This window comes from Ananas comosus, linkage group 7 (assembly GCF_001540865.1).
Source record: "Ananas comosus cultivar F153 linkage group 7, ASM154086v1, whole genome shotgun sequence".
NCBI lineage: Eukaryota > Viridiplantae > Streptophyta > Magnoliopsida > Poales > Bromeliaceae > Ananas > Ananas comosus.
This window is the reverse complement of record NC_033627.1, coordinates 9,573,540-9,645,628: the sequence shown is the minus strand read 5'-3', so window position 1 is coordinate 9,645,628 and position 72,089 is coordinate 9,573,540. Positions and strand designations below refer to the sequence as shown.

Genomic DNA, 72,089 nt, shown 5'->3' with positions numbered 1-72,089 from the left:
TCAGGGTTTACTGCAGATGGGTATCTACTTATTTTTATTAATCTTGGCTATTCTTAGTTCGATACTAGAGTCCCCGGAGATGAGATGTTCTGTGAGATGGTTGAACATTTTCCTCCTATGGACCTTGAGAATTGTTGCCTGCATTTTTTCTGATGCAGAGTGATCATTTGTTTTTTTGCAAAAATGTTTATGCAAGTGTAGCCATGTTAGCGGTTGTTTGCATTCCATTCGGAACAACCTCTCTTGAGAAGCAGAAGCCGAGCATTTGGGAAGATGAAAGAATTAATGAGGCTCCAAGATTCCAAAGAAGACACTTCAATATAAGCTTTTGCATTTATCTTTGGTAGAAGGTTATGAGAGATTTAACAAAAGTTTTTAGGGCTTCTCAGACTGATCTCTTTGAATAACATCTTGGTAGACATTATTTTGCTAATGGTTAAGTGCTCATTTTGTTTGGTCCTTGTAGTTAGTTCTGTGTGACAATGAAGTCCTTCAGTTAGTCTACCATATGAAAGAGGTGCAAGTGGCATATTCGTTAGGGTATGCTGATTGGACAGATTTTTGAGGTTTGGATTTCGATGATGATGTTGATGTGGAATTGTTTTTTAGTCAGTAGCCTTAAGGGATTACTTGATATTAAATGGAAAAATAACGCTAGGGACTAAATTGTAAGTTGGAAAATCTGAGGATGAGGCAAAATCTGGATGAAATTACTAAATATGTGGTGAACCTGTTATATCAGAGTCAAATACTCATTTAAGTGTACCGATTTCCATTCAAGACACTCCTAATGTATATCTCCTTCCTTTCATTTCCATTCAAGACCACTTATATTTTAGCAAAACTTATGGAATTATTGTTCTAACATAGGAGAACCACAATAGAATAATGCCAGACTTACGTGAACAAGCAAAGCGAAAATAAAATTACATCACTGTGTATATCTATTGAAAACTGAGGCATTAGAAAACACAATAAGATTCTCAAAGAAGAAACTTAAAAGACTAAGTTGTAGAACAAATTGAGATAGCTTTTAATATATCATAACATTATGCTAGAAAAATAAAGATGCTAATACTAATCGCACTAATTCATCTCCTGAAATTATAAGTTTCAATCAATTTTTGAACAATGTGTGAATTTGAAGCTCCTTAAATTAGCACTCTTTTTTTCACTAAAATCTTCGTGCTTCAACTTACTAAAATTAGTGGTGGAGATATGACCTTGGTGCCCAACAAGCTGAAAATCGAATAAAGTAACAGGTATATAGGTGCTGAGGAGTCATTTTGAAGCTTGCGATGTTTTAGTTGTTCGAAATTTCCCTAATATTTTGTCTTTATTATTACTCTCTACTCTTTGCTAACATGAATAAATTATCAACTTATATATAAAGAGTTTAGTTGTATGGATAATTAAAACAAGTATTGCTAACAATGTGATCAATTAGCTTTGCTGACCAGGAAGCATTAAAGAATCGTGTAATCCACTTTTGGAAATTCAATTTTTGATTATTACCAGGAAAGAGGCCAATTGTATGGAAAGCTAGCACAAATTCCACTAACAATTTGATGAATCAGCTATGCTGATCAGGTAGCGTTAAAGAAGTGAGGAATAAACTTCTGGAAATTCAATTCATAATTATTACTAGGATGCCAAATTTGAAAGATTGTAATGAAGATTTTTTTGTGAAAGTTACAAATTTTTAGTTCTGGAAAGAAATATTTGGCTAATAACTATGTAATGCCTTATTTTTTTAGGTCCATGCTTATTCAGCTTCAAAAATTTTCCAATAAGGACCTTACCTTCCCCTAGTTCTGCCCCTACAAACACAGTTAGCAATGATGCGTTTGGGCTATTATAAATTTTTTAGTTGCTTTTCTATTTGAAGATGAGCTATTTGGTCTTTGAATATTGTGAAAATTATAGAATGTTCAAACTATCTAGTTTACCTCGAAGAATTTCTGACAATTTTTTATATGGCTTTTCAGCTGTCAGGTGTTTTTGGAGTTGGGTTCAAAGGTATCCAACTTTTGAGAAAGATAAAACAATTAAGGGGTATCTAACCTTTTCAAAAAGTTTAAAACAAATATTAGAGTTGAAACAGTAATAGAACATGTCATTTCAGGCCACCATGGATATATTAAAGAGATGCCGTAAGCTAAATAAATAGTTTAACGAGAACATGACAAACTTGCATTTGTTGTCTATCAAAGGTATTAAAATTCAATATGATAAGTGAACCAAAAATTTGTCTTAAGTTCAGCCAATATTTTTATGTATTAAACTTCTTTGGACCTAATTTAACTAAATCCAAGATGTTTCAGTTTTAGATTTGTTTTCAACTGTAGATTCAGATTGGCTTGGTCTGAATTTCTTGGGTTACACTCTTGTTTTAGTGTTTTGAATGAAACTTCAAGCCATGCATGAGAGCAATTTTAATTTATTTAATGAGAGATGAATAATTAGTACAACAGATGTATTATAAGCTTGGCAGTAAGACCTTTTTTAAGTGTTGGGAACACTGGTTTGTTCGCAATGTTATAATCTAATTGATTTTCATAAACCATTAGCATACAAATCTGCTATTAAGTTAGCCTATTAGTCGAATATGTATGGTATGTAACATTCTTTTCAGTACAATTATGTGCCTTCTCCGAACAAGTTTTAAGAGTAACTTATCCTAAAGTGTAGGGTTGTGCAAATGAATTGGAAAAAGTGAAAATCCGAACTGGCAGAAGCACATAGTTTGGTATAGTTCTGTGTACTACAGTCAGGCCTAATTTGGTATTGTGGTAATGAGAAGTACTATGGTAGACCCAAAAAGTACTATGGAAGTCCGGTGGCAGTTGCTACCGCAATTTTAGAGCGTAAACAAAGGGGCAGGTTAAAAGCACTTTTTGGGGTCTTCCATAGTATAAAAATGGTTGCCTTTAGCCACCACATGACCAATCTAGGCCTCAATAGTTTGGGAGGAATTCTAATTCCAGAAACACCAAATGGATATGTTATGGTGTTGGTTGCAACTTAGGGAAATGACAAAACAAATTGATCAGGTTGTCTTTTTAGATACTTAATATCTACGATGAGTTTAACACTTTAAGCTCTGATTGCCTACTGCCACTTCTAATGATTCCATCAGCTAGGTAGGAAACCATGCTAGGAGAGAGAGTTTTTAAGCAAGTGGAGCTAAAAGGTAAGAGGCACTTGTTAGTGTGTGACCCCTATGCACTTATTTTGTCTCATATCTGTGAGAAGAGACTTGATTCTTTGGATTAATGGTTCCCAGTTTGAATGAAAGTTGAGAGCAACAATTTCCTGCAATTAATTTTGCGAAAAAGCTAGGCCATTAAATGCTGCTTATACTTGACTAGATTTTGTTATATTTTGGCTTTTCCTTGGGTAACTAGGGATTGTCCAATCCTGTTTATAAACTAAAGAAGACAAACTTAAAAGTTTCTGTATTGGTTATTTTTTCTTGGTAGCAATAGTTACCATGGTCTTTCATTGACAGTTTAGTTCGTCACTTTTCCAAAATCAGGATCTTTTCATTCTACATTTTTGTACTTCTTTGTGCTGAATTTTATGCATTTTTTTTTGGTGTTTAGGTTACTGAAGAACAGCTTGCGGCACTATTTATCAACTGTGGGCAGGTTAGCGCCCTTCATTTCCTATGGTTTTTAACTATGTAAATTCCTACGTTCCATTTTAATGCTACTTTTATTGCGGTTGTAGGTCGTCGATTGCCGTGTGTGTGGGGACCCAAATTCTGTCCTCCGATTTGCTTTCATAGAGTTTACTGACGAGGGTAGGTTTCAGTGAACATATTCACATGCTCTCACTGGTATTGATTTTTATTTTGCAATGTGATCAAGAATTGTCTTCTTCTGATGCAACTTCAGACGGTGCAAGAGCTGCTTTAAATCTGTCAGGAACCGTTCTCGGATATTATCCAGTAAGGGTTCTTCCTTCAAAAACTGCTATTGCGCCTGTCAACCCGACATTCTTGCCCAGGGTAAGAAAATCTAGATAGTTTCCATTTCATCCAACTAGAGCTAGAGTAACAGAATGCATTTACATTTACTTAAGGGAGTCACTCTTATGCATATTGATACCTAACAAGTTGTTCCTAATGTGTCCTTCAGTCTGATGATGAACGCGAGATGTGTGCCAGGACTGTATATTGTACAAATATTGACAAGAAGGTTGGCTGCATTTTCATTATTTTTTTTGTTACATGTTCTCTTTACATTAGCTTTCCTACTTACAAAATGATTGTGGTGTAGGTTTCTCAAGCAGATGTCAAACTCTTCTTTGAGTCGATATGTGGAGAGGTATGCTCCCTTTGTAATCAACTTTTGTTTATTTTCGTATTAAATGTTTGTTTTGATGTTGTCAACCATTTGCACAATTATTTTATACTACTCCCACTTGATGTAGGTATATCGCTTGAGGCTGCTTGGGGACTATCATCACTCCACACGCATTGCCTTTGTTGAGTTTGTACTGGTATTATTCTTGTCTTCTTGAACTAATTTCAAAACAGTACCTCATCTAGTTGAGGGATATATACTGTGGCTGAAGATATGCATAAGTTTAAGGCATCAATTATGAAAAGTTAGACAATCATTCGGTCTGTCGATTAAACTGATTCCCAAGAGCTTTTTGGCAGTAAATTGTGCTGCCTTATAGTGCGCTGTTGTCAATGAAAGTCTTAAACCTGTCCTCATTAATAGCTGCATTTTCATATTGATTTTGTGTCTTTATTTCCACTATCTAATGGGGCCTTGTTGAAACTTTCATGCACGAGGAAACTACCTTAATACCAGAAATCAACCTGCAGAAGATGACTACTGCAAGTTAGACAAGAATAGTGAAGTGTGTCATCATCTTGTTTGTCCTTTTTTTTTCGTGTTAGTTCTCCAAAGGTTGTTTTAGGTGATGGCTCAAATGCTTCAGAATAATCTATTTCCCTGTCTATATCCCATTCTAGGTGGACCTGACTACATGAATACTTAAAGAAATATATTGAAATTGCTTCAATGAACAGAAGTCAACAGTTATTGTAATTTAGAAAAGATAAAGATCACGGCATTGTTATCTTTAACTCAATCTGTTGGCAGATTGACTTCTGTAGTCTTATTATTTGTTGGTTAGCTTCCAAGTTTAAGAAGTAACAACTGGAAATAGATCCCTACAGAGTTAAAAAGTATATTGAATGTGTCCCTACAAATATCTGAATATCAACCATGTCCCTTTAAAATTTAAGTTCATGCATGAATACCGCTGGACTTAATGGCAGTTGATGGTGATGCACTTCATTAGGTGTTAATTATGCACTGGTTCTGCAGCCATGGTAGTAAAGGAAATGGTAATCCTAGTCCTTTGGATATTGGAATGGGGAAAGTTCTTACTCTAAGATCGATTATCCCTTTGGGTTTAACTGCGACTGCATGTCGCTGATGAGAGGCATGAAAGTTAATTACAGTATAATGAAAGACAACCCTTGCTAGAAAGAAGGGATCATGATGACTTTGGAAAGTTGAGGTGACCATGATGGATCAACTAACAAAGAATGACAAGAGGTACGCTAGCAGGACTATAAAGAGGAGATTGGCCGTAGAGGCCATAACAAGCTAGGGTAGCTAGAAGAATGGTGGGTAGAAGTGGTGTCTTTGCAATCTAGTGTGCAAATGGAGAGGATTAACATGCATGGTGATTGGCACTAGTGTGTGATTTGGAAGCTGTTAGACTCTTCTCCGACGGCGACCAGGAGTGAAGGAAATACATGGTGCTGTGAAGGGGGTTTCAAGCCACATACATGGGTATGTGGGCTGACAATATATTCCTTATTTTTTTCCTTTGTTCTTCATCGCATGGAGAGAAATTATCTCATGAAGCCATCCAATGGGCTTTGATCTCCTATGGTGCATTAGAAAGTGGAATTCAATTAGGATATTTATTTTATTCAAAGGAGAATTAGATTCTTTTAATTGACTTATCCTTCCTTTTTTGACATTTTGGACTATACCTAGCTATTGGAGATGGATAGGATAGAGAGTAGAGGATGGGTTGAGGTAGATGGAGAATGTTCTGGGAAGTGTAATGGTGTAGGCAATGAGAGAGTCGGTTTATTAGGTTTTACTAAACAGTATTAACATTTGGAAGATGACCATTGCTCAAGAATTGAGGGACAGTTTTGCGCCAGCAATCAAGTCATTTCACCAACTAATTGTTCAGTTCTGACAGTTGATTGACGGTATGTCGCCTGACAATATATACCTTATTTTTTCCCTTTGTTCTTCATCGCTTGGAGAGAAATTATCTGATTAAGCCATCCAGTGGGCTTTGATCTCCTATGGTGCATTAGAAAATGGAATCCAATTAGGATATTTATTTTATTTGAAGAAGAATTAGATTCTTTTGATTGTTTTATCCTTTCTTTTTTTGACATTTGGGACTATACCCGAGCTATTGGAGATGGATAGGATAGAGAATAGAGTATGGGTTGAGGTAGATGGAGAAGGTTCTGGGAAGTGTAATGGTGTAGCCAAATGAGAGAGTCAATTTATCAGGTTTACTATATAGTATTAACATTTGAAAGAAGATGACCATTGCCCAAGAATTGAGGGACACTTTTGCGCAGATAATCAAGTCATTTCAAAAACTAATTGTTCTGTTATGACAGTTGACTAATGGTTGGTCAAAGTTAAGATAATAAATTAACTTCTAAGTTTTGGATGAACTTATATTTGTGAGGTCACATATCGATATAAGTGCATTTGGGGAAATGCTTGCAGTATCACTTTTGGAAAAACAACATTGGAACATATTTACTACTTTTTTATCCTTGCCAAGCAAAGTCCATAGAAGTATATTGCAAACAATTTGCTTTAACTGATGCATGGACTAGCATATGATTTGAGTTTAGGAAACAAGAAAATGTAAGCAGTACAAAATGAGTTTAGAGTGAGTCATTTCTTTGTTTCTTTCATATTCTTTATTTCTCTTTACTACTGTATTGGGTATAATACACCATTGGTCCCCAAACTTTTGGCCAAGTTTCATTTTGGTCCTTGAACTTTCAAGTTTGACGTTAGAGACCCTAATGTCACGGACTTAGTGGTTTTTCTTGCAAAATTCTGTGTGGTGCCCGCCTTCCTACTCGAAGATGGGAAAGCCTGCCTCGATCTTGCTAGTTTGGACCTAATGCTCTCGAAGACTAAGTGTACTCGAAGATGGGAAAGCCTGTCTCGATCTTGCTAGTCTGGACCTAATGCCCTCGAAGACTAAGTGCAAGAAAGAGAGACAAGTGAGAGAGAGATAGAGGTTTTGCCAAAAAGTGAGTGCTCTATTACTTCAAAACAGAAAATACAAATACACTCTCCTATATACTTTGGCCTCAACCATTCCCCCTATTTATAGGCCTACGGTACATTGAATCTACCCACAAACTAGCCTAGAAAACGGTAAAGAAAATTGTTGAGTTGCCTATGGCTCTTTGGCTTCTGCTGTGCAGTTTTCTGAGCCATTTACTTCTGCAGTTTGCATAACCTTTCGTCTCCTAAAAAAGTTGCTGGAATGGTGCCCCTCTGGCTGCCCGTTTTAGTTAGCGAAGTTGGGCTAGGGACATGGGCTGGTCTGAAATTTCTCCAAGTCCCTGACACTAAGCTCTTATAAAAGTTTCAGCTTAGTACCTATACATATTTACTATTAGGAGATCATTGCCTGCATTAAGTGCATCTGCACATTATGTAACACCCATGATGCAATCTACCTTTTATACCATCTCACATGTCATCTATACCAGTCGTTGACGTACAATGTTTCCTTTATATATGAAATGGATCACTTAAGTATCATATGCATGGACTAATGGATTCATGGATATGTATATGAACTAGTTGCAAGCAACAACTTTTACGAGGGAAGAACCAAAATGAGACATTGTCAAAGGTTTAGGGACTAAAAATGATACAATGTTGAAAGTTTAGGGTCTCAAATGTTGAATTTAGAAGTTTGAACACCAAAATGAAACTTGAGTTGAAGCTCCAGGACTAGTGCAATCTACCCTAATTGTACTATACAGGTCCTTTTAGGTGTTAGGTAAAATGCTTGCCCACTAGTTCTTTTCCTACTCGGTCGTAATCCCCCTCTAGGTGGGTACAACTATATGAATCCTCGAAAGAAACTATGGAATCCCTCATCTAAGTACTCTTTTGCCACTTAAATATATTTTAGTTGTCCTCCTCTAAAGAAGTATGCTATTCTGAAGAATTTGCCAATCATAATTAACATAGCTAAATAAAGGTGACCTACAATAGTATAGATATTTTACTATACCGCTACCTCTTAATTATTTTAAGAAGGTTCATATGGAAACCAAATAGACTAGGAAATAAGATCGGTTAAAACCACTTACTGTAATTCCAAAATCCAAACGAACTGAATGTTGCTTTTCTTTGCTTCCGTATTTCTCCTCTCTCTCTCTCTCTCTCTCTCTCTCTCTCTCTCTAATTGCATATTTTTATTGTTTCTTGAATTTTTTAGGCTGAAAATGTTGAAACTGCTCAAGGTGCCAATACTTGCAGTAGCTGACATGAAAATTCAAACCTTGATTCATTCAGCTAACATCCTTTCTGATTCTCAACAGATGCCATTAGATAAATGTGTGAAGTTTTGGAATTTAAGTGTAGTACTATGGTACTATAGGGATTAATGTGCCAATCTTCTAAATCTTGATGGATAAATATGATACAAGCAAATCCTGTCAGTTTCACATTTGAGTAACATTTGCTTGGTTGGTCGCTGCTTTAATGTCCTTAGCACTTCGAGCATTCTTAATTCACAAGTTACATATGTTTTACATATGCTTTTCGTTAGCCACCTGTATTCGCACGGTGTTGTCGTAGAATTCATTTTTCAAAATTAGGGAAATTTGATGTTGACCAAAAATTGTGCTCGTTAATTGTACTATTAAGGCCATGTTTGGTTCGGGGATAAAGCTGGGATAATGAAAGTTATCCCCGTTATTACGCCAAACGGGATGCTTTTTGGCCGGAATATTTTATCCCGGTCAAACCTTGCTATTCTTGGTTATCCCGAAATAGCTTAGGATACATTATTCCACCTTTTTGGTGGATAGTACTTTTTCAAGATTTAATTCCAAGCTTTATTAACATTAGAAGTTGCATTAAAACTAAATTATATAGACATAATATCTTATGTACTACAATAAATTATTTTTATTAAAAAATTATTAATTATACTGTATTAATACATATTATTTATATTTATATATTATATTATAATATATTATTGTAATAAATTATATATTTAAATATTATAATAAATTTTTTTATTAAATTTAAATTTAAGTAGAATTTGAAAAAAATATTTTTATATATTAAATCATAATTTATAATAAATTATTTTTATTAAATATTATAATAAATTATCTATGTAAATGATTTTTATAACAAATTATTTTTTTATTAAATTATATCTTACATCAAACTCAACCATCACTTTTTCCACCATCCTTTAATATTTCATAAAATTAACCAAACACAATTTCAGTTACTCCTCGGAATAGCAGCATTACAAACTAAACATATTTTACTTTTATTGCTGACTATCTCGGAATAGTAAGCTTTTCCAGGGATATACAAATTTATCCTGGTGTTCGTTATCCTTGAACCAAATGGGGTTAGTGGATAAGGTTTAGGAGGCTGATATATAGTATTATAAGGAGAAATACTTGTGTGGCAACTTGCTTTTGTAATAGTGCCAGCAATGAAGTTGATTTCATGTTTGCATTCGCTCATTTGCATTATATCTGTATTTATATGTGCTCTTGGGCCTGTGTTAATAAGTCAACTTGTCTAATATATTGCTGTAATTTGATCCTGCATTCTATGCTTACTATGATATTTGTATTTTGATATCACCTACCAAGGTTATATCAAATAGCTTTATACTATAGTTGCTTCCTTAATCAGCATATAGTTTCTTTATTATTTAGTTTTTATATTTTGGGATCACCTACCAAGGTTTTATCAAAGAGCTTTATAATCTATCTGTTTCTTTAATCTGCATATTATTATGATTGTTCTTTATCATTTGTTTTTTATCAGCCTTTTTTCGATTATGTGATCACCAAAGATAGACTCACTCTGCATTTAATGTTTAGTTTTGATGGTAGAATGCATCAGAATTTTTCATCAATGGGATTATCTCTTTCAGGCTGAGAGTGCTACAGCTGCTCTGAACTGCAGTGGTGCAATACTGGGATCTTTGCCGATAAGGTATGCTGCTTTTTCTTCAAATTACTTTTTCTTTGTTTGTTGCGACTGCTTTTTTTTCTAGCTGTACTCAATGAATTGGTAACATGTATGTAGGGATGTAAAACGGGCCGGACGGCCCACGCACGGCCTTGGGCCGGGCTGGAGCACAACACGGGTGCTGTAGCACCCTTGCCGGCCCAGCCCGGACCGAGCTTGAGGGCCGTGCTGGGCCTCTCCTCTTGGGCCCGAAACGGGTCTGGCTGTGCGAGACTGAGGAGAGACCCTTGGCCTGGCATGGCCCGGCCCACTTGGGCCGGGCCAGCACGGCCCGAACCCCAAGGCCCAAGGCAACTTGCCTTGGGCCTTGGGGTTGAGCGCGCCCTTCTCCTCAGGAGATCTCCTCCTAAGGTCTGTTGTGGCAGACCTTGGGAGGAGGGTTTTGATCCGAAAACACTATCAAATCTTTTTTTTTTCAAAAAAAATAAAAAATTATATATATATTTTTAAAAAATTTAAATATTTGTTATATTATACTTATTTTTATAAGTTTTAAATTTTCAAATAGAAATAATTATTTATTAATATTTTAAATTTTATATATTTTTTTTAAAAATAAAAAATAAAACCTTTTAGCCACCGTTTGGTTGGGGGTTAAGTGGTGGAATAACCCCTTAACCCCCAATTAATACCCAAACACCACCCTTAAGGGGTGGGGTTAGTAAACCCCACCCCAAACCGGGTTATCAGGGATAATCCGGTTTGGTGTGGGGTTAGTAAACCCCACCCTCCCTCCCATCTTTAATCTCGCACGCTTCCCAAGATTCCACTTTTCTCTTTCTCCTCTATTGCTTCTTCTTCTTCCTTCCCATTCTCACCCCGAAGCTTCACGTCTTGCTCCCCAAGCTTAACCTCCGGATCCCCTTCACCTCTGCCCGAAGATCCTTCCCCTCCACCTCCACCTCCGCCCGAAGCCTCTTCACGTCCGCTCGAAGCTCCTCCACCTCCGCCTGAAGCTCCTGCACATCCTTCACCCACGCCAGCCCCTCGATCTCCCCGATCACCGCCCTCTGCCCCGCATCCCGGATCTCGAGGACGCCGAAGTCGGTGGGGAACGCCGCGGCGGGGTTCCGCCGCTCGATCCATTGCCACGCCCTCGGCGGCGCCCGGAGCTCCTCCTCCAGGTAGGCGCGGTGCTCCGCCGCGCGCCGGTACGTAGTCCGTGAACTGGACGACGTAGTTCCGGGACGGGGTTAGGGTTTCGTCGTCGGAAGAGGGGCGAGGAGGAGAGGGAGCGCATAAATTAAATATTTTATAATAAAATAAATAAATTTAGAATAATTAACTGCTAATATAATAAGTTTATACCAATAACTTACTTTTTTAACATATATTCTCAGTTCATAATTAATCAAGCACGCTAGGGAGATTTTAAATTAGGAGACACTAACTACAAAAAACTATTTGCAATAAAAGAATTTATAAAATAATTAAATTTATTTTACTCATTAAAACTAATTGCCATCAAAGAATTTATAAAATAAAAGCAAATTATTTAATTCAAATAATTAAAGTGAGGGTATTTTAGTAATTTTACTCTCTTTATCAATCATTATCCTTCTTATCCCACCTACTCCAACCAAACACTATTTTTCACTATCCTAGACTAACTCCAACCCCCAACCAAACACAAAAAAAAATTTAACCCCACCTTAACCCTGAACTTAAACCTATTCCTGGAATAGCTATTTTTTCCTTAACCCCGAACCAAACGGTAGCTTAGGAGCCGGCTCGGAGCATTGCCCTGCTCGGCATGGCCTGGGCCTCCGGGCCAAAGACTTGGTAGCTCCGGCCCGGTCAGGGCCCGGATTTAGAACCGGGCGGGCCGAGCCTGGCTGGGCCGGCCCCTAGCCCGAATCGGCAGGAAAATGTCGGCCGTGTCGGGTACATTACACCCCTACACGTATGGAAGCTACCCAAACTACTAACTGTTTTGATCGTACTACCTGACCTTAAACGTCTTGACCTTTTCTACCTAATCAATTTATTTCATGAACCTTTTGTTAGACAACATGAATCACTTTTTATTTAACGGTCTTGATCAGACTATTTTTTCTGATGGATTGCTCTACTATATTCCTTTCAAGCAAGAGCCATCAAATTGCTCAATTCAAACAAGTTGAAAAGTTTGGTACCATAATCAAAACTTTTAAGATTACGTAGTCGTCCCAAAACAGACTTTCATACACTTTTACCTAAAAAAATGTTCTAGTCTTGTTAGTCTTACTTGAAGTTGAATTAATCTACTAAAAAGTTTTCTTGGTTTTTGTCAAACAAATATTTCAGGGTCAGCCCGTCAAAGACTCCTGTGCGACCACGTGCACCTCGGCAGCCAGCGCATTGAATGTTTGTAGGTACAAGAGGTTCCAATAGTACTATTTATATATATATACCTTACACGCCTAGAAATTTATGAAGGTATGAGTTTTTGGTCTAAAGTTATTTACCGTATGTTTCTTCAGTATATCTTCCTACTTTTGGTAGAGCGGAGGGGAGGGGGGCATGGGATGTTCTTTGGTTGCACATATAGTTGGTTTTTTTAGTACATTTATCTTCTGATTATGTGACAAGACAGACTGCTGGGCATGTCTATGAGATTGTTCAGTTGTTTGTGAAAACTTGTATCGAACTAATCAAGCCTACATGAAATGTTCTGTTGTTATTACTATACAACTGCGTGCCAAGAGCACTCAGATTAACTATCAAACTTGAGAATGGTCTATCTTTTTATTCTCTCACAGACAGTTAACTTCTTACTTACAATCGTGAATTACAGCAAGTGTAAAATGTGACGTATAGTCCTTGTACCATCCCAATATTGCAATTAGTTCCTGAGCTTTTCACTTGAACCCTTTCAGTCCATCGTTATTTAGTAGCTGATGTAAAGAAAATCTGCCCTCTTACTGTAAAATTATTATTTCAAGCCTGTTTGATTGAGCTAAAATGAAATGTCTATAAAAGATGTCAGATCTTTTAAGCCAGATATTAGATTGCAATGTGTGAGAGTTCAGCGCCTGAAGTGTTTAGGTAAAAATTTCAAGAACCAAGTCGCAATATCAGAATAATATGAGGACTACTTGTGCATTTTATCCTTGATATCTGCTGTGGATTTTAACATTCAAATGACCTTTCTATGTGTGGTAAGGAAAGGTATGTTTCTCTCTCTCTCTCTCTCTCTCTCTCTCTCTCTAATTAATTGCTTATGTGGTAATGCCTGTAGCGGTGTGAATTTTCGGTGGTTGTGTTCATGAGGCCTTATAATGAGATCATGCTCAAGATGCGTGCGAAGACATGATACTCTTAGCTAGCTTTAAGATAATTCTACCATTAGGCATTGATACTAAGAATTGATTAATCCCCTCTTGGAAATCATTGTTTTATGCATATGCTTCTTCACACTTTGTTCATTTGGAGCAAGTATATATTTCGGCTTTTTTTAATTTTTATTTTTTTCCCCTTATTCTAGTTTTCAATGTTTGATACTACTTTGGACTGAAATTAGTTATTGATTTACCATTGAATAGATGATGCTTTTTCCAGAATTTGCACGTCTGATCTGTTGATAATATACCTCTGCCTTTATATATAGATTTATAGTTGCATGCAATGTTAGTTCCAACCGGAGTTAACTTGGAAAAGGAAAATCATGTTGAGTCAACTATTGTTATTACTGTGCAAAGCTTAAAGTTAGCTGGGTAAAATCTGACTTTAGGTTGATTCTATTAAGGTGAAAAATGTAAGTGGCACTCTCAACTGGGCTGCTTTGAAATGGCCTCTTCTTCAGCTACGTTGAGAGCCCGTAATCTTTATTTTGTGGGAATGTGTTACTTTATCTGCTCTAGTTGAAAGTTTTTTTTTTTTTTTTTAATTTAATAATTTAATGATTCTTCCCACAATTACTTGTTAATTGTTATAGTTTTGTTTACTAAAAGATAGATAAATTGTTAATTAGAAAAATATATTGATGAATTTGATAAATTCTTGATTTATTGGATTGATATTATTTAGTGTAAAAAAAGTTAAAAAGTTAAGAAGGTTATAATCAAAAAGTTGAAGTGGAGGCGCCATCTCAATGTCTTATGGTTGAGGGAGTTTCATACGTTTTTAACCTGTTGAAATCTGGTTGACTCTTGGTGGCTTGTTTGAATGCATCTTTAGTTTTGTTTATGCCTTTTGCTTGATTACATAACGATTTGAACTATGATAAATTTTGATGTTGGCATCTTAACTTCAGAAAAGAAGAAGAAGAAGAATGACTACTTGACCTATTATATTTTTATTATATGAAAAATTCAAAAAAGGGGCCCTGTATTATCTCCAAATTGCAATTTAGCTTATATACTTATGATAAAAATACTTTATATTTTTGAACTTTAATGTATATTCCAATTCCAATTTTGTTTCGGATCAATTGAAAAAGTAAGGCTTCTTTTGCAAATAATATTTAACCATGTCTGAACTATAATTGAATGATTTGAGTAATGATAGATGAGTGAAATGGTTATTTCTGATCGTGACCAAGGTACAGTATATAGATAGTAGGGGGTATCATCCATACATATTTTCATTTTTCCTGTAAACGTACAGGGTGTGTTTGGTTTCTGCAAAACTACTCTGAATTTCTTTTTTTTTTTTCGGTTGAATTTTTTTTTTTCCGATGTTTGGTTGCCTGTACAAAAAATTTTTGAATTATATTTATAGATTTGCTGAAGAAAGAAAATGAGTTTTTGTTTTCTGCCCTCGGTAGAGAATGAAAATTCACGTATGAAATTGCGGCTCTAGAGCCTTTGAGCATGTGGTCCACGAAATCATCCTCACCTCGTGGACCGCATGAGAGAGAGAGAGCATANTAGGTTACCGAATTTTGTGAGTTCATAGTGATACTACCACTATGAACATTTTCATAAGATCGAGATGAGATATATATATATCCATGAAAACACTCTAGTTTTACGAATGGTAGTAGTAAATATGTTTATGCATCACGTAACCATGTGTAGTAGGTTCTCCTGGTTAAAAAAATACTAATTATCGAAGCATAGTTTTAGATTAAGCTATTTATGCTATATACTGGAAATTTCTTATATAATGTTTTTAATATTCTAAAGTTGTGGATAGCAACTTCCGTAGTTAATCAAAATTATTAATTGCCTTCCTTTTGTTTGATGATAAAAACTAGGTATTCTTTAGTCTCTAGATTAAAACATATAAAAAATTATACATTCCAAAAGATTACAGTGGCTTATCTTGATCGTTCAACATACATCCAACAAAAAAAATTACAGTAGCCTATCTCGACCACTCAACATACATCCAAAAAAATTACAGTAACCTATATATCTTGTTCACTAATTAATTCCTAAAACTAAATTCTGTTCGTGTTAAGAATCATCCGGTTCACGAGGATTAGAACACCCTAACAACTACCCGGGATAACACTCTCCTTCCATGTCGGATGTTTAACACACAAACATGTAGAGTACGTGGTTTGTTTCAAAATTAAACTATGTACTAATTATAGAATGTTAGTTTTAGGTTAAGTTATCTGTACTAGATGTGATAAATTTTCCAAAATATATTCTTTAGTGTCTCAAACTTTTAGACAATGATTTTGCAGTTCATTAGAGTTATTTGTTATTAACATTTTTTTTTTTTAAATACTAAAAGAATACATCCAGAAAACCAACAACATCTTAATTGTGCAAGATTCTCAATCTAAAACTGAAATTTCAAGATAGAATTGACAATCCGAATCAAACTATGTTCTAATTTTCGACCCCCAAATTTATACAAAGAACGTTGTAAAATACCTCATTTATAATAAGAAAACCAACACAGTGTTTATTTTCACTCCTCTCTCTACCCTCTTTTACTTTTCTCACTTTCTCCATTTTTTCTTTCTCTCTCTCTCTTTCCTATCTCTTCACTTCTCTCCCTTATTTCTTTTACTCTATCTTTTTCTCTCCCTACTCTTTCTTTCGTTTCCCTCTCACACCTTTAATCTCCCGTCGTCTTTGAATGTTTGACCTATCGGTTGTATAGGTCCTTGGCCTTAGTCTAGCTTAACGAATAAAATGAACGGACGAACCTAGCAGGACCAGAGTTACGAAGATTTACAGGGTGTATAGAGCCGAAGAGGGTGCGGATGCGGTGATGTTGTTTTTGCCAGATATCGCTGTGAAAATTTATAGTCATGTCCAATTTTTTTCATGACGACCGATTTAATGGCTGTGAAAATTTTTCACGACGATATATACCCCAGCGATCCATATATCACTGTCAATTTCTCACAGCGATATTGGATTTTTTCACGACGATTAAATAGTTATAAATAAATTCGTAAATCGTCGGCGGCCTTGAGATGGAGCAACCGACGCCACCGCCTCCTCCTGCTCTCCTTCCCTAAAAGCAGATCCTAAAGTCAGCTAACTCACTCCTCTCTTTCTCTTTACTATTAGATTAAAAGAAAAGAAAAAGAAAGGACAAACATTAGCCCGGCTTACCCGACCCATCCCACGCAACTCATCTCATTGGAAAATAAAAACTAACCTAACTTGAAATATAAATCCGTAATCATCTAAAAAAAAAATCAAAACCGTATTTATCCTGTGAATGTGTTTTCACAGGGTTTATACAGGGATATTGGATTAAGACAACATCACGCGGAGCGCAGTGCCAAACCTACGCAGCCTATACCTATCCCACGTTTAGCTTATGTTGCCTACTGTTAGCTTCTCCCGATGATCTCAGAAGAAGATACAGGTATGAGGTTCCGGGGCCCTTGCTTTCTTTTCTCTCTTCTTCCTTCTAACTAGCACCTAAGAGAATCTAGTTTAATCTAGCTTACTCTGCCCTACTTTTTGATAATTAATAGCTCTTGGATTAAACACTATTCCACCTACCACCACCTACCACCATCATCTCAACCTCACATCTCTCCATCCAAGGGCTAAAAACACACAAGTATCACCCCCATGATACTTTTACAAGTATTCTAGCCCTACTCTATATATATATATATATATATATAGTTTTGCTAGAATACTATCGGTAGTAAACGGCTCAGTTTATTACCGATTTGTTTTCGATGATAGAGCTTCCAAATTGATGATCGGCACCGTTAAACATGATCTAACCTATTTAAACTATCCGGAAATCACATTTCACACATTTTCGATATTGTTCTCTTGTCCATCAAGTGAACAGAAAAGTGAATGGCTGGAAATGAATATCCTTCAAAAAGTGATGATACAATTTTTATATTTAAGATCTAGAGTCTAGATCTTATTTTAAATAGTTTAAAGAATTTTTTAACAAAAATTTTGTTGATTTGAACTTTTCTATACCGTTAAACGAGCAATAGCACCATATCGGCCATTAAAATTATAGATTTTGTGACCCTTTGATCGTTCAGTTAGTGATGCCAAAAAATTATGAAATTTGATTTCTAGATAATTTAAATGGTCTAGATCATGTTCAACAGTGCCGATCGTCGATTTGGAAGGTCTATCATCAAAAACAAATCGGTAGTAAACCGAGCAGTTTACTACCGATAGTAGCCCAGTCAAACTCCATATATATATATATATATATATAGAGAGAGAGAGAGAGAGAGAGAGAGAGAGAGAGAGAGAGGCTAGGATGCTTATGGAAGCACGGAGGGCTCCGTACTTCCACTTTGTTTTCGATGTTCAGACTTTCGAATCGACGATCGGCTCCGTTAGACTTAATCTAGAGTATTTAAAGTATCTAGAAAAAAATTTTTCCGATTTTTCGATATCATTTGCCTAGTGATCGAAGTGGCTCAAAATCAACGGCTGAAAATAAAAATCTTACAAAATATGATGATATGACATTAAAATTTAAGATCAAAGTTAGTGATCTTGTTTTATATGATATAAAGAATTTTCTATCAAAATTTCATGAGATTTGAATATTTTTATATCGTTAAACTTGCAACCGGCTCACCACAGCCATTAAAATTATTAATTTTGAGCCCCTTCGATCACTAGGCAAATGATATCGAAAAATCACAAAATTTATTTTCTAGGTACTTCAAATACTCTAGATCAACTCTAACGGAGCCGATCGTCGATTTGAAAGTCCGAATATCGAAAACAACTTGAAAGCACGGAGGGCTACGTGTTTCCATAAGCATACCGGCCCACTATATATATATATAGAGTTGGACTGGGCTACTATTAGTAGCAAAATTCTATTGTTGCTACCAGTTTTTTAGCCTTTGGATCAACTCTTTTCATTATTTCTAACCATTGGATTAAATATTATAACCCAGTGGGGACCACTCAACCCTAGGGGGACCATTCAATTCTAACCGACTAATATCATACCGACCCTACAATTTTTCATCCAAGGGTTAAAAACTTGATAGCAAAAAGAGCATTTTACTATTAATAGTATTCCAGCCTAATTATATATATATATATATATATATATAGTGAGGCTACTATGCTATCGGAAGCACGGAGCCTTCCGTGCTTCCAGCTCGTTTTCGATGTTGCGACTTTCGAATCGTCGATCGGCTCCGTTAAACTTGATCTAGAGTATTTGAAGTACCTAGAAAATAAATTTTATTATTTTTCGATATCATTTGCCTAGTGATCGAATGGTGCTCAAAATCACAAATTTCAGATGGTCGTTAGTGAGCAGTTTGCCGTTTAACGGTGTAAAAATATCCAAATCACGTGAAATTTTGATAGAAATTTTTATACTATTAAGACAAATTAATATCTTTGATTTAAAATTTTAATGTCTATTATCCACATTTGTTAAGATTTTTACTTTTAGCCGTTGATTTTAGCCCTTTGTCACTAGGCAAATGATATCGTAAAATTATTAAAATTATTTTTTCTAGGTACTTCAAAAACTCTAGATCAGTTTAACGGAGCGATCGACGATTCGAAAGTCACAAATCGAAAATAAGCTGGTGAAGCACGGAAGGCTCCGTGCTTCCGATAGCATGAGTAGCCTCACTCTTCTCTCTCTCTCTCTCCTCTCTCTCTCTCTCTCCTCTCTCTCTCTATATATATATATATATATATATTATATATATATATATATATATAGAGAGAGAGAGAGAGAGAGCTAGGCTGGTATACTATCGGTAGCACGGAGGCCTCCGTACTACCAAGTTGTTTTTGATGATGCGGCTTCCAAATTGACGATTGGCTCCGTTAGACTTAATCTATACTATTAAAAATATTTGGAAACTAAATTTTATAATTTTTCGACATCATTTGGTCAGTGATCAAAAGGTCTCAAAATTGACAATTTTAATGGTAGATGTGATGCGTTTGTGAATTTAACGGTGTAAAACAATCCAAATTTGATGAAATTTTTATAGAAAATTCTTTTCACTATTTAGAGTAAGATCAGTACCTCTGATCTTAAATCTAAGTCTTTTATCATCATTTTTTATAAGATTTTTATTTTCAGCCATTCATTTTTAGACTACTCGTTTGATAGGTAAATGATATCGAAAAATTATAAAATTTAGTTTCCAAATACTTTTAATAGTGTAGATCAAGCCTAACGAAGCCGATCGTCGATTTGGAAGCCGCATCATCGAAAACAACTTGGTAGCATACAATATGAATGAAAATAATAAATCAAATTTATTCATAATATTTTAAAATTAAATACAAAATTATATCTTAGAAAGAATATATGTGTTAACCTAATTGGCTTCTAAGGCATATATCTAACTAATCTAACATATGGGTATATCTGAAAGAGATTAACATTTTATAAGGATATTTTTAGAATAGTGAAATATTAGAAGCATAGTTTTTTTATTAGCCTTCTAAGAAGGGTAAATATGATAGTCGAAAATTTTATCAAAGCATATAATTAAGCAATTGCCCTAATTATAAAAGTCTTAGTTGGCAAGAAAATAGGCAATATACATTATTTGAGTAATATTATGGTTACAATGTCACGCTTCGGGGTTCTTTTGAAAGTCCTTTTTAGAAAAGCTAGCGAAAAATGTGTAATTTTTTTTTGAACACTTTTGAGAACACGACGTGAACGCACATAGACCTGCCACATGGACAAAGAATCTCCTGTATAGACGGATAGAGTCTCCCTTATACATGCACTGCGTAACAACTCAAAACATAGTCAAGCACACATATAACCATACAACACAAACATTCTAATGATTATTAAATAACAATAATCCCAGGATGATAATTATCAACATCTATTCATCGATATATGAACATTAATAGGTAATGAACTAAACTAATCCAACAGATAAGAAAAGCTAATCCAAATACTAGAATATGAGGTCTATGAGGACTAATTAGGAACACAGCTATCTAATATCGTCCTCACACACCGTTCCAACCCTCACCGTCTGCATCATCTGAAAAAAATGGTGAGGGCTGAAAATATGTAAACATGTCTCCCATTCTAGTCCGCACTTGTGTCGACCAGTCACTAATACTGTAGCAAATCCTATCCAAATCCGGAGAATGTTAGCTAAATTATACATGTTGGACATGGACTTAGGAGAAAATTATCGATTCTACACCGTCATTTGCTTAAACTACCAGATTTAGCTCTAGGAGCCGTACTTTGTTTGTATCACCGCAGTTTGTGGGCGGTGGATACCCAGGATAGTGTAGAATGTATTTACGCTCGTGCTGAGATGCCGAGCTTATTTTTACAGCAGTGTTTAGGCTGTTCCGGACTGTCGGGTGCCTTTGAGATTGACGGTGGATCCAGATTGCTGTTTTTGCATTAGATTGTGCCGATGGCACGTGAATTTGGGTGTTAGACCAGTTAGACCCTATTTACTTGACTATAGCCTATGAGAGCCTAATTGAGCTCGGCAGAAACACGCTTACATACTCGGTTGGGTAGCGCCCACGAGTGCCACTTCGTACTTGGGCTTTGTGCGTTTGCGTTGGTGTCATTGTGTCCTGGTTGGACTTGCTCTCCACGGATAGCTGAGCGTGGAGGTAGCTGTATAGCTTCGACAGGCGGGACGGGTGTATTCACAGTGATTGCATTATTCTACAGATAGTTAGTGCTGGATCATGATAGTATAGTGGCATATAGCTGTAGATTGTTTCCAGTTTCTTTACTATCGTTGAGCATATCATCTGTCGACTTAGTGGGTGAGCCGTTGAGGTCGGTAGCGGTACCCACTGAGGACTACTTTTTGTAGTAGTTCTCACGCCAACTTGTGGATCTTTTGCAGAGCCTTCGGTTGCGGCTGCTGCTACTGCTGATTCTGATCGCGGAAAGGGTGTTCCGAGTTAGAGCCCTTCATAACGAGTTGCAGAGCTAGAGGAGTACCGGCTACAGGTAGTTATAGTTTTTGGTTCTTTATATACTGATGTTGCTCCTCGCTAGAGCGAGTGTTTTTGTACTAGGATTTTATGTATGTATTGAACCGATGATTTTATATATGCATTCTTTTAGCAGCTCTATACTAATAGTTGTAATATTGTATGTTTACAGGTACAGCTATCGCTTCGTATACAGGAGAATTCCTTTGTATACGGCGGATTTGTCGGCGTGCCCGGAGAAATGAGTAATCCGGGGCGTGACAGCACTGCAAGCCGATGAAGGCGAGGCGTACTCACCGGCAAAGAAAAAGATAATCATAGCAATAAATAGATATCGTAAGGTTAATAGCAATGAGATAATAACAGATAATAAATGCGAAAATACCGCTACTGAGCAGAAAACAACAAATAGACATAATCAACATATATACTAGAATAGTAGTAATAATGGCTGGGAAGGAACTACAACTTTTAATTACTATATAACTATCTGCTACTGTAACTAACCATAGAATGTACCAATGCATCAACTGGATGAATAAAACCAACAATCAAAACCACTACCGTATTGGTCAAAATATCTCAGGCTAAACCACATCTTACTCGCCCACCTAGCATATAACCCTAATAGGCACTTTGTAGAGCTCACGGGTAAGAAGTGCTATCATTTTTTTGAAAAAAAAACATCCTCTTGCGGTGGATCAGACTGTTGGTGTACGTGAAGATGCTCACGAGCTGTGACAATCGATGCAATATGCTCAATGGCCCACAATGGCAACTAGCCGATAGAGAAATCTATAAATGTTTGACCGAATTAGGTCCACTGTTTTCGAAGGGAATGTCACCATGTCACTGACCTATAAGGTCTATAATGTCAAGTCATGAAATAGATCACTAGAGATGTCACCAACCACAAGGTCAACTAATGTCAAATCATGTTATGTACGAATACGAGTGTCACCGACCACAAGGTCAATTAATGTCATATCGTCTACTATAATCATGCCAAACAAAAGTTCTACCGACTAGAAGGTCAACTAATGTCAAAAGATACAATGTACTACTAAGGGATCACTAATCACAAGGTTAACTAATGTCAAAACACAAAGTAGATGACTATGAGTGTCACCGACTATAAAGTCAACTAACGTCAAATCTACTACGAGTGTCACCGACTATAAAGTCAACTAATGTCAAGATTATCTACTATGAACATACTATAGATGACTCAATCATAAGAAATACCAGTCTACTACTAGATCATGACTATATGAAATAGGAGTAAGTGTAGAGCGACTAACTATGAAATCAAATAGTGTGCGAAAGCTCAACCAACATCAAATAAAAGGAATGAGATAATAAGTATAGAAATCACCGGGCAGGCACGACTTTACTGACTTCGGATCGAAGTACCAATCTCTACCGAAGAATAAAATTGAGTTGTTGACACCTGTCGATGTCTCTTGCCACAGTCCGGACCTATGCAAAGTCCCACCAAAAACATAATTAGCTCAAACTCGCTAATTACAAAAGCTATGGTTTCAAGTTAAACCAATAGGCAAGTAATCGGATTTTCAGATCCCGTTCCTCGATCACCAAAAAATCTCCCGATTGTCACACCGACTCGTTGGAATGTCACCCCAAAACACAGGGCGTTCTAAAACAAGTCCCACACAAAGCTTACCTTGTTCGCTGTCCCAATACATCAATTTAATGCCATTAGAGCAACCGCACAAATAGCGCGTTAAAACGAAAAGTCGTGATCTTGAAAATCATAGGTTTGCCTTTCGGGCTGCCCCTTTCGGCACCGGAGCCACCCGCAGCCATCTTTCTGAGACCAGAGGTGTCACACCTCACCCTAACACCAGCTAATAAAGCTACCACACCACTCCAAACAGCAGCAACAAGCGCGTTACGAAATCGCACCTGAAATAGCTCTCTTTTTTGTGGTTCAAACGACCACCCTCGCTGTCCAAAAATACTCACTTTTGGGGGTCCGGATAGCCACACACTAATTGGCATGATTCTGGTGCGGAATTCCCAAAATCCACCAAACCGAGTTTTCGAAAATCATCATTTTTGGCATCGAAACCCACCTAGGGCTCATCGCTGGTCCGAGATTCATACCAGTGACTTCCTAACAAGCTGACCAGGTGTGAAAGCGGTAGCACGCACAGAGGTAGAGGCCAGGTGTGAAAGTCGAGGGAAGCCTGGTACTCTTTTTAGTCGGTGACGAGAAGTGGCAGTGGCAGAGATGGGAGAAGGCTTGGCCACTTGAGTTTGGGCTCGGGCTATGGATCCTTCCCCGACAAAGACGGTGGTTGGGATGGCTTGGGGCGGCGGTGGAGGTCCCCTGGGGTCGAGGGGAGGCGGCGGGGCCGACCAGGTGTTAGGGTCCTTTTTAGTTATCAATGGCCCTGATTTTGTCAATAATATTGAGTTTGTAAAGAGTCTGTAAATGCTGTGTTGGGCACGACGCCGACATAGGATTTTTCTTGTTTGGGATGGGCATTGCTTGTATATTGGCATCCGGTTGGCTACCCGCAGGTTCACTTGTGCTACGTGTCTAAGGGACATAGGTATTTCGCTAACGATGGTCGCTCATGCGACGGATTGAGCCGGACGCGTGTCGGACATGGGTCGGCGGTCTATTTTCCCATAGGTGTGCGGAGCGGGGAAAACGTACCCCTCGGTGAGCACCTTTGTACCCCCGGGGTGCCAAATGGGTGGATGCCAATATGGGGTAGTACGGGAAGGTTGGGTGAGACGTATTAAGTGAGCCCGCTTCGCTAAATGCGTAGTGTCTTGGTGATCATTTTGCCCTCACCGGCCATGCCCGACCAAGTCGAGTCGTGTGCCTTTCACTTGTAGTCCAACTTTTCATTATCAATAAAATACTCGTTGTTTGTGCCAATTTGCAGGATTCCTTTACGTGCTTGCTCTCAATTCTCAGTTGTTGCCAATTTGCGAAGTTGTGCCTCAGGACGGTTTGGCTGGCTCGTTTGTGCAGGTGACAGACGAGCGTCGCACGGGCTTTTCGACAAAAAGTCATTAGACTCGTGACACAGTGGCGATGACGGTGGCGGCTCAAGGGAACGCAGCCTCCCTCTGACCGATCCTACACAATGAAGGGGCAGCGACCACGGCGACGTTCGAGGTCAATAGGGGTCACTAGGCGAGGGATCGTCGGAGGCCCCACACTCGATGGCAGCGGCGGCGACGGCAGCTGCGGCCACGACCACCAACAAAAGGGAACCGGGGTTGAGAGAGAGTGTGAGAGAGAGAGAAAGAAAAGGAGAGAAAAAAGGCTCATATGTCCGAGCTGTCCACAACTAAAACATCGGCCTTCTTGCTGGTCACACGTCCTAGGCCAATGCGGTCCTCCACAAATTACACATTGCGGAGTCCCCTGTGACTGTCTCTGTTGACAAGCTAGGTTCCCCAGAGCACTGTCGCCTCGAAGACCCACGACCCTGAGAGCGTGATCGTGGAGGCCTCGGCGGATGCCTGCTGCTCGACTGCCCTCCATCATCTGGAACCGGGCTCTTCCTATCTTGACTCTGCCCCGGCACCTGAGCCCGCTCACGGACAAATACATCTCATTTCTCAACCCACAATGCCTGCTCAATCGACGCGTCCAAGGTCTTCAACCTCTGCTCCCGCACCAACCGAAAGATCTCTAGCCTCAAGCCCCCCTTATACAGATACACCTTGTGGGCCTCATCTCTGGCTACAAACGGTACACAGTTCAGAAGCCGAGTAAACTCACGAGTGTATTCCTGAACTGATTGCTCCCCCTGCTGTAGCTTCTTCAGGTCCTTCTCGAGTTTTTTTTTTTTTCATGCTGTTTGAGAAATAGGCCCCGTACAGCAATCCACAAAACTCGTCTCACTTCATCTGTAGCACCACCAGCCCTCGAGTTTGCCTCATCCTCCTCCACCAGGAGTGTGCATCGCCTGCCAAACAGTGCACTCCCAGATGTACCTGCTCCTGCTCTGGTATAAACAAGTTCTCAAATAACTTCTCCATCACACTCACCGAGCCCTCTACAACCTAGGGTTCCGTGCAACTGCCATCAAAGCATGGCGGATCAAATCGACGAAAACAAGCGAGCCTCTCTGTAATTCGCTTCTGCTCAACCTCGGACATCTACGACACCTCTCCAGAGAATGTAACTGGCGTCGTAGGAGCTGTCATTGGTGGGGGTACAATTGTGGCTGGTGCGGCCACAGGAATAGTCAGTGGTGGAGCTGACTGCTCTGATGCTCTAGGTGCTTTGCTCGGCGACTGAGTAAACGTCTCGCACATCCTCTGTAATAGTGCCCCCTGCTGCCTGGTCGCCTCAGTCAGGGCAGCCAACTGCTCTCTGATATTGGGGGGTGTACTCAACCCTGCCTGCTCAGGCATCTCGGATGGTGCAGCACGATCCCGCATCGGTGGTTGACCTCAGCGTAGATACATGGCTACCTGAAATCAAAACAAAGGTCAAATACAAATCACAATAAACTCCCGACCCAATCAAGCGAAAGTGTGGAAGGCCGCCCCTATTTCTCCTCAAAATTATCGTCTGCAGCCGACATAATTTTCTTGGTCGAAATAGACACTCCTTTAGTCACTCACTCCACTTTAGGAGGAGTTAAAATAATTCAATTGCTGACTTTCGTGATAAATTACGCCTCTCACGTCTTGCCTTTCTAAGGTTTGCCAAGCTTAAGGTTTCCTATATCCCAACGACCTAATGCTAAGCTCTGATACCAACTTAATTTGTCACGCTCCGGATTACCACATTTTTTCGGGTACGGTAACAGACCCGCCGTATACAAAGAAATTTCTCCTGTATACGAAGCGATAGCTGTACCTGTAAACAAAACCAAGCTACAACCACAAGATAAAGAGCTGCCAAACAGAATAGAATATATAGATAAAACATCAAGTTCACTATACATACTAAGTCTCCGAGGTACAACCAACCCTCGCTCCAGCGAGAATAAACCAATATAAGTATGTACATGAACCAAAACACCTCAAAACTACCCGTGAAGGGTCCGTCTCTAGTACGGCGACACGACTGGTATGGATCTAGCTTGCAACTCCCTTCCCACGGTCGGAATCAGCAACAGCAGTAGCCGTAGTCGGAGGCTCTGCAAAAAGGGGTCAACAACTGGGTGTGAAAACTAATGCAAAATAGAGTAGTCCTCAGTGGGTACCGTCACCGACCTCAACGGCTCACCCACTAAGTCTATAAAAAAGTGCGTAAGAGATAGTAAGGAAAGCTGGAAAAACCCTACAGCTATATGCCACTATAGTATCGTTAACCAACACTAACTATCTGTAGATAAAAGAAATGCGATCTCTGACCCAATCTCACTAGGGACTGTGAATACACCCGTCTCGCTTGTCAAAGCTACACCGAACACAACCCCGAGGGCTGCCGGTGGACAGCAAAGTCCAAACCGGACAACTACGACATTAATGCAAAGCAAGGTAGCCAAACTCCAGAGAGGCACTTGTGGGCGCGATCCAACCGAGTATGCAAGCGTGTCTCTGTCGAACTCAATCAGGATCTCACAGGCTATAGTGAATGCAAATAGGTCTAACTGGTCTAACAACTAAAGTTCACATGCCCTTGGCACAATCTGAGGCAAAACACGAAAATCTGGGTCCACCGTCAATCGCGACAGCACCCGACAGTCCGAAACAGTTTACATAAAACTATAAAATAAGCTCGACATCCAGCACGAGCGTAAACTCATCCTATACTGATCTGGGTATCCCCAGTGCACAAACAGCAGTGATACAGGTTAATATCAGCTCCTAAAGCTAAATCTGGTAATTTTCAAAAAATGGCAATGTATGATCTATATGTTTTCTCCTAAGTCAATTCCAAATCCAACATGAATATAATACTAGCTTAACGCCAAATTCAGATTTTATGATCTAGTTCATGAATTCGAGTACTAGCAAGGAAACAAAACCAATGAAACATGTCGACGATGCTAGAACTTAGGAGGAATTCCGACGATTTCGGTAAACATTAACCCACGTCAACAAGCTCGTCCAACTATGGCGAGAAGTCGAAAGGAGAGGAAACCACGCGCTCGCCTGGCCTCCAACAGCGCAACCGCGATGCCCACGCGCTCGAACGGCCCTCCGGATCAACGTTGACAACTTCCCGGGCTTGAGCCGCAACCTCCACCACGAGCTCGACCAAAAACTAGAGAAAGAGAAGGAGTGGCGAACAAATCCCCTTCTCAATGCTCTCTACAAATATATAGAGGTAGAGGATAAGATTGGGGTTATCGATATATCAAAAGGCCAAATTACCCTTTACCTACTCAAAAATCCAGCTGGAGTACCGGTACTCAATTTGAATATTGGTACTCGGGTCTTCAGCACGCAACTTCGCACACTGGGTACCGGTATTCGCCCGATGCAGTACCGGTACTTGGCATCAGATTGGCGCAACCCGAGAGCATCAGTTATGAAATTCCACTGGGGTACCAGTACTCCTCTCCCTGGTATCGGTACTCAACACTGAAATCTTGTACTTTACAGATTCCAATGTCAAAACTCTGCTCTCGCATCGCACTGAGTCCGTTTTGCATCCAATTTGCCCAAAACGACTTCGACTTGTCTCGACACTCTCCAGATTTGTCGACAAGCCTCAGATGCTGAAATACACGGGCTGCAGAACACCAGGGACACTACACTTTGATACCCAAAATATCGCGTTTCAGTCCGAAAAGTCTCTCGATCACGAAACTTTTCATCTCAATGCCATTTTGCACAGGTAAATTCGAATATCATATAATTTGGGACTTAACATCCTCTCTAAGTCTACTTTCATGTAGAACCTCCCACTCACCAAAACTGTGAAATTACTCACAAAAAATGATAGCCTCTTTGCAAAGTGCTCTATTTTCACAAATTGCAAAAATTGCAATTTAGCCCTCCAATGTTAGAGTTTTATACTGAAAACTCACCACTATAAATAAAAAGCCCAATGGCACCAACCCATGAATTTTTATGCAAAACGAAGGACCGAAAAATTTTAAAAAGCAAAACCTCGAATAGATTTTCTCAAAAACCTCGAGTAGATTTTCTCAAAAAAGCCAATGTGCGATAAAAGTAGATTTTCTGAAAAACCGTGCATTAAACCATAAATTCGTCAACGTCGTTGGCTCTGACATAGTCAGACCATAAAAAATGAGTTATTGGATCACCTGAAACGGAGTCCGATATGTGACAGAAGCTATCTACACTCAATTAATGGTCTCTCTCGGAAACACAGGTTACTATTCACTTTAAGTGAGCAAAGAAAACTGTGTAACAGCTTCAATTTAACTCATTTTTTACGAACACTTGATTAGTGATTTAAAATACACATAAAAATATCGTCGACAGAAAGTTTAGCTATACGGCAAAATTTTCAGTCCTCACATACAATCTCTTTTACAAATTTCATACAAACTTGTTACAAACTTTGTTAGGTGGCTATACATCATTGATGCATGTTCATCGCAAATTATAATAATATTAAGCGAAAAATCTGTTCATTCAATATTGTGAGTTGGTAATAAGTTCATAGGTGTTTGTAAATATAGCATATATTCATTTAAATTCTCAAAAAATTTGCGCAATATTAGTTAGCCTATTTTCTCTCCATTCCTTTCTAAACCATGCACGGAAAAAGATCTAATTTAAGATCTAATTTTTCTACAGCCTTTTTTAAAAGAAGATTGTGAGAAAATTGTTGACAAATTTATTCTAGACGGAAAATAGCATCAAATCTCATAGCAATATGAAATGAAGAAGGAAGAGAAATAAAATCCATGATCGAAAATTTTAAGTAACGATCGATTTCAAAATTATTTCTCCCCCAATTTTTGCTTGGATATCAATACTAATGCAAAACAAATTAAAAAAATTCTAATCTATCTTACTAGTGATGAACTGAAAATTCAAAGAAAACTAAATTTTGAAAGTTTTCAAAAATTTCAGAGTAATTTTGAAAATTTGAGAGAATAAGGATTAAACGAAAAAGAAGCTAGAAATAAAAGAAAAAAAAAAGTGATGAAGAAAAGGGAAAAAAGATTTTTAAGAGAGATTTTTGCCAGTAGATAATAAAAGAGGAAGAAGAAGATACCATGACTTTTGCCAGCACGCACGGCAAAAGGAAGAAGAAGATATCATGACTGCAGTTAAAATACAAATTTTAAATTTTATTTCACCATAACACATCTCTTAAATTACAATTATGAACTATATTTACATCTTTCAAAATATAATTCTAATTTAAAACGAATTTTGTGATTTTAGAGATCTTTTCTAATTTGAACATAGCTAGAAAAATTCATCATATCCCCAATTTTAGGATTTAATCCACATAGAAAATCCTAAAGATTAAAAAAAAAAACTGTAAAACAAATTAATAAAAAAAATAATTTTCAAAATTAGAAAAACTCTCAAACTTAAACAACTCAATAAAACCTAATAACAAAAATTAACTCAAATAAATAAAAGATGACTCAATCGAGTCCTCTTTGAATATGGTTTCGCATTCCAATCTTTTAAAATCAATTTGGGATAACTATAAACTTTTTAGGTTCTGTTTGAAATTGCAAGGAGAGTGTGCTGCCCACCATAAAAAAAAGTACAATATAAAAATATTTTTATTTATTTTCATAAATAATATTGTGATGTGTAGATTTCAATGACTTAATTACGATGTATTTGTTTTTATGATTTCACCAAAATCGACAATTTCAACAACTTTTATTATTTTTTTCCTTTATATAATTTAAATTAATTGATTTTTTGCTAGATAATTTAGTCAATTATTTAGAATAAGTTCTAGATGTTCGATCAGGAATTTAAGATTTATATGATACTATAGGCTCTGTCAAATTTTGGAATAAACCAGGGACAAAGAAAATTATTTCAGCTGTTTTACCAAACAATGCATTAAAATGGTGAGAATAGCTATGCCGTTCAAAAATACTATTATTCTGGGCAATTCTAGAATAATTTGAGAACAATTACTCCATAGTTTAAGAGGATTAGAGCTATTCTCATACTATACTTAGCTTATTAATTGAAGTTAAAATAAAATAAAAACATGTTAATAATTTTAAATAATCATATAATATTAAAATATCTTATAATAATAACATAATAGTAATAATAATAATTTTATAATAATCATATAGTATTAAATATCTTATTATCATTATGATTATTATAATTAATACTGCAATAATTACTAGTGCTACTATTATATTATTATTATTTTTATAAATTTATACTATATATTATCTTACAATATAAAATAAAAATTTTATGTAATGTAATAAATATATTAAATCTATAATATTTTAAAATAAATTGCCTTCAAGTATTTATTTATATTATTTTGTAGTACTTTTATATATTACTATTGAAGTATGCATGTTATCTAACATTATTAAAGTACTTTATAATAATATAATTACAATATTATTTTTAATATCTTATTATAGTTATGATTATTATAATCAATACTTCAACAATTACTAGTGCTACTATTCTATTATATTATTATTATTTTTATAAATTTACTGGCATGCTCCGGATTACACGTTTCTCCGGGCACGCTAACAAACCCGTCGTATACATAGAAAATTTTCTTGTATACGAAGCGATAGTGTAATATCCGTGGTTTTGACAGTATAGCTAAACCTTCTGTTGACGATGATTTTGTGTGTAATGTAATTACATAAGCAGTCGTCAAGTTTCAGGAGAAAACGAGTTAGCATGAAGAAGTTATGTGTCCTGTACTAATTACTTAAAGTGAATAGTAACTCTGATTTTTCGGAGAAGCCAATGAGTGGAGAAGGCTTTTGGTGTGTATTGGACTCCGTTCATAGTGATCCAATATCTTGACGGTTCAACTATTCTGGACCCAATGGCACTATCGAATTTGGGTTCTGATTCACGGTTTTCAAGAAAAAGAGTTTTATTAGATTTATATGTATAGGTGTGGTTTTTGAAGATTGGAGAGGGTTGGTTTTGTCACAAATCGGCAACCAAATCGGACGAAACGAAATGGTAGATTCGATGCCCCAGTCGTGCTGAACGTGCTGGCGTGATCCGATCGAAAATCCGACGGACGGGTCTTCGGAAAACGCAAAATGTTTGTTGAGGGGTCGAAATCGGCAAAACAGAAAATTTGAGAAAAACCCAATATTTTATGCGCCGTTTTGCGTGATTTCCAACGTCGAGGGGCTTGTGTGCGACATACACATACTGGTGAGGACTGAGCTGAAAGTATTTAGAGATGGGGAACCTTTTTGCAATTGTATATAATATATATATATAGTTGCAACTAGGGTTTCATGAAGAAACCCTAGCTCCTGGACTCCTTCCCCAGCTGAGCTAAGCCCTAGCCATCGCAGCAGCCCTCCACCCTACTCGTGCACACACCCCGGCCGCTGGCGAGCACCCCCGGTAGCCGGAGAAGCCACCCCGACCTCCCTTTCAACTCCTCTCTCCACTTTTCTCCACCATCTCTGCTGGCAACCACGAGAAGCCACCCACACTGGTCGAGCCTTCATCCCCTGGACGAGACCCTTCCCCGGCGCCGTCCCCGCCGGCCCCGCCGTTCCTGTGCGCTGCCGGTGCCACTAGGGTTAGTTTCGGCCGCCCAGACCTAAGGCTGGCTGAGCCGTGTTACCCTGGACCCCACATGCCGCCTCTGCCTTTGATCGGTCGTGTTGCTCTCCGACGACCACTGGCAACCCTCCGCTCACCGTCCCGTCGTCCCGGAGCGCCGCTGGCTGCCGCCAGAGCTCCCTACGGCCGTCCAGAACTCATGCGGGCCGAGATTGGGCTCGCATTGTTCCCGAGCGCCGCTGCCGCCCACCGTCGGGAGCGCCACCCTCCGTTGGCCTCTGGCGACTTATCGCCGTCGCCCTGTGCTCCTCCGGCCGCCGCTTGGCTGCCGCAGACTCCTTGAACCTGAGCTGAGCCGTGCGAGCTCATGGATCTCCACCGCGCCTCCGGCCGCCTCCTGCCGCCGACCAACACGTGCCCGACCCCTTTTTGACAGGCCGCGACCTCTCCCTGTCGGACCTCTCGCCGTCCGGCCGCCGCAGGTAACCCTCGGGATCCAACCTGCTCCGGTGAGTTTTTAACAGCTTTTCTGTGCACTGCTTGGGCTTTCGGTCACCTTTCCGGCGATCCGATGGCACCTCGATAAGTTTGGAAGTGAGCATGATGATCCCTGCTTCATGCTGAACATCATGCTTACCTCCGTTGGGGTCTGCGATGCCCCGGTTTGCGTGATAGGCGCAGTCTAAATGTTGTGCGCGTTGTTTCGCTGATGTTCGCGTTGCTCGCGCGCTCGCCACAGTGACCGGCAGTGCTCTGAAGCGTGAGCACAGCCTCCGGCACACCGAGACCTGTCAGCGGGCGTCTCGGCTTGGCTGAAAGATCCTCGGTTTGCGCTGTCGGGCCATAAAAGCCCAAAAATCACATAAAATAATGTGATTTTATGCAATCGGGAATGCAATTATGCATTTTGTGGTCGCTATTGGCCGCGTGTGCAGGTAGTGGGTGACCTCTGGACTGATTGTCCAAGGCCCCAGGCCTTTTCGGTGATCGAAAATGGATTTCCTGTGCGTTTGTCGGCAAAATCCGCCGATGGAACGCGTTTTCGGTTCGGAATTCTTCTGGCGGTGCCTCTTGGTAGATCTTTTGTCACTGAGCCTTGTTGGCTGGTCACACGCATCATTTCGAGAGTTCGAAAATGACAGGTGAGCGACGGTGGGTTCCGGTGTCGTATTGGACACTTCTGGGAACCCGGATCGGAACGATTATCTGACGATAATCGGTTCGATGTGAGGCGGTGTGTTTGCTGCATGTCGCACAAATAATTGTGTTTAGAGGCAGCGGGTGACTCGAAGCACGAGTCGGTGAGTTTCGGGACAGTTCGTGGGTCCCGACGGAGTCCCGGTGCGATTTACGGGACTTCCGGCGAGTTACGGCAATCAGTTTTAGGCAACCGATTCCCGTAGGTTTATTGGGGGGTTTGTGACTTAGTGTTTTATGTTCGTGGGTTAGATTCTAACCTGGTGGACCCTTCGTAGGTCCTGTTGTTACTTCCTCCGCAGTCGGAAGGCCAGTACCGTATTTGTACAGGTGGGTACTTTGATCTGAAGTCGGTACAGTGGTGCACGCTTCGTGATATCTTTTTACCCTTGTTCTCCCGTTATTACTATACATGCATATATTATATGTTGAGCCTAGCACCTATACTATGTTTCCTTGTTGCTCTACTTAGCTGTTTTGCATATCCTAAATCATGTTTAGAGTAGAGTGGTCTCGTGATTATTTGTGATATCTGTGACCTGGTTAGTCGGTTCCGTATCTCGTATCTGTGACCTATTCGGTCGGCTTATTACATTGTTATCGTGACTTACTTGGTCGGTTGGACAATTTGATGACATATATTGTCGGTGTACTCTGAGGGGTAGGACTGTCGGCTAGTGGCTGACGGCGAGTTATGGATTACAATGATACACTCTTGTGACTTATTAGTCGATTCTTGCGTATATACTTTTGTTGACCTATTGATCAGTACTTGCATACCTTTAGGAGGATGTTGAGTTGTTCCATCCTAGTTGACCTGAGTGGTCGGTACATGTGTTTCCTTACGGTTGTTAACCTATTGGTCGGTGTGCCCCGAGGGGCAGGATTGTCGGCTAGTTGCCGACGGTTGGTTATTGAGCATATCAACATTAATCGCACGAGACTCGTATACATATCACGAACACCAGCGGTCTGATCCACCACAAGAGGATGTTCTTTTCCGAAAAAGTGGTTGGGTGTACCAACCCGTGAGCCCAGCGGCCTAGGCTGGGTTATATGCAGGTAGAGTGGCAGTGGCATGGGCCTGAGGTTTGCGGTGCAGACCGATAGGGCACTGGCTTGAGGTTTGCAGTGCGGGCCAATAGAGCACAGGATTCAGATTGGGTATTTTTGGACTTGTCATCCATTGATGCATTCATACAGTAGCGGTAGCTGTGCATTTATATATTCGATTCATTTATTATCGTTGCTACTGTATTTCACTTACCCATATTGTTGTTTATCCTCCTTGACTGGTGAGTACCCCTCGCCCTCGTCGGCTTGCGGTACCCATTGGGAGGGGAGACATATTTATATGTTCTCACCCCCCACCCCCATTACAGGTGACGTTGCTGGTCCTAGTGGGACGGTTCGTGAGGAGCACGCCTAGTGATCGATAGAGCCACCATTCCGTTGTTGGTTAATCCTCTATCATAGCTTCTTTAAATAAATGACTTAGACAGTTTATTTGGTTCGGTTGCTTTTACTTTGAATTCATCTGGTTTTATGAATGTAATAATGGAGTTAGAATTTCTATGAAACGAAAATAGTTTTCTACCCCTCGTGGTAGCGAGTTTTTAAAAGAAAAGATTTCCGTGTGGAAAACAGTTGATTTAAAATGAATAAAAGAGCGTACAACGATACTTTTGGCCTGATCGTTCAGGCCTCGAACATTCCACGATAGAAAGCGAAAAACTCTATTTGTAGCCATAAAGAAAACAGAAGCACACAACACAGGGGAGAAGCCTAGGCTTAATCCCCCTCCGGAACAACCCTCTCGGCTTCAAGCGGTGCTGAAACAGGCTCCCTAAGAGGCCCCATCTCTCTGTTAGAGATACCGCAGGAAGTTAAAATCTTCAGTATCTCCTGTTCGGTAAGGGAGAGGGCCGTGTCCCTCGGAAGTGTGGAAACCGTATCAACTGGCAGTGGAGCCTCAGGAGGTACCGGGGTGACCTCCTCGTTGGCTACAAGCACATTAGGAGCCTCCATTAGAAGGACAACAGAAGACGGAGCAAGAGGGGAGGGTTGAGCTGGCATCGTGGCAGAAGAGCGCGGGGAGCTATAAGAGGTTTTCAAAGATTTAAGCTTAGAACACATGATATCCTGAGCTCGTTGGAGAGAGTCTTTCTTAATGCCCATATTTTTCGACGCAAGACGAAGGCTACGTCTAAAGGAACCAAGCTTGATAGATGCCTAGGGGTGGAACTGGGCCCGGGCCTTAGGGGTGGAACTGGGCCGGGCTTGGGTCGGGTAATACTATGCCCAAGCCCGGCCCAAAAAGAAATGTTGGGCTTCGGGTCGAGCTTTTACCTAATTTTGTTTAAAAATTAAGGCCCGGCCCAAGCCCAAGCCTAATGCCCAATACCCATCGGGCTTTGTGAAGGCCCATTTTATACATTTATCATATAATACATAAATACTTTTATTTGTATAATAATATGTACCATATATTTACTCATAGATATGTATAATTAATTAATTATATATAATAATACTATTTAATATATCCTAATATGAAACTAAATATTTTGTTAATATATAATATATCCTCATATATATATATAAGTATATACCATTAATAACACTATATACTATATATGATATATTATATAATTTATTCTTTTTATAAATAAATATTATATATATAATTAAATATTTTATTTAAATAATTAATATATCGGGCTTTTGGGTCGGGCTCGGGCCGGGCTTGGACATGCCCAAATAGGCCCAAAATTTTTTCGGGCCTAAATTTTGAAGCCCGGCCCGAACCCAAAGTTAAGTTTTTAATACCCAAAGCCCGACCCAAACATAGCCCATCGGGCCGCGCCTGCCAGAGGAGAGACGCCAGATTAAAAGGTCCCAGGGTTCAGGCGATTGCGAGGCCCATCAGGCTCAGCATCCGCTAAGCCCACAACTCCAAGAGCTGGGCCCAGCGGAGAAGCTTCAGCAAAAGAAGTCCCCCCTGTTGAGGGCGGCCTGCCCTCTGAGGTAAAAAGGCCCCCAGAAGAGGGCGGCCTAGACGTGGAGGTGGGTAGGCCCCCGGAGTTGGATGGGCCCCCAGGTGAGGGCGGTCTGGACGTGGAGGTGGGTGGCCCGTGGAGTTGGATGGGCTCCCCGGAGAGGGCGGCTTGCTCGCAGAGGCGGAAGGGCCGGTCAAGGGCTCACATGATCCAGGACCCAGAGATTGCTGAGGAACGACCTGGGTTTGACCAGGTGTGCATCTCGAGGTAGGAGGTACGATCAGAGAATCGTCCAGGGTTTTCCAAGCTGTCTAGTTACTATCAGTAGGGGGGTCGGCGCAGAGCGCGTGAACCGAGGGGGCAACTCCGATGAATTCGAAATTGAATTACCAACGGCAGCCGGTGCAACCGGCCGATAAACCCCACTGGTGTAGAAGAACGTCGATCTGTGCCGGTGAAGAACGGAACGAGCACCGTCCCGTGAGTCGCGGGGCCAATCCTGGGATCCCTGAGCGGGGATCGAGTTGAAGCCGGTTAGCCTGATGAAGCGGTCTTGAGCGTCAGACGACTCTAGTCCCAATCTTTTATCCAAATCTTCACTCAACAGTATGGGGTTAGCATCTTCCCACGACTCGATTTCGACGGGGATTCGGAATCTCCTGTCGTTCACCATAAGATTGAGAACCTCCGGGATAGAGTGAACGTCCTGACAGCGAACGTTGAACCGAAAAAAAGAGACATCGACTCTCCTTTCGCTAAGGGGGTCAATTTCCCAAAGTTCTCCAAATCCACTGACGGTGGCCTTAACATCCTCCTCGTTCCAACATAGAATTGGCCAGTGGTGGAGCCGAACCCAAACCATGTGGCGAAGGTGCCCCCTGTCCAACTCAGCCACTTCAGTCTAGTTAGAGAGTTTAAAATCCAAACCTTCTAATATGAGAGGGCTTCTGCTGATGGCTGATTCTCTGGCAACCCAGTTGGGGAAGAACACCACCAGAAAATGGGCATCGAAATTGGCCACCAAGAACTCTCTGCTGGACCCCCCGAACCTTGCATAAGACCTTTAGAAAGGACCTCCTTGACGTTGCCAACAGCCGGTCCACCACCTGGACCTAGGGCTTTTGCCAATGCTATGCATCCCGAGAGCGAGGGGAGACCGAGAGGGGAGGGGGGCGTGAAGGGAGGAACACCGCGGAGGAAATCGGTCGCCCAGAGGAGAGGCCCGACTCTATGTGTCTACGAGGAGGGCTAGGAATACCTGCAGTGAGATGCCGGTTGACCAATCCTCATGCAGAGGAGACAGCGCCTCAGCTGTCTACAGAGAGCGGCCCGGTGCCTCCGCTCGAAGCATCGGAAGCATCGCCCCTTGAGAGAAGGGTTGAGGAGATATTTGCGGGGGAGGGGGGGTAGAGAGGAGATTGGACGACGAGCTCGTAAGGGGGGGAGGGAGGAAACGCGGCAGGGTGGTGGGGTCAAGATGGCGTCCTTAAACGAGACGTCCTGACGAACACGTGACACCCTTTTTGGAACAGGGTGGGTAGAAGGCTGGGGAGGTGCTGACACCCTTTTGGGGACAGGATAGGTGGAAGGTTGGGGAGGGGCTGATGAAGTAGACAGGAAAGGACGCTCGCCTCGAGAGGAAGAGGAGCAGGGGAGGGGACAAGGAGGGGGGGCAAGGAGGGCACAGGAGGCGCCATAATTGCCAATATATATATATATATATATATATATATATATGTGTGTGTGTGTGTGTGTGTGTGTGTGTGTGTGTGTGTGTGTTATTATACGTATATTAGATATTCTATATATGAGATGTAGTGACAAGATCAATCTCGACATTTAAAATATGAAATATATTATTTTTTATATGTGTTATTATACGTATATTAAATATTCTATGTATGAGATGTAGAGACAAGATCAATCTTGACATTTAAAAAATATTTAATCAACCTTTTCTACTATTTTTCATTATTCTTAATAGAATTACCAAATAAAATTTTGGTTATATTAGTGAATAAGAAAATATCAAACCAAACACAAATTTCTTTTTATTTCTTTGTTTCTTAAAATTATAGGTTATCTCAAGAATATTTTTTTTTCCTTTAAATATTGTTCTACAAACAAAAGCAGTCTTATTAGAGAATTATTCGATTTTAGTTTTTTAATTTTTAGCAAGTTGTTGACGTAGAAATAATTTTCCAAACTTATAATATATCTAAAAACCCTCATCAATGTAACAATATGAATGGTCAACTTTAGTGTCGCACCTTAAAAAATAGGGTTAATTGCATATAGTTCTCTGTAAATATGTCGAATAGCAAATATATTTTTATAATAATATTCAACTTTTTATATTTATTAATGTAAAAGTCATAATATTTTCAAATATAGCCCTGCTATTAAGATCCGTTAAAAAAATATACTTAATCATCAGTAAAATATTTAACCTTAATTAGTGAATGAGTTAAATTGATCTTTTTTATCGGTCTTATATTATTAGATAAAATACTTCTTTGGGAGGATATTTTTGTATAATTCTAGAAGTTGAGATTTTTGGAGAAATATATTTGTAAGGGCAAAAATGTCACATCACTTTTTTGTTGTTAAAATATAAACATTGTTCTAACAGTAACAAATTAAGTAGAGAGACAAATATGAATATCACTGAACTTTTGTATAAATAAAAATGAAAAGTTAAACTTTGTAAACATATATTTGCCATTCGATATATTTACAAAAAGTTGTATGCAGTTAATTCACTATAACAGAATTAGGTTATAGGGACGTATTTTTGGGACACTTTTATATAAGTGTCCCATTTATGCCAAAAATTTTTTAAAAAATTTATTAAGGTCTAAATATAAAGCCCAATCCAATCAAAAATAAAAAGTTTTTTTTATTCAACCAACCGCACCCAGCCCACTCAGTCCGATTACAAATAAAAAAGAAAAAAAAATTGATTACCATCTGATCCCCTTCTCCTTAATTTGCCCCGTAGTCGACGAGATAGGGTTCCGGCAGCTAGAGTTTGGCCACGAGGATCTTACAGGGACCATAAAGGATTACGATCACCACGTATCACTCCGCCATGAAAGAGTGAGTGCTAAATATAAAGGCGGCCCTATCTATAGCGAGCCCACATATAGCAACACTTTTAAAAAGTATCGATAATTTATCTAACAATATTTTTTTTTGACATGTGCCGATATTTAAAAGTATAGCTATATACCGTTTTTATTTTAGTGATTCTAAAAATAAGTCAATAGCGGGAAAGACTTTGCCCACACCGTAGCTCGCGTAACACTTACTATTGAACACACAGTCTGTTGGGAATAAAAAATTTTAGAATACACGAATTATATTGGTGATGTGACGTCTCTAACTAATCAAATAAATTTTTTAGATTAATTTATCACATTATGATTATAAACAAAATATTTTTATTTTTATTATACATTTTTAGTAAAAAAAAAAAAATATAACTAGCTTATTATTATTGATGTTCTGCAAATATGTGAAAGTAAACTTCCTCGTTGGGAACGAGTGGAGCCGTCCCACCATTGTTGCCACCAATGAGCTGTAAACCGCACTAAAACCCACAATACACCCACTCAACGCCGACGCAGCACCATCTTATAAATTAAAGAGAAATGGCTCCTCCACAATCTCACACTACTTCGAACAAGTGAGTGATCAAACCCCGCAAAACTCAAAAAGCTCTCACTATATACTAGCTAACACCAACAGCATGCGCAAACTACCGCCAACAGTCACCGTTCCCCCTCTGGTCCTCTTTCTCCTCCTCATCTTTATAATCCCCTTCACGACTCCGAGCCCCCCGCCGAATCCGGTGACGTGCACGTCGGCCTCGGGATGCACCGTGACGAACTCTTACGGCACGTTCCCCGACCGGTCGACCTGCCGCGCGGGCGCCGCCGCGTATCCGGCCAGCGAGCAGGAGCTGATCGCAGCGGTGGCCAACGCCACCGCCGCCGGGCGGAAGATGCGCGTCGCGACGCGGTACTCCCACAGCATTCCCAAGCTGGTATGCCCGGGAGACGGCGACGACGATAATGGGCTGATCGTAAGTACGCAGTATCTGAATCGGATCGTGTCGGCGGATCCGATGCATTTGGAGATGACGGTGGAGGGAGGGGCGACGCTGAAGGAGCTGATCGGCGCGGCGGCGGAGGCGGGGATGGCGCTGCCGTATGCGCCGTACTGGTGGGGGTTGACGGTCGGGGGAATGCTGTCGACGGGGGCGCACGGCAGCTCGCTGCGGGGGAAGGGGAGCGCCCTGCACGAGTACGTCGTTGCGATGCGGATCGTCGCGCCGGCGCCAGCCGCAGAGGGATACGCCAAGGTGCGTCAGCTGGGGCCCGGCCACCCGGACTTGGATGCAGCAAAGGTCTCCCTCGGAGTGCTTGGAATCATTTCTCAGGTAATGTGTGCTGTGCCCACTTTTTTGTTTTTTTAGTCTCTGCGTTTAGTATTAAAACATATTTAGATATTCACTTAATTGCCAATAGGAATAAAACGATGGTTACAAATTAAGTAATATGAGATATATGATGATAAATAAAATTGCTAAGTCTAGGAATGAAAGCGTTGCAGTTTTGCCATCCGTAATTAATTCTCCTCTTCAAAGTTTATTTAATTATTTATTTTTTTGGAATTAAGAGATGCTAAGTCTATTACTAATTTTGGATTGTAATTATATAATTTTTTTTTCTAGGATTATGACAACCTCTCTAGGATCCTAAGACTGGTTTAAAAATTCATAGATTTATGGATTTCGAATCCATTTTGGATGATTTCTTTTTTGGTATTGCATTTTTAGGCCTCATAGGTTCTTGAATCAGACGGAATATCTTCAAACAAATGCGAATTAAAATGTATTATAATTTAAATACTTTGCTTATATTTAAATCAAATATTCAGCAGAATGCTATACCTCGAAGAGCCGTGTCATGTATGTAAATGCAAATTAAATCAATAAAGTAATTGCGGCATAGATGGTGTTTGAATACACACCTTTTTTTCTTCATTTGTTCATACACACCTTTTTAAGAAGGTGTTTGAATGACGGAAACTAGAGCCTCCAAAGTAGCTGTGCCAGTTTGGTTTGTGTAAGTTATTAGAAAAGAACCTTTTTTTTTTTTTTTTGAGAGATAGATAGCACGCTACCCGCTTTGTTTATTAATAAACTTAGCTAGAAATGTGAATCAACTAGAATTCGAACTTGGGTCTCGGGTACCAACCACCAAGCCCTTTGCCACTTGCTCTAAAAACGATCGGTAAAAAAAATCATGCTTGCCTGATCCCTTAATTTTTCTATTGAGTATTGATATATTTAAAAAAAAAAAAAAAAAAAAAAAAAAAAAATCTTACAAATTAAATCATTAAAGTAATTGTGGCATAGATGGACTTTTTTTCTTCATTTCTTCATACACACCTTTTTAAGAAGGTGTTTGAATGACGGAAACTAGAGCTTCCAAAGTAGCTATGCCAGTTTGGATTGTGTAAGTTATTAAAAAAAACCTTAATTTTGATTAAAAGTGAAGTTGAGAATTACAACTGAAAATCAATAGTGCGATTTTTTATTTCAAGCAAGAACGACATGAAAAGTGTATGTTAGTTTGAGACTTTTTGCCGCGGAGTGTAACTTCGTTGAGGAGCTCCTCAACGAGTTTTCGTTGAAACAATTTAACAAATCATACAATTCACCCCACATTCAAACGTTAAATTTTTTTTAAATTTAAAATGTTATCCGTTCGTATCTTAATATATATTGAGCTGAATGATAGATTTAGATTGGAGCCAATAATATTCAATGAGAAGCTCATCATCATAGCAAAAAGTCTTTAATTTAAGTCCTATTAGATTCCTAATTTTTTTAGTTTTCTTCTCTTATTCAAATTCTGTTTGGAGACTCTCTCTATATATGTCTCGATTTTTAGATGTGAAAGAAAAAAATCACCGACTATAAATATAAGATCTGAATGCTAGTAATAATAACTAGTTAGGCCAAGATCATTGAATATCAAATATAATGGTCCAACCCACTAACAGTAATAATTCGTTAAATCCAAACCATTAACAGTAATAATTCATTAAATTCAAACCATTAACAGTAATAATTCGTTAAATCCAAACCATTAGCCTAGCTAAAACGCTTAAGTCTAACTATTATTCTTAGAGTCCGTGATCTCTTATATTTCTAGTTATGATTTATGTCTATTAAACTATTGAGATACCACAGACTCTTATTCAAATTCTGTTTGGAGACTCTCTATATATATACCTCAATTTTTAGATGTGAAAGAAAACAAACATTGACTATAAATATAAGATCTGATTGCTATATAGTAATAATAACTAGTTAGGCCAAGGCATTGAATACCAAATATAATGGTCCAACTAACTAACAGTAATAATTCGTTAAATCCAAACCATTAGCCTAAACCGCTTAAGTCTAACTATTATTCTTAGAGCCCGTGATCTCTTATATTCCTAGTTATAATTTATGTCTATTCCATATGAGACTATTGAGATATCACAGACTCTTCTCAATACGTATCTGATGCAATGTCATAGTATATATAAATTTAACACATTCTTCTCAATTCCTTCGTGTCACATCCAACTATCCCTTCTCAAGCCTCACACGACCCAACAAACCCATCATCACGAGTCGTCTTCCTCTACCCCACGCTGCACGGCTGCACCCCGAAGAAGCAAATTTTTTGCAACCCCGTGTATAGAATTTTTTTAGTTTTCTTCTCTTATTCAAATTCTGTTTGGAGACTCTTTATATATCTCGATTTTTAGATGTGAAAGAAAAAAAAACACCGACTCTAAATATAAGATCAGACTACTAGTAATAATAACCAGTTAGGCCAAGATAATTGAATATCAAATATAATGGTCCAATCTACTAACAGTAATAATTCATTAAAGGGATAATTGTCTATATACCCCTCATACGTTTGAAAATATTCGATTTACTCCTACTTTTTTTTTTCTCTCTAAAGTACTCCTCATATGTTCCACCGTTATTGCAAAATACCCCGGCAGTTATCTCCTGTTAAGTTAACTTGGGTTAAATATAAGTTAAATATCTACTACAGTTAAAAAAAATTAAAATGCCAATTTTTTTCTTAACTTATGAGTAAATAAGAAAAGTTTGTGACGGTAGAGGGGTATTTTAGAAAAGACCAAAAGTCAAAATACTTTTTGTGCCCCTGACTTTTAAGAGCAAATAAGAAAGTCAGTGATGATGGAAGAGCATATTTGAAAGGACAAAATAGTAATTTTATATAAATAACAGAGTTAATTAATAGATTTTAACTCTAGAGATATATTAAAAATAGGTTGAAACGTAGAAAGAATATTTTCAATATTAGCCTTCTAAAAAAGATAAATCGGAAAGCCGGAAACTTTTCAGTGATATATAAGTAATTGCCCCTTCATTAAATCCAAATCATTAGCCTAAAATGCTTAAATCTAATTATTATTTTTAGAGTCCGTGATATCTTATATTTCTAGTTATAATTTATGTCTATTCGATATGAGAATGTTGAGATATCACATACTCTTCTCAATACGAGTTTACTGCAATGTTACAGTATATATTAATTTAACGCATACTTCTCAATTCCTTCGTGTCACATCCTACTATCCCTTCTCAAGCCTCACACGACCCAACACACCCAAATTTTTTACAACCCCGTGCATAGAATTTGCCGTACATAAAAATTTTTAACATAACAAATTTGCACTGCTCCGATATATATAGAAGGCACAAATTAATTCGGTGAAAATTCAGCTATAGGATGGATCCTGTAACAAATCCTATGCACGCGATTGTACCCAATTAATTCAGACCCAGTCACAAGTCCTTTTCTCTGGTTGTTTGTTCCTCCATCTCTTTGTAATTTTCTACTAATTCTTCTCTCTTAATTTGTACTAAAATCGATCAGTGTATGGAATTTATGTTCCCTTTCTCCTTGTCTTTTCTTTTTCCCCTAATAGATTCGTTTTCTTCTATTTCTGTCCATAAGTATACGTAAAATACATGAAAGCTATAGCCCAAACTTTTACCCTCGCCAAGCATCAAATCGAATTATTGGCATGTGACAACTTACTTAAGATAATTATTATTTTTCATAATTAAATACTTTTTATTATTATGGAAAGTGATGGAAAAATGAGAAAGATTTGGATATGCAATCGATATAATTTTTCTATAGTTATATCTAACGTTTGATTTTATCATTGAAAGTAATTAGATTTTACATTTTTTATAAATTTTTATAAACAAATTATTTTCTTAAAATAAATTTATTTTTGTTAAAAATAAAAATTTTAAAAATAATTTTTTGTAACTTATGGGTTCCACTAGTATTATACATTTGTAAGGGCCTATTTGGCCTAGCTTCTGAAAAAATGATTTCTGAAAAAATGATTTTGGTTTGGAGAAGTTATTTTGGCTAAAAGCTGTAGAGCGTTTGGTAGAGTTTAGATAAAAGTAATTTTTCTGAAGTGATTTTGAAAAACTGTTTGGCAAATTTTTTTTGATGTTTGCATAAATTAATATTTTTATTAATTTTTATTTTAAAATAATTTAAAATCTAAATTTAAATTTTTAAATTTCAAAATTGTACAAAATTTAAAATTTGATATTTTAATTTAAAAAATAATTTAAAATTTTAAAATTTTAAAATTTAAAATAATTAATGAAATTTATAATTTAAAAATATATATAATTATAAATTTTAAAATATAAATTTTAATATATAAAAATATCATTGCTTTATCTTCCTCCGAGATGCTCTGTACGAAGTTCATGGATTTTAAGCTGCCCGCACCCGCAGCAAGCCCAAGCCTATCCGTCTCGGCCCTTGTTCTTTCTTGGGGCATCGCATGTGAAAAGTGTTGACGAATCAATTGATTAAAAGTAGGGCTGCCCGGGGTAGCAGGTAAGATTAACTAAAAGGACTCTGAAAGGAAGGGAAGTAACTAAATTAAAATTAAAATTTCAAACTTTAAATTTAGAATTTAAATTTTAAAATTTAAAATTTAAAATTTAAAATTTAAATATAAAAATATAAATAATTATGAAATATAAAATATAAAATATTAGTATTTAAAAATATATTTAAATTTNAAATTTAAAATTTGAATATTTAAAATTAAAAATTAAAAATTTGAATATTTAAAATTTAAAATTTAAAATTCGAGTATTTAAAATTTTAAAATTTGAAATTTGAATATTTAAATTTAAAAATTTAAAAATTTAAAATTTAAAATTTAAAATTTTGAAATTTATAATTTGAAGATTAAAAATTATAATTTGAAATTTGAAATTTGAAATTTGTAATTAAAATTTAAATTTGAAATTTAAAATTTGAATCCGAAAATTAAAAATTAAAAATAAATTTGTATTTAAATATTGAAAGTAAAATAAAAATAAAAATTTGAAATTTTAATCCAAAATCAGAATCAGATTTCAAAAAGCAGGTTTTTTCTGCTTTTGATTCTGTGGCCTTCAAAATCAGTTTTCTGATTCTAAAAAATAGAATCAGATTTTAAAAGTGAGTTGCCAAACGCTCTATTGAGCCGAAAATCACTTTTCAGCCCAAAAGCGCTTTTTAAAAATTAGGCCAAACACCCCCTAAGTTTCTAAGACCAAATTTGGTTCTTAATATTTATATTTATTTTCTAAAAAGAAAGCACCTTTAAAGAATTATACTTTGCCCCATTTTCCAAGGCCAAACCTACCATAAGCCGAACTCTCCATTTCTAGTTTGGCTGTATATTCTCTCTTTTTGATTTGATAATTTGTTGCTATAAATAATTAATTACAAACAAAATTAGTAAAGCAACCTTAGGGTGCATTACGGTAATTGATCATTACTTTTCAAAGTTTTACTAAATAAAAAATGCTAATTATACCTTCAGCATGTAAATTTTACATCCTATCGTCCATGAGTTTTTTAACAATTCTAGCGGATATTTACTGTTAAATAAATAGAAAGCAATAAGATTTGTCCAATTGTCCAAAGAAATTAGTCTTTGATCGGTAGAAGTGCATGACTTATATATACGCACTTACGGGTGTACAAGTACTATCACTCATGGTAAATATCTAGGATAAACTTTAATTTGTCCTTATCAGATTTAGTGCATAACATATTTTGGTCTACCAACTTGAAGTTTAAAAGTTGTACTTGACTATTATATGATTTTTACTTTTGTTTCATCTAATAATTCATTGTCAAATAAGATAGTAAATTAATCTTTTTGAAAATTACGAGCTGGTAAAATACAAACTATAGGATAGTAAAGTATTATACTGTACCATCCTATAGTTTGCAAAAAATATTACTTTACTATCTTATTTGATAGCAGATTTTTAGGTAAAACAAAAGCAAAATCATAATGCAGCTAGCTACCATGCATTTTTGAAACCATAGATTGATAAAGTAAAAAAATGCATTAAATCTTAGGAGGGCAAAGTGAATTTTACTCCAACGAGATATTTTAATTGTACACTCAAAAGTTGAATGTAAATCTTATATTCAATCTATCCAACAGGGTGAACAAATCTTTTGAGTATTTATTATTAAGAAATGTCCGAAGAACCAAAACAAAAAAAAATTGTTGACCGTGCACCACGCACTGCCAGAACTTTGCCAACCTATCCATTACTTGATTGGCTACTTTACACACAAGTTTCCAAACACACCGAGGAAACTACAAATGATAGAAAGCGGCAATCAGCCACAGAACTTGCCACTCTCCTTGGAGTGGGCCCTTCACCTCCGAGACTAGACGAATTCACAATGTCAGTATGTGAGGAGGAGGAGGACAGGTACAGTATGAATGGAGATGTAAGTATTTACTTGCAATATAAATTTTGAGTTGTACTGAAATACTAGCTACTAATAGTATGATATTATTCGTCTACTTTGTACCAAGTCTTTACATGATTAAGTAATTTTGATTAATTTGATCTAGGAGCGTAAAATAGGCCGGGTGGCGGGCCAGCCTAGCATGGTCAGGGGCCGTGCTGGACCTCGCCCAGACAGCCCATGATCAGGCCTGGCACTGCTTGCGCATGAGGTGGGGGCCGTGCTGGGCAACGGCGCGCAATATCTAAAAAATGATTTTTTTTTTTTTTAGAGATAGATAGCACGCTACCCGCTTCGTTTATTTCATTTAGAAATAAACTTAGCTAGAAATGTGAATCAACTAGGATTCGAACTTGGGTCTTGGGTACCAACCTCCAAACCCTTTGCCACTTGCTCTAGAGATGGTCGGTTCTAAAAAAAGATTAAAATGTAAAATGGAAGGGTTTAAAAGACTTTAAAAAGGAATTGAAGATGGCTATCTCCCCCATCCCCCCCTATAATTTGAACTTTAGTTTTGACATCAAAAGTCTGAAAGTTAAATTTTGCATTCAAATTTAAAGCTTCGGTGATGATTTTAAAGTTGAATTAGAGATCTAAATTAAAATAAAAGCTTTTAATTTGATTTGAAAATTGAATTCCAATAACATTTTAAATTTTAAATTTTAAAATGGATATTCGAAATGAGATTGACAGTAAACTTGAATTTGAAATTCGAATTCAAAATCTGAATCTAAATTTTAAACTTGAATTCAAAATATAAATTATATTTGAAGGTTTCAGTGTAAAATTTGAACCACGTTCTAAATTTGAGTCCAAATTGTAAAGTTGAATTTAAAATTTAAATTTGAACACAAAAATCTAAATCTAAATCTAAAGTTTAAATTTATGTTTGAATTTAAATTTGGGTTTGAATTTCAAAATTAAAATTAAAATTAAAATTCAAAATTTGATTTCAAAACTATAATTTTCTAATGAGATTGCTAACGTATGCCTGAACTAAACCTCTCATTAAATTTATTTCTTATACACGAATATAATATCTTAAAAAAAAACAATAAACACTATTTTTATTTAGGGATTGGTACTGTTGAATGTGATCTGTATCATTTGAAGCATCTAGAAATCAAATTTTATACTTTTCCAATTGTTCTCTTGTCCATCAAGTGGACACAAAAATGAACGGTTGAAAATGAATATCTTCTAAAAAGTGATGATAGAAGTCTTGTAATCAAGATTGAGAGTGTAGAGCTTGTTCTAAATAGTTTAAAGAATTTTCTAACTAAAATTCAATAGATTTGAATATCATTCACCGTTAAATTAGAAAACGTCCCATATTGACTATTAAAATTGCAAATTTTGAAATGCTTTGCTCATTAAATCAATGATGTCGAAAATATTTGAAATTTTATTTCTACATGCTTCAATTGGTATAGATTATATTCAACGGTGTCGATTGCCGATTTGGAGGTTTCATCATCGAAAACAAATGGAAGGCAACGGAACCCGTTCGCTACTAATAACATTTCAGCTCAACTCTTCCTGCAAACTGATAATAATGTATAGCTCAACTCTTCCTACAAACTGATAATAATGAGACCAAAGCTCGCAAATTGACCAGGAAGAGAGTAAAGTCAACGAGCCTCCTGTGTGGAGTGGATCTCTCTGACTCTGAAGCCGCGGAGCTTCGCAAGTTCTTACACGTCAGTGCGTAGCGCGCAGTTTCTGGCCCCTCCGATGCCTGTGTCGCCTTTTTGGTGTTTTTGGTGTGTGACGTTTTCCGATGTTTAACACTTTGTGTTGGAATGTCCGCAGTCTCTACGACCCTACTAAGCATCGATGCGTCAGGACGGTTGTCTCTACTTACTTTAGCTCTGTGGTCTGTATCCAAGAATCCAAAGTAGATTCTGTGTCTAGGTCTTTCCTCCGCTCTTGTTGCGGATCTAGCTTTGACAGGTGTCAGTTTGTTTCTGCAACTGGAGCTTCTAGGGGTTTAATTACTTGTTGGAGTTCTAGATTCTTCTCGTGTGATACAGTTCTAACTAGAAAGTACTCGCTCACTCTACACCTTACTTACCTTGCGAGCGAAAAATCCTTCTTTATCACGAATGTCTACGGGCCTCCAACTTGGGAAGGCAAAGACGAGTTCTGTTCCGAACTCCTCTCCCTCTGTAGTTCTTGCTCTTCAGATTGGGTAGTCTGCTGCGACTTCAATTTCACTAAGAACCAATCTGAGAGGAAAGGAAAGCCGTGGAGCGCCAAAGCTATGACCATGTTCTCCGACCTCATCAATAACCTTGCAGTTATGGACTTACCTTTGTCCAACCAAAACTTCACCTGGTCTAACATGCAACAATGCCCCACCCTGGCCAAGCTCGACAAGTTCCTCATCTCGACGGAATGGGATCAATCTTTCCCCTTCAGCAAGGTCAAAGCTTTCCCCAAGATCACTTCTGACCATAACCCGATCCTGCTTACAACGAGGTCGCCAACCGCCCCACGAAGGTTTCGTTTTGAGAGGGTTTGGCTAACAAGGGAGGACTTTACTTCAAACGTGCCTCTCTGGTGGAACGAAACCGCCGATCAGCGCTCAGCCATGCTATCCATCTCTGCTAAGCTTCGACACTGTAGGGTTCGGATAAAAGAATGGTGCAAGACGCACTTTCACAGTATCACCAATGCCAAAAATCAACTGCAATCTGAAATCCAAGCCATTGACCAACTTGAGGAATTGCAGGACCTACCTAAGGAAACTTTGGACAAGCGGGCAGAACTCAAGTCAAATCTCTTACGCATACTTGAAGAGGAAGAAATCTTATGGAACACTAGGGCTAAACAGCGATGGTTAAAGGAAGGCGATGGAAACACCAAATTCTTCCATGCTTTCGCCAATGGCCGAAGCGCTCTAATACAATTATCGCAATCGAGGATGACTCCGGCCAGCAGATAACCAATGAAGAGCTTAAGAGGTCGTACTTCTACCAAGCCTTTAAGCGAATGTTCAGGAACCAAGTGGATGGACCTTCATCTTTTGGTGACTGGAGCGGCCTTTACCACTCGAACAGACTACTTGACCCTGACTCCCTAACGACACCTTTCACCCTTGAGGAAGTCAAGACTGCCACGTTCCAACTAGGCAGTGACAAGGCGCCCGGGCCGAACGGCTTTCCACTCTTCTTCTTTCAAACCTTCTGGGACGTGGTCAAGGACGATATTTTCAAGGTCTTCTCCGAGCTTTACGATGGCACTCTATTCACGGGCCCGATAGATTATTCCTTCATCTGCCTCATCCCTAAAAAGGAGGGGGCACGCAAAGCAAGAGACTTCCGACCCATAAGCCTCATCAATGGAATTCAGAAAATTATCTCTAAGGTCTTGGCCAACAGATTAGCACTTCAACTACCATCCATCATCTCTTCATCGCAATCGGCCTTCATCTAAAGATCGACTGCTAACAGACTCGTTTGTCACTGCAAGTGAACTCATAAACTGGTGCTCGAAATCTGGAAAGGAATGCATTGGAATCAAGGCAGACTTCGAGAAAGCATTCGACAACGTCAGATGGTCCTTTCTAAAAAGTATATTGCACTGGCCAGGTTTTAATGACAAATGGTGGGTGTGGATCGAGTAATGTATCTGTAACGCCAAAGTAGCAATTCTAGTAAATGACGCCTCGACCCAATGGTTGAAAACTCGGAAGGGGCTTCGACAGGGAGACCCCCTCTCCCCGTACCTCTTCTTACTAATAGCTGACTGCTTAGCCAAACTCACTGAAACCGCGTGGAGAAACAACCAGTTGCAAGGCATTGGTCCATCCGATGATTGCCAAACGGTGCTTTTACAATACGCTGATGACACAATCTTCTTCTGTGAACCGAGAAAACGTTTTATGCACAACTTGTTGTTCCTCTGGAACATGTTCGAATGGGCCTCTGGCCTTAGCATCAACAAAGAGAAATCGGAACTGTACTACTTGGGCCCTAACCCTCGCAAAGCAGCAAGACTAGCCAACATCTTAGGATGCCAAGTCGGACGATTACCTTTCCGTTATCTGGGCCTACCACTCCACAATAAACAACTCCGTAAGGAAGACTGGGCTGTGGTCATCAATCCAGTGGAAGCCCGAATAGAAGGTTGGAAGGCCAAACTTCTCTCGCTCGAGGGAAGACTCACGCTCGTTAACTCGGTACTCACCAACCTACCACTATTCTACTTTTCCATCTTTAAGGCGCCAAAGTGGGTGTTAGACCGGATTGAGGGACTCAGAAGAGCTTTCTTCTGGAAAGGGTGCTCCAAAATCACCGATGGCGCTTGCCTTGTCAACTGGAATTCAGTATGCAAAAGTAAAAGAGACGGGGGTCTTGGAATCTTAGACCTAAAATCTATGAACCTGGCACTCATAACCAAATGGTGGTGGCGTTACTTTACCGTCCCAGACCTCATTTGGTGTAAACTGATTAGATGCCTCTACTACGTCAGACGTAAGCCACTGCTAGAGGGCAGAGCCTTCAGCCCGTATTCACAGTGGTGGAAGAGCGTGCTCTACTGCCGAGACGTGTTTTCCTGTGGTGTAGCCTACGAGCTAGGGGATGGAAGAAATATCAGGATGTGGTCCGATATCTGGATTAGAGAAACCCCACTCCGTACTCTATTTTCGGACATCTTTTCAAACATCAGGAATAAGAAAGCCCGGATCTCCCAATGCTGGGATCAAGGTAGGTGGAGATGGCGGTTTATCTGTCGGGGATTCACGACTGCTTCGTCCGCTGATAGACGAAGACAGGTATCGTCGCTTAAGGACATGCTCCAAGGCCTTTGCCCATTTGACAGGCCAGACTTGATCAAATGGCGTTGGACCTCCAACCAACTATTCACAGTTAAATCCCTTTATCGGTTCATCACGGACGACGGACTTCGTGTCCCGACATATCGACACATCTGGAAGCTGAAAATTCCCCTTAAAATTAAAGTTTTCATTTGGCTACTCCTTAGAAAAAGACTACCCATCGCCGACAGATTGCTTACCCGAGGCATCCACGTAGATCAGAACTATGCTTTCTGCGCAGTCCTTGAAGAAAGTTGCGACCACCTTTTCAACGACTGTGTTTACGTCCGGTATCTTCTTCTCTGTACGGGAGGACTGGATGTAAACGCTGGCAGCACTGGTGATGCTAAAGGTCTCTGGACCGAATGTACTGAAATACCTGTCGCCACGTCTAGAAACCAACGCTTGATCCTTCTGGCTGCAACGTGGGGGTAATCTGGACGGATAGAAACAACTCTATTTTCAATGGAAAGCCACCCACGGTTTCTGGGTATCTTGCATGCCTCAAACTACTGATCAGCACTTGGACCACAATACTCTGACGCACTTTAAAAGTGATATCTTCTATTCAGCGTCGGAAATTCAGACACAAGCGAATTGGAATTGGGAGTCTCCCGTTTTGTCCCCGTGACAGGTTTTTAGTGTTTGTTTACTGTTTTCTTTTCGTTTTTATCTTCTTTCTGTTTTTCTTCCGGTCCCTCTAGGAGGCCTTAGTTGCCTCCAATATGTACGCTTAGTTCATTTTGCTTAATGAATGAAGCAGGTAGCTTTGCTATCTATTTCTCAAAAAAAAAAAAACAATGTATATTATTTTATCCTTCAAAATAGTATAGTTCGCAAATATATTACAAATTAATTAACCAGTTAAAGTTGACTTTTGTTCTATAAAACAATCATTCTACACTCCAATAAATATCTTTTTAACTATATATATCTAAATTTATTTATCAATTATATTATTTTTATACCAATTCTTATGCCATTTTACGTAAACTGCAAATTATAATTCCTTAAAAAAAATGAAAAGCCCCAACTTAATATTAGTCAACTGGTAGACGTATTTGATGACTAAAAATATGCAGGAATATAATCATAACTTGAAATTTGGTAGGAATACTTATGAAATTCTCTCTTTTATTTATACGGATTAATTTTCACGTACACTTCCCACATGGCCTGGGCCCTTCTCTAGTTCTAGTAATGAACAGCTTGGTTATGAATCTAGAATGACATGCATGGAAATGTAGCAACTACTATGATGATGAGATAAATGTCCTAGCTGTGCCAGGTGTGAATTATTTGATTGATCATCTATCCTTGTTGTGTGCTTCTTCAGGTAACATTAAAACTGCAGCCCTTGTTCAAGAGATCAGTAACCTTCGCCAAGTACGGCGACGCAGACTTAGCCGACCGAGCCGTCACCTTCGGCAACCAGCACGAGTTCGCCGACATGGCCTGGTACCCGGGCCAAGGCAAAGTCATCTACCGCATCGATGATCGTGTGCCCGACAACGTGTCCGGCAACGGCGTCTTCAACTTCGTCGGGTTCCGATCAACGGCAACTTTGCTGCTGGCCACCAACAGATTGGCAGGTATTGCCTCTCATGTGCCCGAGAATGGAATAATGTAGATCCCTTTTTAATGCGTACGTCCTGCTCCTAAATTAAATATAGAAGAAAAAGAGGTTAATTTCTTTTATATATATATATATATATCCCTCGAATATATATAAGTAAAATTAAGCAATATTCTAGCATAATGACTATTTTGGTTTTTTTCCGGATCAGCTTGATTACTAACTGGAATGTAGAGATCAAGTTTCAGCCTTTCATACCTAGAATATTTACTATTTTACCACAGCGATAAAGAGAATAAGGACAAAAAATTATTTTAAGTAAAATATATATATTGACACCTGAGTAGTCAAAAACATAATATTGTTAAAAGTTGGAACGAAAAAAATGCATCCTTGACTAGCATATAAGAAAGCATCAACCGCGAATCACTCCAAAACCACTCTGTTACTTTTTAGGTGACAAACGCAATTAGCGCTCTGTTATTCTCGCCGCATTTCAACTTAAACATCCCTTTGGCTCAACAGAGCGATAAACCCTCGTAGCTTGCGGCATTAGAGTTTCATATTTTAATCAAACACCGCAAACATTTTCTAATAAGCGTACAATTTCTAATTTTTAGTTGATCATATATAAAGTCAAAATTGTCTAATTACCACAATTGATGTGTCTACTAATTAGTAGTTCTCCTGGAATTCTCTTATGGCATGATGAAATTAAGAGGAGGGCCTGGAAGCCACGGGCAACGCGGGCGGCAGGTGCCAGTACTCGAGGCTGACGACGTCGGCGATCGCCATTGACGGCTACGGCCTGACCAACAACGGCCTGCTGTTCACGGGCTACCCAGTCGTCGGCTTCCAGAACAAAATCCAGTCCTCGGGGGGCTGCCTCGACGGCCCCGACGACGCCCTCCTGACGGCCTGCCCGTGGGACCCGCGCGTGAGGGGCGAGTTCTTCCACCAGACCACCGTCAGCATCCCTCTGTCCGAAGCCAAAGACTTCATCCTCGACGTCCAGAAGCTCCGCGACCTCAACGCGGAGGCCTTCTGCGGCGTCGAGCTCTACAACGGCATCCTCATGCGCTACGTCAAGTCCTCCTCCGCCTACCTGGGCAAGCAAGACGACTGCCTCGACTTCGACATCACGTACTACCGCAGCCACGACCCGGCGGTGCCGCGGCTCTACGAGGACGTCCTGGAGGAGGTGGAGCAGATGGCGCTCTTCAAGTACGGCGGGATGCCGCACTGGGGCAAGAACCGGAACGTCGCGTTCGACGGCGTGATCGCCAAGTACCCGAAGATCGGCGAGTTTTTGAGGGTGAAAAACGAGTATGATCCGCAGGGGCTGTTCTCGAGCGAGTGGACGGATCAAGTGCTCGGGATTAAGGGGAGAGCGAGCATATACAAGCAAGGATGCGCGTTAGAAGGGCTGTGTATATGCTCAGAGGACGCGCATTGCGCCCCGGATAGAGGGTATTATTGCAGGCCCGGGAAAGTGTACAAGGACGCAAGAGTGTGCACAAAATCTGGGTAAGTACGTACGTTCGTAGTCATGTACGTGCTTGGAAGATACATAAATAGATTGCTTCCTTTTACAGGATAACATAAGAAAATAAGAAAAATGTTTGCTGTAATCCCAAAATATAATGATTCTTTTAAAATTTTTGAAATAATTTCATGAATGTCTCACGTACTGTATAATATCACTAGCTAGTGCCTTCCCAATAATATTACGCATGCCCTCTTAAATACTTATGAATATCAGGAATAGCCTTCATGGTTAGTCTCCATTCAAAATAGTTCTCATGGTTACAAAATTACCTATTTTAACCTTATCCATTGTATTATTAATTATTCAGAAATTTTTCACATGCTGATATTCAAAACTTTTAAAAAATGCCGTCTAAATTTTTTACAGATAATTTTCATTATTACACATACATCACATGAATAATTTAAATTTAAAATTAAAATTTAATTCAAATCAAAATTTAAATTTAAATTCAACTTCAAGATTTGATTTATATTTTTGAATTTGAATTTAAAATTCAAAGTCGATTTCAAATCTAAATTTGAATTTAAATTTCAAATTCAAATTCATATTTTGAATTTGAATTTCAAAATGAAAGTTTGAAATTAAATCTAAAAATAATTCAAAATCTAGATTAATTTGAAATTGTCCTTAGAATTTTAATTGAGAAATGCTAAGATTACCATCCCCAATCTAATGGCAAGGATTTATATATCCAGTTTTATAGTTTTTTTAATAAATTGTAGAAATAAAAAATGGTAAGACAAGTTGGAAAAAATATTCCTTGGATGGTTGAGGTCCCTAAACCCTAAACCCTAAACCCTAGTATTGCTCTTTTTATTGGACCTTTTTCCATGAAAAGTCTGCTAGTTTTGTGCCTTTGCCAAACCATGCCATTTTTTTACTTTTGCAATTTCAGCCCGAAATTATTAGAATTTGATAAAACGCCCTTTTGCCTACAATACGTATTGACTTTAAGTGATGCAACATTTGATACACTACCAGAAAGATTGGCGGCAAAAATAAAGTGGCGATAAAAGTAATCGCCACTATATAATTACTTATGATGGCGATAAAAAAGTTTTCTATCATTACATATTTATTATGGCGGCGATAAAAAAAATCGCCACTGATTAATTAACTTAAAATAATAATATTATTTTTGCCAATAAATTATTAATCGATCGCCACTAAAAGGTTACATATGGTGGCAATAAAAAAATTATTATTTATTAATTAACTTAAAGTATCAATATTATTTTTGTCACTAAACATCTATTTTGTTGCCAGTATATGATCACATATGGTGGCACAAAAAGCTACCACAAAGTAATATATTTGCTTACTATCTCTCTAAAATCACATATGGTGGAACAAGTAATTACCACAAATTAGTTGAAACTAAGGTGTCAATTCAAATTTATATATATTTTACAAATTTAATAATTTAATAATTTTTAATAAAATTAAAATCACAATAAAATATTTAAAAATTTTATTTTCAAAATAATGTATAGTGAGGGTGAAAATATAGCGACAACGGTTAAAAAATAGGGTAAAATATACACAGAGACCTCTTCAACTATTGATTATTTTAAAATTGCTCCATAGACGGGGTAACAAGAATCCTGTTCTTGCGTACATATGTCTCGAACAAATAAGTAACCGCCTCCTGATCATCCGCGAGTACTTTTCCACGCATGTAGAACTCCCGAATAAGTTCTACACAAAAAGGAGCACATGCTGGAATCCTCCCAACGGGCTCAATCGGAGCTCTTGAAGTAAATGCCCAAAGTCTGGAACCTCCTTAATGAGTTCGTTGAAGTTGACATACCGTTCCGCTAAGCACGATCTGCTCGAATAAGCCTTCTGCTACTATGTTTGTATCTCTGCGGCATGCTTTGATCTACTTTCACGCTCACGAACCCCTCCCTCGCGAATAACGGGGCCACCTGTCCTTGCCAAGGAGGAGAACTAGCACCTTTTTTCTTTCTAGATGTTTCTGGTGCTTTCCCTTTGCCTTTATCCGTTTGAACTGTAGTTTTTTCTGCCTCCTCGTGGGAACTCGCCCTATAATCAGAATCTGAATCCGACGACTAGTCTTCAGTACGAGTCCATTTAGAAGCCCCACGACGGCCTTTACCACGACCACGACCACTTCCAGTGGCCATGAGCACCATTAGGACGAGAAACAGTAAAAATGTCATTTTTCCTATACAAAAATAAACTTTGCATGAACATAATTATAATAAAAACTTGTAAAATAGTGTAAAAAATTTCTAATCAAATTAGAATGCATAATAACACTATTTCCAACAGATTTAAGTAATATTTTTCATTAAAAATAGCATTCAAACATGTAACCCGAAATTCCACATAGTACATGCAAAAAATCTTAGATCCGCAAAATATAACGCGTTATTTCCTAATGTAAGTGTTCAAGAAGCAAGCATGCATATATCTTAAGTGAAACATAGCAAAAAAAATGCAAGAAAAGTGATCAAAAACTGAGATCGAGCTTCAACCCAAAAATTTGTTCGAAAAAGGCAAAAACGAGGGTTTTGGAGAGAAAAAGATCAGATCCGGTGAAGATACTGACAAATCTTTGCTGAAATCTCTTGGATCTGGAGGAGAATGATGCTAGGAGAATTTTAGAGAGAGAAAGAAAGAGTTTTGATAATGATTTGGTGGAGAAATAAAAGCTTTATCCGGTTTATAAAATCTATCACGCAGTGCTGGTACTGGTACGCGGGATTTAGTACCGGTACGACTACCAGAAATTTAAAATTTTGCTCTTTAATTTTTATTATAATAATAATAATCCAAATTTAAGTCAATTTCATAATAATTAAAGATTTCACTTCAAAATCATCACGATGAATATAAAATATTACATGATTTCTTAATTCATCTAAACTTCGAAATTAAGTTATCAAAATTAATCTATTGGTTCAAAATCATCGAGATGTAACGGTTTATGAAAAATGACTTATAGAAATTCGGCAAAATTGACATCAATTTGTCGCAAAATGTTCAAAATAGAGATTTAACTAATAAAACACCGTGGGTGGCTCTTTGAGCATCTTTTCATCCTACCACCTTGTAACTCCGAAAAATTTAAATATTCATTCTTCAACCTTTTCGGCAATTCTATTAATTCTCATGTGGTAGTTGCATGCACTTATCGGACGACCGGGGTGGTAGCTCTTTCCTACATGTGGTGGTAGTTTTTACACTCCTTTTGGATGTAACTTTTTTCACATCTTTTAAACGTAGGAGTAATTTTTTTAATCAATTTTTTTTTAATTTTATCATCATTTTTTTTTAATAATTCAAACTCCCCCTCAATTAGACAATCTCATATTTGAAAGAAAATTTGAAGAAAATTTTTGAATATCGGATTGGAGTTGACGAACTTGATTGGTCAATATTTGGTTGGATGCGTAAGTTTCCTTAAATTGATGCTCCAAAAATCCAACCTTGTCTTGATTAGATTTTATCGTTGATTCCGATTCGTCTAGCTTCTTTTGGAGGATCAAATTATTCTTCAAAATTGATTCCCTTTCCTCCTCAAGAGCTTTATTTATAGTCTTCAAATTATTGTTCTCATCTTCAAGGTCCAATAAACGCCTTCTCAACTTCTTATTATACTTGGCCATCTTCTTTGATTCGATAAGAAGTTGATTATACGCTTCCGCTAAGTTCTCGTCGTTAGACTCCTCGCTTTCGCCATCATCGCTCGACGTCCCATGCAAGGAAGGAGAAACACTAGAGTTAGAAACAATAGAGGATAAACAAACAACATTAGACGAAGGCAAAGAAGTGTTAGTAAATAAAGCAACATTTTCATTCTTTTCTTCGTTACTTGAAGTTGATTCACTCGAAGTAGAATCATCCTAAGTTTTAGCTTGCAAAGCCTTCTATTTATAGGATTTCTTAGATGGACAATTCGTGGAAATATGGCCATAGCTTTTACATTTGTAACATTGGATTTTTTCTTCAAAATCATCTTTTTTTTTAGAAGGTTTTGCAAGTTTCTTTTCTTTCAATTTAGAACTCGAAGATTGTTTAGAAAAAGATTTTTGCTTTGAAGATGAAGCATTGTTTGCATTCTTCTTCCGGAAGTTCCGACGAAACTTCTTCGTTAGAAGCGCCAGTTGATGTTCAAAATCCGCAATTGAGATCTCTCCGTCGGATTTCGAGTCCACGTCTTCTTCCTTCGTCGATTTCAGTGCAACCCCTGTACTTTTAAAAGAAAGCTTGGAAGAAAATTGATTAGTAGGAAAAGTCATTTCATACGTTTGTAATGCACCTACTAACTCTTCGATTTTCATCTTATCCAGATGCTTAAAGGTTTCAATCGCGGCAACCTTTGCCCTAAAGCGCTCCGGAAGAGTTCGAAGAATCTTTCTAACAATTTTTTATTTCGGGATTTTTTTCTTCCAAGTAAGCACATGTATTAATAATGTCTTGAAGTCTAGTATGATAATCGGTAAAAGATTCATGCTCCTTTATTCGAATAGAATCAAATTGACTTGTCAACATCTGGAGCTTTTACACTTTTACTAAACTTGTACCCTTATGTGTAACTTGAAGAGTATACCAAATCTCTTTGGCGATTTCACACGCCGAGACACGAGTAAATTCTGTTTGTGATAAAGCATTAAATAGGGCATTTATTCCCTTACCATTGAACGAAGATGACTCATTTTCGTCTTTCGTCCATTTATTTCTAGGTTTAGGGACGGTAGCATTATCGACGACTTCAGTGGGATGCTTCTATCTGAATTTGATTGATTGCCACACTCGCTCGTCGATTGCAGTTAGAAAAGCTCTCATGCGAACTTTTCAATAGGCATAATTTGTGCCATCAAAGAGTGGTGGTCGATTAATGTTACCGCCCTCGGCCATTATGATAGTTGAAGATTTAGATCCCGCTCTGATACCAATTGTATGTTACGAGGAGCCCTAGGATCTATCTAAATACTATCAAACACCTAGATGGGGGGTGAATAGGTGTATAGGCCAAAACCACAAATCTCAATGCGATAAAAAGTTAAATGCAAAAAATAAAAATCACACCGAGATTTACGTGGGAAACTCCACTTAGGAGAAAAACCCACGGGACCCACACGCGAAAAAATAATTCACTAAGAGAAAAGATTACAAAGTGATTACCGACTCCACGGACTCGACCTCTCTTAACCTCTTATGAATCTAGCGCAATCCTCAGGGTTGTCCACGCCCTCACGTTCGAATCCACGAACGCCTCGCACACGTCCGAATCCACAAACGCCACTCGAATTCACGAGCTCACGATCCGAATCCTGGAACCGCCTTCGATCACGTCGAATCCACGACGCCACCCATGAAGAACATCATGATTATGGTGATCCTTCGCTTAGAGTATTGATAAAGAACTAGAGAAGAATCTCTAAGCGAAGCGTAGATCAATTCGACATATAGATATCAATTTACAATACCTCGAATTGAGCTAAAAGAAGCTAATTTGTAGAAAATAGGTTTAGAACGAAAACCTAGCCTCTGGGGTTTTTCTATCATGTATTCTCGTGATGTTCCATAAATTAGAGAACCCTAATAGTTTATTTATAGACTTTAGAATCAATTAGAGTCGGATTAGAATGATTATCAGGAATTTTACATTGTGTACTGGTACTGCATTAAGTTGGTACCAGTACCACATGACGAAACAAAAAATTCCTGAGGCTGAGTACCGGTATCATCATCCCTCAGCATAATACTAGCCAAATAGGCCACACAACCCCTCTGTATCAATTGCCTAGCTCGCGAAGAGCTAATTGTCATCGCAATTAGCGAACTCTGACATCCCTTGTAAACCACTTCTTCCTGTCCTGGTTCTCTAAAAGTCACTGTTCGATATTTACAATCGATAGTGGCATAGTACTTGCTAAAGCCAATCCATACTTAATACCACATTGAACTCTCCAAGCTTATGTAATGCCAACAAATCCACGGGCATAATCCAATCCCCTACTCGAATAGGGCAACTGGGGCCAGACTCCTGAATATCCAAAATATGGTCGGGTACAACAACTCGTCCCGGATGCACCATAGATACAAGTGGGATGCCATACAATTCGGCGAATAGCCGATCAATAAATGAATGTGATGCATCGGTATCAAATAAAGATCGAACTCTTATGCCATTTAATAAAATAATACATGCTACAACTTCATCTGTTGCTGCCGCCTGCTCTGTCTGGGCTGCATACATGCGCCCACTCGGAGCCTGACGTGAACCCTCCGTCTGACGCTGGAAAGGTGGCCGCCCAGTCTGATAGTGCGTCGATGGAATCCCCTGGCTAGGAGCTGGTGAAGCCGGTGCCGATGCAAATGACGGTGCTGGTAGGGAACCCCTCGGGCTCTCGGAGCAGAAGTGGCCCTCCTGGCCACAAAGAAAGCATCTGCCTCCACGCTGTAGACACTGCAGGGGAGAATGGGGACCCTCGCAGATCACACAATGTGGATCTCGACGACAATCAGAACCTCCACGCTTCGCAGAAGAGTCGTACCCTCGAGACTGGCTCCTCGGGTGCTTCGGCGGCCTCCTAGTGTAAGTTACGAGAAGCCCTAGGATCTATCTAGATACTATCAAATACTTAGAGGGGGGTGAATAGATGTATAGGCCAAAACCACAAATCTTAATGCGATAAAAAGTTAAATGCGAAAAATAAAAATCATATCGAGATTTACATGGGAAACTCCACTTCGAAGAAAATCCAACGGGACCAACACGTGAAAAAATAACTCACTAAGAGAAAAGATTGCAAGGTGATTACCGACTCCACGGACTCGACCTCTCTTAACCTCACGAGGTGAACTTTCAGACTCAACTTTCGGACGCCCTAAACTGGGTCCAAAATGACTTCAGCATTGTCACGCCCTGAGACCCGCCTATTTGGTCAGATTCGGGCCCGCTAACAGACCGCCGAACGGATAGAGTTTTTCCTGTACGTCCTAGGCGTCACAATCAATATAATACAAGAGGTTCCAACTAGGAACAGATTTCAAGTAGAGATTGCATAAGGAAGTATAAAAAACATAAAACAATTAAGCTATTACAAGCATTCACATCACATGCTTTTTACAATTTATATTTTCGTTTTCTTTTCTTCCAAATACAATCAAGATTATTACAAATTTATTTCTTTCATCTTTTCTACACTCCTAGCTAGGCTGACTCGAGATACCGGTATCTCTGGTCTCTGTAATAGGGCGCTATCTACGAAGCTACGCCTTTTCCTCGCGCCGCCGCGCTGCTCATATGTGAACCTGTACCCCCAAAAATAATACGGGGGTGAGAACTATTGTCCATAGTTCCCAGTGGGTACGGCCACCAAGGAAAAAGATCGACCCACCAGGTCCAAAGAGGCACTGCAACATGTTACTCCAACAAATATATATATGCAAGTACTAAAATACATGTTATGCCTCAAGACATGCAACATGCAAATTATGCAACTTATGCAACTAATGCAACCAACTAAGTAGATTAACTGATTCTACTTTCAATCCTACTATCCATAGCTCATATCAACTAGCACTAAGATTTCTACTACCTTAGTTCCACAGCTCAAGTCCAACTAGCATCTAAGGTCTCTACAGCCTTAGATCTTACCATATATCACTAGCCTTTAAGGTTTCCACTACCTTAATCAAGCTATCCACCCGACTCGGCCTCGAGTCAATCATTTGCGAACTACCGCGCACTGGCTGCATCTCTACCATAGCCTGGCTGCCATCACAGCCCACTGCATCTCTTGACTTAGCCATATGGTGGCGAACTCATCCGACCTCACCCAACAATGGCTCAAGTCAATCCTGGCGGCATCATCCAATAAGCTAAATGGGCGATGAGAACCACACATACCCATTTCAAGCTTATACCGGGTGAGGAGAACCACACATACCCGTTGAATCATTGTCGGGCGAGGAGAACCGCACATGCCCGCAGTTCTGATTCACTTGTATTCTGCTGCAAGTTTCCACCACTTCTTTTGCGGCCACATCACTAGGGATTTCGGAATCCGTTTTCATGTCTCAAGGGTCATCTGCAACACTACGATGTCGACCTATCTAGGTTCGACCCATAAACATCCTAGTGGCTCCTACCACTATAGTCACAACCTAGTTTCAACCACGCTAGGTTCTATGTCATCTCTACCTAGATCTCACTTCTAGGTTTACTTGTTCAACTTATATTTACTAACACTAGGTTCAATGCCACTCGTATCCAACCTATGTTCACGACACTAGGTTCATATCCAACCTATGTTCAATAACACTAGGTTCAATGCTACTCGATCTAGTTTATAGATATCCACATGCACATTTCATCTAGCATGTCCTGTAACATATCAAGATGCATTCACTTAGCATTTCTACATTAGACCAATATGCATTCATTTAGCATTTTATATATTATGTCAATATGCATTCTTCTAGCATTTCTACACCATATCATCATGCATCCAAAGGTAATTAGCATAGCATTCACCTTATGCGTTCATATGGTTTACCACTAACTATCACATATGCATCAATGATAAATAACGTTCGACTTCGATATGGAAGCGAGCTAAACATTTCGGTGAGCACAACCTACCTCGAATCGTTTTCCGATTGCTTATAGTCACTTGCAATCGGCCTCCCGCGACACTCGTTGTCCGGTTCGGCCCGATCTTGCAAATAATCCCGAACCGTGCGTCAATCCGCGGCCTTGGGTTTTAAAGGCTTCATCTACATGCCGCGATGCTAGGAATCCGTTTTCATGATTTTTGGACGCCGCCTCGGCCCTCCAGACGGAAACGAAGCCAAAAACGTCATTTTTTTCCATATCTTCGCGTAGTCTCAACGATTTGCCAAACCGACTTGCCAATGCGTCAGAATACCTAGCAATTAGGTTTACATGGGTCCAATTTAGATCAAACCCCTATACTTTGCAAAGCCCCATTTGGAGCCCTAGCCTGCGTACAACCTCCAAATAACCCAAAATCAATTGAAGAAACATGCTAGAATCACTTTAAAGACCATTAGAATACTAAGCATAAAGGATTTAACCAAATCCTAAACACTTATCGAAATGTGAACGCCGAGACGGAAGCACGCAGCTCCAACGGGCGCGCGAAAGCTCGAACCGTCGCTCCACACACGCTCCCAAGCACGCTCTCCACCAAGCTTCCGAGTCTGGGAAAGAGATCTAGAGAGATGAAGTGGGAATCTAGAGAGAGGGAGAGCTCTCTCTCTCTACTAATGTGTGTGTGGGTGTGTGCGGTTGAGGGAGGAAGAAGAAAGGGGGATGAAGCCCCTTTTATAAAACAACCCCCACCAATTTATAACAATGCCCCTGCTCATTCTGGGCATTTTTCGGGCTCAGGGACCAGTCCTTGGCTTGAGGGACCGGACCCCGTAGGTTTAGAAAATCAGCATCTTCTAGACTTAGCCAAAATTTTAGCCTTTCGTCGTTTCTTCTCCGTTTTTGCTCGTTTTTGCTCCGTGGATCTCTGATTCGCCTTAAATCGCACCGAGACCCCAAACATGTTTTCGACCGCGTTCAAACCATCTATTCATCCACGCCTTGCCAGATTTCGGCCAAGGTCCAATCATAGGTTTTCGGGTTCCGTTTTTGCGCCCGACGCGTACCGAAAACGCCCGAATGCTCCTGAACTTCGCCGGAACCATTCAAATGGTTTTCCAAACTAACATACACCGTAATTTCATAACTTTAGAAGTTCAGTATGTTACAACCTCACACACGTCCGAATTTACGAACGCCACTCGAATCCACGAGCTCACGATCCGAATCTTTGAACCGCCTTCGATCCCACCGAATCCACGACGCCATCCATGAAGAACATCATGATTATGGTGATCCTTCGCTTAGAGTATCAATGAAGAACAAGAGAAGAATCTCTAAGCGAAGCGTAGATCAATTTGACATATAGATATCAATTTACAATATCTCGAATTGAGCTAAAAAAGGCTAATTTGTAGAAAATAGGTTTAGAACGAAAACCTAGCCTCTAGGGTTTCTCTATCATGTAAACTCGTGTTGTTCCATAAATTAAAGAACCCTAATAGCTTATTTATAGACTTTTGAATCAATTAGAGTCGGATTAGAATGATTATCAGGAATTTTACACTGCGTACCAGTACTGCATTAAGTTGGTACCAGTACCACATGACGGAACAAAAAATTCCTGAGGCTAAGTATCGGTATCAGACCGATGCCGTACCGGAACTAGCCGCAATATCAATACCCTACCGATGCAATACCGGTACTCAATGAAATTTTGAGAATTGCATCACTCCGACAACTTCTAATCCTTTAATCTTTGATTTATGATTCTAATGTCATAAATAAGTATGAATCACCATAACATGAATTAAAACCTTACCTTAGCATCGTGATTTATGCCGTGAGATGTTTTTGAGTTCTCGAAGTCTTGGATTCTTCAATCTTCGACAATCATGCGCCGAACCCTTCAAGACTCTGACTCAAATCACGAACTTGCCAACACAAAATACTTAACACCTAGAGTGCGTCTGGCTAGCACCCTCAGCCGCTGGCCTCTTTTCTTTCCCTTTGTCGAAGTCTTCCCTGCGCTCTTGCAAGACCTCCGCGCCTTTCTCCACTATAAGTGCGCGATCTACCACTTCCCGTTAAGTATGTAGATTTGACGACTGGATGAAGCGGAAGATCGACAGTCGAAGGCCTACCTGGAAGATACGGGCCTTGTTTTCATCATCCCTCAGGACGAAGGGTACACAGTGCAAGAGTCGGGAGAACTCTCGCTCATACTCGGCTACCGTCTGGTCTCCCTGGCGCAAATTGCGCAAGTCTTTCTGCACCTGGCTCTTAACACTTTGCGGAAAGTAGGTCGACGACAGTAGCTCCTTGAACCTCTTCCAAGTGATTGCCGATAAGTCGGTCTTGGGATTATCCTGGATATCCGTCCACCAACGGTAGACCTCACAGTCGAAATAGTGAGTGGCGAGTCAAACTCGATCCCTCTCCTCCACGAAGGTATTATAGAATAATTTCTCCATATGCATCAATCGCTTCTCTACGATCCAATGGTCGGCCTTCTCTCCATCGAAGATCCGGGGATTGCACCTCCTGAACTCATTGAGAGGATCCGTTCTTCACTCGTAACCATCATAGGGAAAACTATAAATTGGATCAGATTTTGGAGTTTTTTCTTCTGCAGTACCTCGACGTGACATGAGCCCTGCCTAGGGCACCTAAACCGGTGGTCCCGCTATAACCTCCTCCCGGGCCTCAACACTCGGCACTGCTCGTGATGTACCGGGCGCGGGTGACGACGCCCTCGCTGCCGGATCCTCAGCCGGCGCGGTGGTGTGGGATCCTGGGTCTCCCTAGCAGCTGACTGCTGGAGTAATAAATACTCTAGCCTCTTCATTATTGCCTCCTATTGGCGAGCCGCATCGGCTTGTTGCTGAGCCGCCGCCATCTGCTGCGCCACCAAGTCTGTAAGAACAGAAAGCTTGGTTCTCAACTCACGGACCTCACTAGATTTGGAGGTAGCAAAGGTTTCCATCTCCTCAAAGTTTGCCGCCTCGTCCGCTCTAGCTGATTGAGGGCGAGTTGTCGGCATCGCAAGCTATAACAAACATAACAAGTGAAAAGTTAGTAAAACCCATGCTATCGTAACCACACTCAAAGAAAAAAACATCCCAATCATGCGAAAGTAATGAAATCAGCCTCAGTACTAACTCCCGATGTCGTATTGTCGGCCGCCAACGTGACCTTCCATGAAGTTAGAAGTTGCACACTTCAATTAAACTCCAACATTTTAGAGTTGATTTAAAACCCAATCATGATACTTTCGCTCACAAATCAAATAGACCTCCGTCTCTCACGAGCCTATTTCCTATAGTCCAACAAGCCTAAGATTTGCTAGGTCCACTAAGACTCAACCATAGTTAGTTAATTCGCGAAATATTCGCGAATTATTCGCGAATATTTGAAAATCCGAATTAAACGGCCGTTTTCGATTTTTTCTCAAAAATTCGGAAAAAAACGCATTTTTTTGGGTAAAAGTAATTATTCGCGAATTGAACGTGGTTCGCGAATAGTTCGCCCCAAAAGATCGGGGCGGTTGCTGCGACGTGGAGTCGCGGGCCTTGCGGGTGGCCGAAAATATTAAAAAAAAAACCTTTTCAGAGAAGCTACGCGCTTCGCCTCGCCATGTCGCCCAAAAGGCAAAAAAAAAAAAAAAAAAAAAAAAAAAAAAAAAAAAAAAAAAAAAAAAAAAAAAAAAAAAAAAAAAAAAAACCCTTTCTGAAAAGATCGCTCCCCTCCCACCCCGAGTCCCCGACCCCTCCCAAAAGAAGGGTTTGCCCTAACTTCTCACTCCTGCGGCGGCCGCGGTTCTTCCCCTCCCCCTCTTCTGTCATGGTGCAACCATGACGGCGAGCAGAGGAGCAGTAGATAGAAGGTAAAGGAGTAGAGTGAGACAATGGAGGATCCATGGTAGGAGGAAGCAAGGCGGCGGTGTGATCTATGGGAGAGATAGGCTAACGGGTAGTGGGCTCGCACTCCCTCACTGTAGCGTCACCAAGCCCGACTCCGCACCTTGATTCGGCTTTCGGGCGACGGGTCCGCGCTCTCTCACAGCTGCATTGTCGGACCCGACTCCGCTTTCTTGGAGGGAGGCGTATTGAAGCCACAGGAGTTGATGCAATTAGTACTAATACAATTACTACCATACCCCTGCCATTATAACTCTTACATTTTGGTCCTCTAGATGGAAGCAGTATATGTAATGAACTCACTTTTGTAATAGACAAGCAAGAGATAAATAAAATCCCAATTTCCCAAATCCCAAGTCTGGATGGAAGCATAAATCTTGAGAGAAAAAAACTTAATTTAATAGCCGAATTTTTGATCCCGAATTTTTAATTGGTGAACGTATAATATCCGTATAAATCACGTATCCGAATAATTGACGAATCCGTTTTTTAGCCGTTTTTTTCAACGAATTTAAAAATTAGAAGACGAATTTTATCCGAATTATACCCGTACAGAATTTTTGCCGAATCCCAATTAACTAACTATGGACTCAACCCTAGGCTCTGATACCAATATAATCTGTCACACCCGAGCCCCAGCGGAAGCCTGTCCAATGCGTCACAGACCCGCCGTATGCACAAGGCATCTCCAGTGGACACAATGCGTGCTCAGACCCGCCATATACCAAAAACATATAAGGCGTCTACAATAACAAGATAAAACCATACAAGGATAGAACAACATCTAGCATGATATCAGAGCATAAACATAACCTACTCTCTAAAAACAAGTATAGGAAGTAAAATAGCTAAATAACAATAAACCTCCAAATACATGCATAATGAAATCCACATACAAAAGAGCAAAATACAAAAGAGTGGTCTTTATACATCGGGTACAATGCACCTCTCGAACAAAGACAAAAGAGAGGCGACCACCTAGTAGAAACTCCAAGCTAAGACTAGCTAGATGCGACCCCCTTGCTGCGATCCCTAACCTCTCCCGGTGTGGATGGCACTGAAAATAAAAATATCAACAAAATAGGAATGAAAACTATTAGTCAATAGTTCCCAGTGGGTAAGCCGTCGATATCAGCGAAATACACCACTAGGGCACCGAGGCATAAGTAGTAAATGAGCAACTAAGGGATAACATGAGTACTATGCAAGTAATAATTTACTAAGCTACAATGCCTCCAACTATCATGATGTTTAACATGTAATGAAGCTATTCTAACATGGATAAGCATGTCCAACTATATGCACTATCTAGTAGTGGTGTCACAATATACTGCTAAATATCATTGTTTAATGTCATTGTTCAATCCAACAAGGACACACACAAGTGTAATCCGGCTTGCACCGTGCCTAATGGCCCCGTGGTAGTCAACATTTTCCCTCTAGGAATGAGCCTTACAATCCCGCACGGGCAAGCATATGTTGCATAGGCTAACTCAAAAATGCCGGCTTGTAGGGAGCGATCCTCACAAGCTTGTGCGAATGAGCACAATTGCAAACAAGCATGATTATCCATATCAAGTCCTCGGTCATCTTGTCTTAAACATGGTACAAGTACTAGCGACCCAAGGTCGGTTCTATGTCACATTATTGAGGTTTAATCATTTACTAAGTCAAGTGTCAATACATGAAGTTTATGTCCACTATGTCATGTGTAATTCATTTATCCATAGGCACGTAAGACTTGTCATTTTACTACTCACAACATGATTTCTAACATAGTATAAGAGATGTCATTTCACATACAAGTCCCATGTGCAATTCTCACTCTACTATATAGAGGATATAAATTTGACATATAACATGTATATTTTAGGGATTCAAAAATTCATTTAGGCTACATCTATCATGAATGTATACGATTTTTCATTTTCCAACATAGAAAATAATATAGGAGGAGTTCACCCGTTTTGGTGAGGTCGAACCCACTGGATACCCCTCGAAACTCCTTCGTTGGTGCGAATGGAGTTGTCCGCTAGCCTCCTAGAACTCTAACAAAAATTCTAAGGGGGTTAGGGGTTTCGAACGAACACCCCACAAAATTTAAAAAATCTAGCCATAAATAGGTAAAAAAATATCTTAGATGAGGAAAAATCGTTCCAAATTCTCAAAGAAGATTAGGATGCTACAATTCCAACCTAAAAGGAAGTATTGGAACCAACATTTAAGCCTCAAAACCTCAAACAAAAGAAAACACAAATAAAACCCTAGTTTTCCAAAAACTAGGTTAAAGTCCAAAAACCTTCCCTAAATCAAATCTCAAGAGAGCAAAATTGCTGCTAACCTCTTATAGGGCTCCAAACCAAGCTAGCTATGTAAAGAATTGTGAATGAAAATGTTGGTTGCAATGTATGTGATCAAAGTTTGAATTATAGTACATGTTAAATGTTTAGGTTACTATTCTCTCACTCTTGGCTATTGCTTACCCTCGTGTAAGCCGTTTGTGTATATTTCCGCTAGTGCTTTTCTTTACTTGAAAATGTACAGGTGATAAGCCTTGGGCGGAGAGGAAAAACTCTGTTCGTTCGGCGTCTGTTTGACGTGCCCGAACCGGCCCAAATTGGTATCGGTCTCGGGGCGTGACAGTAAAGGAGCAGGAGAAGTAGACATCGAAGGAGCATTTTCTTTATTAGTGTCTTCATGAGATATTCTTAACAAATAATATTATTAGACTTACATTAATTTCTTCAATTATTTTTATATTTAATTTAATTCCTTACATGTTTGTTAATGAGAGCATGGTCACCAATCCAGAGATTTGAGGAATGCTCAAGGTACTATCCACTTCGAACAATTCATAGCACCAAAATTTATGCTTATTTTTTGTTTCAAAAGTTTTAATTTTTATGGCATTATATGTGAAAAGCATTGAAATTTTTTAAAAAATTGAAGCTTTATTTAGTCTTTTTGATTTCTTAAGCTGTTTTGTTTAATTATAGATTATAGTTTTTATATCTACAAATAAAGGCTTGCTTACTTAGTTTGAGTCGATCTCCCTTCCGCTGCAATCTATTTTGCTTTCTACATCTACTATTTTATTCTTTTTTCGATTTGTTGCGAATTCATATTAAAATGTATGTTTTTATACTTTAAGAAAAACATTTAATTAGAAATCACTAATATCTGTATTTGAGCTTGAATAGATTTGTTTTATCTAAATAAAACTTCAAATAATAAATAGAGATCAGTTTATAACTTTTATAGTTTGTATCCACTGTGAAGTGTGGGTCTCTAAACTAGTAAATTATTATTTGATGAGAGTTGTTGGTTTGATGTTGGAGGGGGGAAGCGGGGGAAATAGACGCCGAAGGAGTGCTTTCTTTACTAGTACTGTTATGATGAGCTTTTCTTAACAACTAATGTTACGCCCCCAATAGTCCCGCATCGGATGAGATACTGATTCCGATTAGTTTATATAAGATCTACACACTAATAATAATAACTGGGCTTAAGCATTTTGGACCGGTTGTTTGGGCCCAACGAGTTATTGTTACTAGCGGATCGGATCGTTACAACTAATATTATTAGATATAGATTAATTTCTTTAATTATTTTTATGTTTAATTAAATTGCTTAAATATTTGTTAATGAAAGCATGGACATCAATACGAAGGTTCAAGGAACTCTCTCTTTTATTGACTCTGGCGTCATCGCTCAAGGTATTGTCCACTTTATATAATTTATAACACTAAAATTTCTTCCTTTTTTTGTTTCAAAAGTTTTAATTTTTATGGCATTATATGTGAAAACCATTGAAATTTTTTTAAAAAAATTGAAGGTTTAATTAGTCCTTTTGATTTCTCAAGTTGTCTTGTTTAATTATAGATTATAGTTTTTATATTTACAAATAAAGACTTGCTTACTTAGTTTGAGTCACTTTTTCCCTTCCAGTGCAATCTGTTTTGCTTTTTACATCTGTTGTTTAATTTTTTTTTATTTGTTGTGAATTCATGATAAAATTAATGTTTTTATACTTTAAGAAATACATTTGATTGAAAATCTCTAATATACGTAAGAAACACGTTTGATTGAAAATCTCTAATATCTGTATTTGAGCTTGAATAGATTTGGTGTATCTAAATATTCAAATAACAAATAGAGATCATTTTATAACTTTTATAGTTTCTATCTACTGCAAAGCGCAAA

The 72,089-nt window shown here is 38.9% G+C and overlaps 2 protein-coding genes and 1 long non-coding RNA gene across 4 annotated transcripts in view; 2 read left to right on the top strand and 1 right to left on the bottom strand.

The window, feature by feature from the left end:
• The window catches only part of LOC109712873 (polyadenylate-binding protein-interacting protein 11), a 14,338-nt gene extending 1,258 nt beyond the window's left edge, over nt 1–13,080 (top strand). Inside the window, exons 3-11 of one of the 2 annotated variants that reach the window (XM_020236664.1) lie at nt 3,606–3,650; nt 3,733–3,805; nt 3,900–4,012; nt 4,143–4,202; nt 4,284–4,331; nt 4,438–4,506; nt 10,243–10,304; nt 12,627–12,694; nt 12,803–13,080. In XM_020236664.1, the coding sequence (XP_020092253.1) occupies nt 3,606–3,650; nt 3,733–3,805; nt 3,900–4,012; nt 4,143–4,202; nt 4,284–4,331; nt 4,438–4,506; nt 10,243–10,304; nt 12,627–12,684 (528 nt within the window). In that variant the 3' untranslated portion in view covers nt 12,685–12,694; nt 12,803–13,080. Of the gene's footprint in view, nt 1–3,605; nt 3,651–3,732; nt 3,806–3,899; nt 4,013–4,142; nt 4,203–4,283; nt 4,332–4,437; nt 4,507–10,242; nt 10,305–12,626 lie in introns of both variants that reach the window. The other variant, XM_020236663.1, reaches the window with a different exon arrangement.
• Nucleotides 40,004–55,500, top strand: LOC109713509 (L-gulonolactone oxidase 2-like). Its single transcript, XM_020237629.1, has 3 exons — nt 40,004–40,948; nt 53,582–53,837; nt 54,541–55,500. Exons 1-3 carry the CDS (start codon nt 40,256–40,258, stop codon nt 55,350–55,352), a joined length of 1,761 nt encoding a protein of 586 aa, XP_020093218.1. The 5' UTR covers nt 40,004–40,255; the 3' UTR covers nt 55,353–55,500.
• LOC109713218 lies at nt 56,925–58,029 on the bottom strand. Its single transcript, XR_002217069.1, has 2 exons — nt 57,949–58,029; nt 56,925–57,561 (listed from the first exon to the last, which is right to left on the bottom strand). It is a non-coding gene; the product is annotated as an uncharacterized LOC109713218 (long non-coding RNA).

Bases quoted from the DNA above. Each gene is read 5' to 3' on its own strand.
- LOC109713509 (XM_020237629.1), top strand. From the start codon at position 40,256: ATGCGCAAACTACCGCCAACAGTCACCGTTCCCCCTCTGGTCCTCTTT. The intron at 40,949-53,581 runs GTAATGTGTGCT...GTGCTTCTTCAG, and splicing joins TGCTTGGAATCATTTCTCAG to GTAACATTAAAACTGCAGCC. The intron at 53,838-54,540 runs GTATTGCCTCTC...GATGAAATTAAG, and splicing joins GGCCACCAACAGATTGGCAG to AGGAGGGCCTGGAAGCCACG.